Below are 72,089 nucleotides of genomic sequence, written 5' to 3' on the forward strand. Positions count from 1 at the left end.
GGTGGGTTAGAAGGTTCTCCTTCATTCACCACACCTTTACCGCGATTTCGATAACTACCGCTCATCTACAAATGATCACACTAATGAACTCAAGAAACAATTACTGTAAGGAAAGAATTACTCACACGGTCGGTTAGAGGACGTCGTGGCGATGAGAATAGTACAATGTTCAATCCCAAAATCTTTGCTCTGATACCAAAAATGTAACATCTACTGAAAACTGTACAATGCATGCATAATAACAATCGAAAAATTGGGCCCAAAGTTTTCTTTTCATTACAATTCATTGTCTTTTATACATAAAGAGTAATGTTTACAAAAAAAATGAATTGTAAAAGACAAAACAGGGGAAACAGTGTAGCTATTCCTCATTGCTTGCCGACGCCCCTCCGACCGCATCATCACCTAGAACCTGCATCCACAAAGGAAAATAAAGGGGTGAGCAAAATAATGCTCAGTAAGTAAAACTCTCTATTGTCTGTCCCCGTATGAAAACTCTTAATTCTTTCCTTATGTTATCTCTGATTCTATTTCTGTTTCTAATAACATCATGGCCTCATCTTACCGGAGATACAGCCGGATGGCGTTCACACAGCACCATCTCACTCTCTATGACTATCGGGTGGAATTCACACAGTACCAACCCGTTTTAATGACTACCGAGTGAGGATCACAAAGCACAACTCGGTTCTTTCTAACTATCGGGTGGAGATCACCTAGCGCCTACCCGTTCCTCATGAATTTTGGGTAACGATCACCAAGCATTTACCCGTCTCTAGTCACTATCGGGTGATGGTCACAAAGCATCAACCCGTTTCTACGAAATGTCGGATGATGATCACAAAGCATCAACCTACTTATCTATCACTAACCGGGTAGCGATCACAAAGCATCTACCATTTCTACTACTCATGGGTGACGATCACAAAGCATCGACCCATCACTCTAAGGGCTATTCGGATGATCACCAAGCATCAATCCGATTCCCATAACGGTCGGGTGATGATCACAAAGCATCATCCCAACTATACTACTCTTCTAATCATTCTATTTAGCATTTTTCAATGCTCTCTACCTTAGAGTACTTTTACCCACTAAGCTCTCTACTCATAGGGTAATTGCATAAACCATTTTCTTACACTTTCTTAGGTCACTTTCCATGTACAACTAGTGCCTATGGACGGTTCATTCACCAAGCACTTATGAGATGCCAACATGCCATGTTGCAAGAATTAAGGTTCATTTCTCACACTCAAACCTCTATTAGGCATTCATCAAACAACTCATGTGCACTATAAAACTCTATCAAGCCATGATTCTAAACTTTCTTAACCTCCAAAATGGGGACAAACCCCTTCACAAAGCCACAAAACCTGCCATAGAAAACACTTCCAAAAAGGGAGCCATAATACCCTTAAATTCCATCTCAACTACCTTGTCAAAACCAACAAACAATTTCTCAAATTTGCAAGGTATAAACAATCACAAAGCATAGAACTCTTATTTAATCCTTCATACAAGCTATATTACATGCACATCACATACATACATCATTCTATCAAAACCTAATCAAGAAAATTCATAAATCTCAACTAGGTTGGGTTTTACTTACCTGTTAAGGAGAGACTTCACAAATTCTTCCTTTCACTTGTTTAGCTTGACTTCTCCTCTAATCTTAACCAAAAGAATGAAAACCCTCAAACTTCAATATGGGTTAAAACTCCCAATCACACAACTTAAGAAGAAATCCTTACTAGGAAGCCTTAGGTTGCTTTTCTACTCCAAATCACTTCAAAAACCCTTGAAAATCCTTGATCAAAAGAAAGAGAAGTTGAGAGGAGAAGAAAGAAGGTCACGTTTGAGAAGAAGAAATGAGGGGTTTCTTGATTCTAATTCCTTTTAATGAAATATAAAACACTCATTCCCATTTTGCCCTTGTTCTACTTTGGGAATTCCATCCATATCCTTGATTCATTACAAACTCACCCTATCTCAACTATTCTCCATGAAAATCCTTACAATTACTCCCCATTTTCCTGCTAATTAGGGGTGAAAGGTCAAATTGTCCTTAAGAAAGAAAATATCTAAAACTCAATCAACCTTTATTCGGCCTGTGCCGCGGCGAAGAAACCTCTGTCGCCGCGGCAAAAACTGTCCAGGGAGTTTCCCTTGGTTTCCACACATCTTCGCCGCGGCGAAGATTCTTCTTCGCCCCGGCGAAGCACGGCAGACTGAACTTCTTCTGTTTTCAACCAATTTTCAGGGCAAACATTCAACTCAACTCTCAATCAAATAATAATAACAAAAACCAACTCGATTAAGGGCAAAAGAGGAAACAATAACAACGTACCTCAAGCGGGGCGTTACAACTAGGGACCGTCTCGACTGGCTCAATGGAGCGACTAGAGGAAACACGAACTTTCTCGACACCTTGGGCGGCATGATCGCTGTGCACCAAATAAATATGTTAGTAAGACAGGTCACTGTAGGCAACCAAAAAACATTCTAAGTATGGGGATTATCACGGTCTGACTCTAAGGACGCTTCTAGGTTAAAAAAGTCGTACTTCCTCAAGTTGGCAGTTATCACGAGCAGTTTCGTGTCGCAACAATGGTCGGGAAGATGGTCGAACACAACAATTTGGTTGTAATATGTTAAATTCCCTACCCTGGTTGTCTTATTTCCTGCGAAGAGACAAAAAGTTTCGTTAGATACAAAAACCGAAGGTGGAACAGTTTGCAAATAGAAAGGAAAGACATACTTGGCTCCCTAAACTGGCAAATGCCATCGTATTCAAAAAAGAAAAACTTAGTTTCATAAGCCCTGACGTTGATGGAGTAATTGAATATTCCACCCTCGATCGTAGATCGCTTTGAGAGGTAGAAAAAGTCTTTGGCTTTGCTCTTCTTCAGATAATAAGAGCACGTGAGCTCCAATGCCATCAGCTCACCAAGGCCGTTTTCACCACATGCGATATACATAGCAACAACTATCATATACGCATTGGGCGTTAACTGCATTGGTGCGACCTTGAAGTGGTTAAGGATCGACCTCACAAAGGGATGAAAAGGTATCAACGCCCCACACTTAAAGATCGTCTCCGAGATCAAGACCTTTCCCTAGGGGGGATTTCGAGCCGTACAGATTCTGTGCTAATAGACATTCACGCTAAGCATGTATTGGTCCATTGCCTTTTGTATTTCCTCTCGGGTGATCATCGACAAGGTCTCTAGCACGGGACCTGCTTGGGCGGCTGGCGCCTGTGAGCTCGTGCCTTCGGCTCCCCTAGTCACTGAGGCGTCCATTCTTTCTAAGGTCTGAAAAAGGGGTGACGTTACAAAAAAAAAAAAAAAAAAAAATATATATATATATATATATATATATATAATAAAAGAAAGAAAAAAGGCCCAGTCCTTGTACGATGTTCCGTACGATGACGTAGAAGGACAAAGGAAACCCTAATGCATCCTTCTAAAAGCCTAGTAAAACCCTCAAAAACCTTTTGGGGGTGAACCCCCAAGGATCTGTGCCCTAAACTTCTCATCTCTAAGAAAAACTAAACCACTCTCCTCACCACTATCCGGGGATGCGCACTGCAAAAACCCACCAGATAGCCCATGCCCGCCATTACCAAGCAAGTCAGACAGAACTGTCGAATAATGGAAGAAAGCGAGAGAGAAACTTTTCTTACCTCTTGGTGGCGTGGGAAAAGTCTTATGTCGTAATGGACGACGCGCATCAATGGAAGAAGGCGGGCTAATTTTTGTAAGAGTTTTGTTCTTCTTTTTGAGAATGTGAAATCTGTGGCAACAATCTGAAGCAAATTCGGGTTTTATAGGGGAAACACGATGGTTGGTTTTCTAAGCAAGCGACGTTTGGGCGAGAGATGTTTGTTGCCATTGATTACGACCACGTGTCGTTAATCAGCGAGAAGAGTAACTCCCACGTTTCGGAAACACCAATTGATGTTTCCCTCAATTGGACTAACCAAACGACGGCACGGTTACCCTCCTCCACATTAAATGAACTCCTATCCGCATTTAATGCCCTGAAAGAGAACGTTGTTTCAGCATGGCTCGCATTAAATGCGCATGGTTGGCACTTATTGTGTAATGGACAAGTCTGTCAAAATAAAGAATATTTTATTGGTTAGGTGAACCATCACGCGCAACAGATAATATCTGAAAAGGTGGTGAGTCAGGGTCGCAGCTCAGGGCATGTTGATATGACACCGATCGCAATCTGAATCAGGTCGTTGAACTTATCGTAAAAAACCACATCAAGTCGCTAAGTACAGTTCTCAGGAATCCATGCAGCTCGATCGGCTCGATCAAGAGTCATCCGGGACAAACCGAGTCGCGGCATAATTGTGAAGTTCTCAAGGCTTAATCCTTAAAGCTTAAAAAACTGGGGGGCTTCTGTTATGCCTAAGAACTAGGGCTGGCGTAAGCATACGTCAGTAAAAACCAATCCGAATTTAGGAAGGTTTCTGTCGTCTGGATGCAGCCACGTGCTGCTAGGACAAGGGGGGGTAAGGCCATTGTAAATGAGGCAGGTGAACACCGGGCCTATGGGTGGCTGAGAATTGTCCACCTGCTAAAGCCATACGCAATTTTGTAGACAACCAATGGGAAGTGGGTTAGGAATTTTATCACACCTATCCGCACGCAGAATCATGATTACCAGTTTGAATCCTCTAACTATAAATAGGAGGCTCTCCTCCACTTTACAGGATTGGCTCATCCACCACTTAAACACATACACTCTCTTTCCCTCTCTTCACATTTATTCTCTCTATTGTAATTTTGCTCGTCAAGTACGACCTGATTGTAATCAACCATTAATATAATCACAGTGGACGTAGGATTCGCCTTAGAGCATCCGAACCACTTTAAAAATTATTACTCACTCCATTTCTCACTTTGCACTTCCGTATCACAAGTGATTTCTAAGTCCGCTTAACACGTTATACGTGCGAATAGTTGGTGTCAAAATCAAGCATCAATAGAGTTAAAATTTAATTCACTTCACTTATGCTATATACCCCCACCATTGCTATTTCTAAAATAAAATTTTAGATAATTAAATTGAAAGTTCAAAAAAAATTAAAGCTAAAAAAAATATTTACAGATAATCCAAAAAACATAATACAATTAAGCAACACAAAAATAATATAGATTAACATAGTTACCAATATTTTAAAGAAACAAAAAACAATAAATTTATATTAAAGCAATTAAAAACTTATAATGTTGTATTTCTTCTAACCTAGTGTATTCCATGCAATCTTCTCATCCATTAATTAAACCATCTTTTTATTCTAAGAATGATTTGAAGAAAATAAAAAAAAAAAAAAAAAAAAAAAAAAGGTTATAAGATAATAATGGGGTGTCAAAAGTATGTTTAAAGAATATGAAAATAAAGTTAATTTTTATTATTTAATATATGGATAAATTTGATGTTATAAAATTTATTAAAAAATATGGCTTCTTTAGTTCATTAGGGAGGTGCCAATAGATCCACTTAGACAAAAATAATATAGTCCAAACCAATACGACAATCCTTCATAAATGGCCCTAAGATAAGTTAATTATGGTCTCAAATGAATGATCATATACTGAAAGAGAGGTTCTATAATTCTATTTGCCCCACATTTTGAAACTAAAGACACCCTACTTCTTAAAACACTCCGTCTAAAAATTCTTCACTTAATTTTTTTTTATTTTTTTATGGAACCACATAAATACCATTTATTCCATTTTTCATTATTTAAAAGAGTAAACATTTAATTGCTTTTACTCATACTATTTGTCTCCCACTATCATTACTCTTAAAACACAATTTTAGAAATTCAGATTGAAAGTTCAAAAAAATTAAAAAAAAGAAAGCATTACAAATAATTAACACGTTGACGTAAATATAGCTGAATAATACAAGTAACTATTCATATTAGAATAATTACCAATAATTCGAAGGACAAAAACAATAAATTTATATGTGATTAAAAAACAATAAAACTAACTTGCACTAACAAAAATTTGAGAAACAATTAAAAAATTTCAATTTATATTGATTGTAATTTTAGATGTTCCATTGCAAAATTTCAACCTAATATGTTCCATTGGAAATTTCTTACCCTAATGAACTTTCATTTAGTTTTAAAATTATTTCAATTTTACCTCAATATGATATTTAAATAATCATATGAAATTAGGGTTTATGATGGTATTTAAAAAGAATATGGAAATAAAAAGTTAGTTTAATATAAGGATAAATGTGTAATTATAAAAATTATTAAAAAAATTGGGCTTCTTTAGTCCAATGATGGGGTAAATAGAACCACTCAATAAAGAGAAGGAAGTCCTTGGCCCCAACATTTTGGTAAAGTATGAAAACCCCCCTTAAACCCACTTCACGTGAATACATCATTACACAAAGTCAATGAAGTCCTTTGACTCTTAGTCAATTACCTTTATACCCTTATGAACCCTCTGAAAATTTAAAATTACAGAAATAATAGTTCATAAAAACTGTCGATGCTCATTGGCTTAAAATTTTCAGATCTGGTCATATTGTGCGTTCTATGTTTTTAAAGGACAAAAAAGATTGAGGAAGAAGAATAGAGAGAGAGGAAATTAAGAAAGACGAAGAAATAGAGATCTAGGGTTTTAATATTTATTTGTGGATGAATGAAAGAAAAGGAAGATGAGAGAAAGGAAAGGAGAAACAAATATTTCTTTTTTTCTTTTAAATTTTTATAAGAGTATCTTCGATGGTGCTTTTTATGTTGAAGAATATCTTTCGTATAAATAAAGAACATTTTTATTAATTTATAAATATAAAGAACAAAATTTATATTCAAATCCAATAGATTTTTTAGATTTAATGAAGATGTTTTTTGTTTTCAAGAAAGAAACTTAATAGGATAGATAATTAATAAATAAAATATATAAAAACTTATAATTTATTAATTAAAATTAGGATATAGAGTAAAATTTGACATGTGGAGAACAAAACTCACTTTTTAATTTATATTTAAAGGATAAAGAGTTTGTTAAACTCTTATTATGATGGATGAACTCTTTATAATAAAACGTTTATGTTATATAAAGAGTTATTTAAAGATGTCAAAGGTTGTCAAATTTTTTTTTTTTAATAAATTTTACAGTGTTGTAAAAGCCTATTTTGTCCATTGATTAGGGTTGCAAATATTTATACGCGCAAAATTACGTTATTACCCTTGCTTCATTGGACTTCATTGGACTGTATAACATCGGTTGTCATGTGTACGTCTACCTCTTGCCCGTCTACATCGGTCTAGTAGTTCGGTAACGGATGCAAAGGGAGCTACACCTGATGGCTGATGGCATGAAGACATAAAAAGTATGGCGGCGTCATAAGAAAATTAGTGGGACTCCAGAGAGATTTGTACACAGTGGAAATGTAGGCAGAAAACAAATTGTAATAGGTGTGGTATCGGCGAATGTATTTTGTAGAGGAATGCGGCGGCCTGCCACTGGCAATCAAAATTTTTGCAAGATACCTGAGAAAATTGAATTGGAATAAACATGTCACAGTTGAAGAAGGAATTGACTGAATTTAAGGAATATACTACCAACTTGCAAATTTGATGCTTGGATATCAGCAATTGAAGTGTAGTAAAAATAGCTGCATCCAACCATGTTTTCGTCTTTGCACATTGTATCCGAGGAACCATGCTTTTGTTGCAAAGGAGGTAATGGGAGGGCTTATTGGGTGAAGTTAAACAGATAGATGAGAGAAGCAGAGGAGATACTTGATGAGCTCAAACATGTTTGCAAGCTATAGCTGACGACATATGGGATATGATGGTCCAGTTATACAATTTCCGTCCTCAGTTTTTCACCAAGATTGTGCGAATTAGAGAAAACCTTTATAAAGATTGGCCTGAAGATCTCATGAAAGAGCTTCACTCTGGACCCAAATTTCTTAACCTGTCAACAATACTTCAACCCCTTTGGCATTCATTTTCATAATGATTTTTTCACCAGCTTCCCAAACCTTAAACTACTAGACCTGTCAAATACCCGTGTAAACATCTTGCCAGGGGATTAAAGAAGCTAAATGCTTTGTTTTTCACGCAATCGTCAGGACTTGACTAGTGGAGCTCGTGGATTTGCTAGTTCTGGATGTTTCTGGTAGCCCAATAGAGCAATTACCAGATGGGATGTTTTACTTAACTCTTACGCTTAGACCTGTCTCGAAATCGAGTGGGGAGTTTCCCACCTCACCTGTTAACCAAACTCCACAAGTTACAACAACTACTGATGATGGGGTGTGGCTTGCCCTGGCTATGTAATGCAAGCTGATCATAAGGCAGCATTTGTAGAAAATATCCAAGGACTTGGGCATTTGAGTGCTATCGAAATCACATTCGCCACGTCTTCCATGATTACATTAGCTCCCAACACTGGCTTCCACTCAAAGAGTTTCAAATTCACTGTGGGCGGATTATACACTAGGAAATTGAGGAATCACAGCTTTGCATTCATGGAGGAGTTTCCAGTTTCGCTCATGGTAATGCATTATTGTTAAATAACATACTTGGTCATACCATTTGAAAATTGTGGAGGTCTTCACTTGAAGTGTATCTTCACTGATATAACTTTTTTGGCTCTCCAAAACCTTGAAGAGATGGTGATCGCACAGTGTCCGAAATTGAAGAGGTTATTTGAGCGAGAGAACATGCCCATATCCCGTCTGCGGCTGCCTTGCCAAGGCTACAGAAACTGACATTGTTTGATCTACCTGAATGGAAATGGTGCGTCATTTATTGAAAACAATGGCGGTTTGGAAGTGCAGTAAACTGCAGATATTGCCTGATATTCAGGTACGCTTAAGCCTATTAATTTCTCAAAAAGAAAGAAAGAAAAAGAAAATTTGCCAGATATATTTTACTAGTGAACTATTACTATGCAACTAATATCAATTATTAACTGAATGCAAGCAGGGATAGAATGAAGGCCCCATTTGAAATAGAGCAAGGCGGCAGCTGATCGGTGGAGTTGGCTGAAAACAAGAAGAATAGTATTCTAATGTTTTAGGAAATGCAATGTAATAATTTAAATTAGTTTTAAAATTGTATGTACAATTGGATGAACAATGAAACTGCATTAATGTAAAACGAGAGAAGAATACTTTTACATGGTCAGGTAGCTGTGAGCATCAAATGAAATTGATTGGTCACTACATTTTTTATTTTACCAATAAATTCTAAGTGTCTTGAGCTTCCATACTTTCTTAACTTTGGCTGAAACATAGAGCTCAGCATCTTCTCCAAATTATACACAGAATATTTCACATTCTTACTTGCACTAACATCCTGTTCAACCAAAACTCCATAGCTCTGCAAGTAACTCCTGTAAACAGGCACAAAAGCCTGCACTACAAGATTGCATATTTTCTCCCTTGAGCTCTTATCAGCCACAACCCAAAAGGATTGCTTCTTATACATGTAATCAAAAGCCTCATTGAAAGCTTTTAGTCTCTTCTTTGCGGAGTCACGAGCGTTTGATTTCCTACCAGGGGACAGAACTAGGTCATCTTGTCGTAGAAGAGCAAAAATGTTGCCCCAGCTCTCTCTCACATAGAGCCCTACATAATAGTCCCTATACTGCTCATGAGCTTTTAACCAAGAATCTCCCAACATTTCTCCAAGCTCTGTGCCTTTCAGATTGCAGAAATGGCAGTGATTATTCATCATGAAAAGGTAGGACAGTGTGTTATCCTCATAAGAACTTGACCATGCATCCAAGTTCAGTGCAATTTCCTTTATTATGTTATAAATCTGGCTGGTAAGAAGTCCCTTCTCAAATTTCTCTTGTTTCCAGCTCTGATGGATTACCAGGACCTGAGTTAAGATTGGCCTGTAATCTTCGCCGAGCAGCTGATTTGAGTAGTCGGTCACAAAGCTTACTAGCCTCGGAACAGTCCCATTTATAGGAGGAGAAATTTGCCTTTGCAGCTCCACTTGGAGAGGGAGTTCCCAGAAAACCTCGCAAACGCCATCAACAACTCTCTTGACGAGATCCCTTGTCAGGTTTTTGATTTCAAGACAAGCGTCCCCCCCAAAAAGCAGGTTGATATCTACTCTTAGACTGTCTAAAACAGAAAAAATTTCCAACAGCTTCAGGAGCTTGAGAGGATTCTTCTTAGACTCGGTAACATTCATTCCGAATTGTAGGAAGGAAAGAATTCCAGATTGGGCTGCAATTTTCGCGAAGCAACGCATGCAAGCATCCGATCCAGTCTTGTCAAAAACATCATTGCAGAGCTTGTACTCAGGCTCAAAGACATGCTTCACCACCAACTCAAAATGTTCACACCAATTATCTATAAATCTCTCTATGTCTTGCACATCATCAGACTCTGACATTGATTTCTCAAGATATTCCAAATCAAGAACTTCCAAGCTTCTTCTGACATTCGAACTTCGAATTTCTGCGTATATAGATATGCAATTCTCAAGCCGACCATTAGCATTTAACCGGTCAATTATGGCCTGCAACTTCTGTATCGCGGATGCTGGAATAATTGATTGACCAATGCTAGTTTGCTTTTCAGTGAAGAATGATGAGGCCACCAAAACATAAGGAATGGTGTGTTGTGTTACAAGGTCCTTGAATTCAGTTTCAAGTTTGTTCAATGCCTCAAATAGTAGCCCTCCATTCAGGCGGGCGCATACATCCGTAGCCTGCAACTCCTGCAAAATTCTCAGACACTTCTTCACCCTGGAGATGTACTGATCATCGACAACTGAACTTCCATCGAAAGCCTCAGCAATACCCTCCAACCACTCAATTGAAAGCCTGCAATTACCCGCGAGGAATCTCATCGCTTCTTCAAGCTGTTTCATGATTGAAAGATACTTAGAAAGGTCTGAACATGGCTCAGACAAGAGTGACTTCTCTAGCTCCCGGACACCATCAAACACCTTCAGAACTGCAGCAGCAGGGCCAATGGCACAGTCAATCTGATCTCTGACCACGCCAAGCGAACATTTTCTCATAGATGTGGACCTAAATGCAGCTTCCAAAGAAGACAACCTTCCTTTAATCTCTTCCAATCTTGGCCCAGTTTTATCCAGTGCCACCGCAAGAACTCTTGATTTTTCCAAACTAGCATTTAAGAAATTCCTAGCAGCCAAAAGATTGTCAATACTGTCAACCTCAGCCATTGCCAAAGGCTAGTACTGGTCCTAATCTTAGGACTTCTCCTAACCGATTCAACTACCTTCTGGGGTTTTATATAGAATTCAGAATCCATACACATTGTTATAATTACTGCAATTTTTTGTTTTTTTTTTGGTGGGTTTCTTATGTACCACTCATTTACTTTTCTTCACCAAACGTACCAAATCAGGTTAAAACTAGACTACCCGTATTCAAACCAAACCTCACTTGCAAAACAAACATCTCAGAATATCACACACAACCACCATCAATAAGCTTTCTTGAAACCCAATTGGGATTAAGTATAGCGGCTGTTGTTGTAAAAGACGAAAAGATTTCTAGATTTTTCAGATCATGCAGCTACTAATCCAGTCTCCATCTACCAAATAGAGTTGTTGAAGCTCCATCCATTAATTTAATTCTCCAAAAACTTTGCACTTCTTCAGTTATTCCTACATATTTGTCAAGAATTTCTTGAGAAATAGTTACTGTGGTACCAGTAAAAGATGGTAAATTTAGTAGAAAGTTATGCACAAAGTACAAGTCCAGTCCAATGAAATGCATCCCTCTGTTTCAAAGCATTATCTGTCCTTTTCAAGTAGTTTTCAGAGAATATCATTTTGATATAGATTAGTCATTAGAACTTAAATCTTCATATCATTGACAATATTAACAAATTTTATTCAGTAAATAAAAAAAAAACCATTTTCTTGGTATAGTTGAATTTGCTTGGTAGCGGTCAGGCTGGCAGAGTAACAGCTCCAGGATTAATTTATCCCTTCAATTACAAGAAGACAATTAGAAAACTTAAAAAATAAAACTGCATTTTAATGTTTAATGTTTTCATTAATATTACCAGTTAATGTTCAATACACTATTTAGTTCTCTCATGAATATCTATATGGCCAAATGCCATTATTTTCTATTTTTCAAAAATTGTAGGGTTTAACGAGGACCCCAGTTTCGAACTCAGGTTTACGAAACAAATACAGATGATGTGTGGAATGTAGATTTAAAATAAATAAAAAATACACTATTTAGTGTGTTTTCCACCTATTTTTATATCACAAAACTAATATTAATTTTTTCTTATATCTGTACAATTATAACATTATAGGAAAAAAAATATAAGGTTAATCCCATTAAAAGAAAAAGGCTTAATTTTATCCAACTTTGAGAGTCCCCTAAGTCTAAAACATTTCAACGATTTTCGGAAACTGTTAAATTCCTCAAATCTACCAAAAACCCTTTAAAGCTTTAAAAAAATTAAAAAAAAAAAAAAAAAAAAAATCTTAAAAATGCTACAAATCCATGCAAATTTCAAAAGAAAAAACCTTAAAACTACCAAAAACCTCTTGAAAATACTACAAATCCTTACAAATTTCATAAGGAATCCTTAATAGGGGATATTTAATACTTTTTAAAATTAAAATGAAGTTGAAAATTCGAAATTACCCACACCCCCAACCCAAAAAAATAAATAAATAAAGATATAGCGAATGTTTAAAGTCTATAGAATTTTATATACGCCCACCAACCCAAACCACAAAAATAGAGAGAGACAGGTTTACCTATAATTTGTAGAAGTTAATTAAAAGGAGCTACCATCGTAAATTTAATTAATGGAGGGTGCTTTAATATTGCCCATAACTTTAAGCTCACCAAAATTTGTTAAACATTAAAATGTGTAATCCCTTTCTTTGGTAGGTGCTCTACCTCACCTTCGCCTTCATCATTATCAATTAATAACTTTTTTATTACAATAAGCTACCTGGACCGGAGCATTATCCTTTATTATTTCACTATGAAAACTTTACCTAATATATCAGCTCTATTTGGTTTTATAATTAATGCATCAGTTAATTATATAATTAAAGTTTTATATATGATATCGCAATCAAAATTGAAGGTATTATTCATCATACAATGTTCTCAATCTTGATTTATAAAGTCCATCATTAAAATATTTAGATAACATATTATAATAATAAATTCTTTCATGATTTATATTTTGGAAAGGCAGTGGCTTGATTTTAGGGGCAAGGTTATTATTATTATTATTATTATTATTATTATTATTATTATTATTATCATCAAGGTGTTCGGATTAGCTTACGCGCATATCAATTAATCTTCTGAGATCCTATAACTATCGGTCGGGTGAAAGCTCCAATGGCCACCTCTATTAACAACCGATGAGAGATTCGAACTCATGACCTCTTGAGTAATACATCCAAGAGTCTTTATAGAATCACTCGATCACCCAGGGGTTGGTTTATTATTGTTATTATCTATTCTGATTTTACCAATATAATTGATTTAATTTGAACATTAAATATACTGAAATACAAGATACAGACAGATGCAATTTTTATGTCATTTTTGTTATTATATTAATTTATTCTTCAATTATTTACTTTGTGTTATAACATCTTTATAAAACTCAACATGCTTTAGGCTTTTAAAGGGTGCTCCCTGGGATATTTAGAAAAATATTAATTTATTTATGTAACAATTCAATTAGTACTGGAATATAAATTTATAATTTGTTAATTCTATTTCTACAGTATTAGAAATGAGTCTGTTAAGGCAACATTTTCTTGTGTTTATCCACCAGAAAATGGTCTAATTAAGCAATATTATTTGTGAAAAATAAAAATTTGTTATTGAAGAAAAACTATTTTAGAGGAAAAGTTATTTTCAGCGTTTAAGGTCTAATTAAGCACCTGCCACCTTTTGAGTTTTGACTTTGAAATTGTAATTGTAATTGTCAATTTTGAATTTGGGAAGTCATAAAGCAAACGAAAAAGATAAAAACAAACAACAAATCACAAAATTCCTGAAAAAATTAGGTGAGAATATAATTGTAAAACAAACACAACTCCTTAATATATATAAATATATATATATATTATATAAATATATATATATATTATATAATATATATATATAATATATATATATATGATTTTTAAGATTCAATCCTAAATATAGACGTATTAGGTCAGTTTATCATACTTTAACTAATCTTTTGGTTAATCTCTGATATGATTAGGTTAATCATAAATATGATAGATTCAAATACAAGACCTTTGGCAATTCTCAAGATAGTTAAAGTCTTGTTGTCCGATCATAAGACTAATGATTTCTTCTTTTGAAGAGTTTTTTATCGGTTTTTTTTTGTTCTGGTCTAAGTTTTATATTTTAGAAACTATTGAGGTTACATTATTTAAATTAAAAATATATATATATATATATTGATCACCTACCCAAGAATTTACTAGAACTTGAGTCAAATAATGTGGTTATGTTAGTTTACGGAATGTTAGAGTTGACAACTTTAGAAACGGAACATATTAAAAGATTTCAAATATAGATGATGGGGTTAAATAAAAAAAAAATATGGATCTAAAAATGGGTTTCCCCACCTCTTACGATGTGGGTTTTGTATATTATAAAGTTTGGGCTTAAAAGTTTGCCAATAGTCTTGTTGGATTGGACTTTTATTTTAGATTTGGATAATTGATTTAAAAGGCTGGATTCTGGCCTTCTGGGTGCCATTTGTGAAATGTGTTTTGCATCTTATTTATTTAATTTATTTTTGATAATCGGGGTGCCTGACCAATGAACTGGGGAAGACATAATTATATATCGAGATAGGTGGCCTCAAGATTTGAACCCAGAAAATTAAGGAAGAGAACACACCTCTTTGACCACTAAACCAACCCTTAAGGTTATGTGTTTTGCATCTTAAAAACTTAAAAAAAGGAGATCCACCAAATAAATCAGCTAATATTGTAATAAAACAGATTTGAGATACAAGAGAAACATATTTTCAATACAAATTTCTTTAGACTCTCGAATTCAACAAGTATAAAGAGTTGGTAAAAAATTATCTTTCAATTAACTCTTTGTATAAAGATTTAATTTCAATATTCTTAGAAAAGAAAAATGGAGGTACATAATAAAATAAAATGTGGGAATTAAGATAGAGAGCCGCCCAACAACATAATGCCAAATCGAACAAAAGAAAAAGCATGTGATAAATGTAAATAAACATTGAGATGGGAAATGTCGAAATAGGAGCACATGCTTTCTCTAAAATTAGTTCATTAACTAAGAACATCTTAATAAAAATGCGTTTTAGTTAGAATATTTAAAAGAGAGAGTGAGAGATTTAGATTTTATATAATTTAAAACAATGAAAAAATTTATTATCTTACTCTAAAAATGATACACTCCTAATGATAAAAGAGTAAAAGAAGGTTTCATGAGTTTTTGAGTTCAAGTCCTTCTAGGTACTAATAGAGGTGGTCATTGGGACTGTTATCTGATCGATAGTTTCAGGGTATCGGAGGATTAGTTGAGGTGTAACCAAACTAGTCTGGACACCCCCGATGATTAAATATACACACACACACACACACACACACACACACACACACACACACTTTTTGAACCCACTCCATATTTCATAATGCATATTATGATATGTTTTTTACAACATAAGGGATTAGTTCCGGTGCACGCAAACTGACCCGGATACTGCCGGTGATAAAAAAAAAAAATGATACACTTTGAACCCTCTCCATATTTCATAATGAGTATTATGATATGCTTTTTTCGGCACAAAGAATCCCCATTCTCTTATGTTTCTATCTAACAAGACTAATAGAGTGGTGTTAGGGCTAAAAAATGTCCTCGGCCCAAATAGGTCCAAGAATGAAGACACCTTCAACAAAACTGGAAGTTTAGACCCAATTCCGATTAGGCCTATAACAGAGTTCTACAGATGAGACTTGTTTGATATGCTTTCCCAGTTTCTCACCATCTAGACCCAGGCCTTCTGATCCTAGGACACCTTCTGGACTTACGATCAACTTGGAGCCCACAATCGCCTACGAACTATAATACCACTTGAACTCTACTAAAGAAGTCAATCACTATCCTGATTCATCTAAGGTCCATATCCTAGGCACGTTGGGACTCCCTTTCCTACTGAAATAAGGGAGCCAAAGGCTCCACTCTTTCAGAAAACCACCGCTGCAAGGACTCCCAGTCCTACCAAGATTCGAAGACCCTACAGTCACTATTTAAATAGAAGTCAGCTCTCTCACTGAAAGGAGACATTACACCTTCAGACCTTGGAGTTCCCACTTTTGAAAACTTCGCATTACAGCCATAGTCATAGTCTCCAACTAGACTTTTGGTAACCTTTCCTCTCCCTAACTCTCACTAAACTAGCCTCACTCAGCCTTGCTGACTTGAGCATCGGAGTGCCTATGACAAACACCACCCCAGTGTTTTCCGTCTGCTTTACGCTTGTTTTCTTACATGTGTAGGTGCAGCAGATCGCTAGTGGCCTCAACCTCACGAGATCAGTTCCTCTTTCCATAAAGGTAGATTTTTGCATTTACAGTTTGGCATCCACCGTGGGGCCTTTGGCAATCATTCATCTCACAAATCCTGCTACATAAAGAAACTCTTTATGGCTGAAAATTCTGATAACACTAATCTTGGCCTTGAGGCCAGACTGGAGGCTCTAACCGCCCTCATGCAACAACACTCAGACAAGGTGGCCACACTGGAAGTTGAGAACATTGCCATCCAGACCGAAAATGCCTCCATTAGGGTCGAAAACCAATCTCTAAAAGAGAAGGTAAGTCAGTTTTATGATCTTGAGCTTCTGGCTTGTCAGGTACAACCCAATCGGTTTCGCGCCTCAGTTTCGTGTATGCAACCTCTCCAAACTCCAGAGCATAGACAAACTATCTCAGATACGAGGTCGCGTCAACTATGTTCGTCATTAGTTGACGATTCAACCTTGACTCATAGTGAATGGGGGCTGCCAATAGAACCATTCTCGGTTGGTCTGCTTCAAGCGCGAGATCAAGGCGTCCAAGTGACAGAAACCCCGTTACAATAAGAGCCACCTATCCTCGCCATCCCGTCTCACCTTCAGTAAATCATTCCTAACCAAACCCTACTCAGCTCGGCTCGGCTCATCCCCGCGGGTCAAACGGTCTACCACCCCTTTAAACCATCTCGCTCGAGTCCATCCATCCCAACGGATCGAGCGAATCCCAAATAACCCCTCTTACAATCCATGCAGGGCAAAACACTTGATCGGTCACAATAGGAGTCACCCAACTAGAGGAAATGAATGGGGATCCAGGCGACAAAGCGACACATGACGGAATGATCCGTCAGGCTACACGATTGACCCAATAAAACGCTCCAAGTGCGAATCATGTGGCCAACCGAGTCAAGCAGGACGACCTAATGGTATCCGCCTCTCCCATAGAGTTGATATTGGCCAAGAGACTGGTCGACATAGAAGCAGTGATGAGGCACATACCAGGAATGCCAATCCCAACCAAAAAAAGCCAACCTCATTGTTATGCCGATTCACCCTTCATGGATGCAATCACGCTAGTCGAGATGCTACACAAATTCACCATCCCCAGCATGAAGCCCTACGATGGCACAACTGACCCAAATGACCACATAGCCTCCTACAAGCAGCGGATGTTTGCCATCGTGATACCCCAAACACTGAGGGAAGCCTGCATGTGTAAGAGCTTCGGTTCAAGCCTTTTCGGCCCAGCTCTTTAGTGGTACACTAACCTCCCAAACAATTCAATCAACTTATTCGCCTAGCTCATCAACACCTTCGTTGAACAATTCTCTAGCAGCAAGAAACTTGAGAAGCTATCGACTGACCTATACAGAGTCTACCAAAAGAGGGGGGAGCCACTGAGAGAATACGTCAGTAGATTCAACAAAGAAAAAATCTTCATCCCCTCTTGCATTCTAGAGACAACAGTAGACACCTTCAGAAAGGGTATTCTCCCAGAAGGAGAACTGTACAAAGACCTGACGAAGCTCGACTGCACCACGATGGAAGACGCCCTAGCTAGAGCTGTGATTCAAATAAGGTGGGAGGAAGATGAGATGAACCGGATAAGGCAAGCCAGGTACGACGACCGTCACCAAAGGCGGAATGATAGAAGGTTAGAATCCAAATCGATTGAACCCCATTATCAACCCCCTCCACGCAATCTGAACAAAGCCAAAAAACCATATGACCGCTAGCCAATTAGAGCCGACAATAGACCATCCGGATTGAACCAATACAAAGTTTCAGAGTACAACCTTAACGTCAAACCAGCCCAGGTCGTGGCAATCGTGAAAGGGATGGGACCTACCGTTAAGTGGCTGAACAAGCTCAATCCCAAAGTGAGGAGGGACACGACCAAGTGGTGCAAATTTCATAGTGACCATAGTCATAACACTGCGGATTGCATCGCCCTACGGTTAGAAGTCGCAGCATTATTGAAGAGGGGACATCTCCTAGATCTATTGACGGATAAAGGGAAGAATACAGTCAGCCAGAGAGGCTTAAAGGAAACATCTCCTCTACGAGAACCTACACCAAAGGGGTTTTATTCAATTATCTCATGAGGATCAGAGATCAGTGGGGTAAGCTATTCCTCAGCCAAGCGCTATGCCCAAGCCAACCATCACCTTGAAGTCCAGTCCATCCATCCGCCCTCTCAGTCGCACACCAACCAGGTAATCCAGTTTGAAGATAACGAGCCAATCACCCTGACCACCCCTCATCACGATGCTCTAGTTATCTCCCTCCAGATCGTCAACATCCTGGTCAAGAAAGTATTCATAGACGGGGGATCCTCGGCAAACATTCTTTTCCTTAAAGTAGTAAAGGCCATGAGACTGGATCAAACAAATATCAGGAGACGACCAACCATACTAGTCGGGTTTAGTTCCGAACAGAAGTACACCATCGGAGAAATCACTCTGCCTGTTTACACCAACGGAGTCAACAAGCAAACCATTTTTCTAGTGCTCGATTGTCCTTCACCATAAACGTCATCTTGGGTCGACCTTGGATCCACGAAATGCGAGCTATTCCATCCACCTTCCACCAAACTATAAGGTTTCCAACGAAATGAGAAGTAAGAGAAATCAAGGGCGATCCTAAGGCTTCTAGAGATTGCTACAAAAACACCTTCAAAAGCAAAGGTCATGCTTCATAGCAACTACAGTCTTATCCAACCTCTCCGACCGAGCTAGATCAACCATCCATGAAAGAGTTGGATGAAGTGTAGATACACCCGGACGACCTGAAAGGAAGATCCAGATAAGCTCTCACATCGGGCCCGAAATAAGAGAGTGACTCATAGAATCCCTCAAACAAAACTAAGACTGCTTCGCCTGGTGCCATGTAGACATGACAAGAGTCAGCCCAGAGGCAATTGTCCACCACTTCCAAGTAGATCCAGATCACCCTCCAATGAAGCAGAGGTATAGGAAATTTGCACCAGAGCGCAACCGAATCATCAATGAGGAGATTGACAAATTACTGAATAATGGCTGATCAGAGAAGTCCACTATCCCGACTGGTTGGCAAACGTTATGGTTGTGAAGAAAAAGAATGGAAAGTGGAGGGTCTGCATAGACTTCACAGATTTAAATAAAGCATGCCCTAAGGACCCCTTCCCACTTCCACATATCGACATAATGGTTGATGCAACAGTAGGCCACGAACTCCTAAGCTTCATGAATGCCTTCTCGGGGTACAACCAGATTTTGATACACTTGGACGACTAGGAGAAAACAACCTTCATCACAGAGAGGGGGACCTACTTTTACAAGGTAATGCTGTTTGATCTCAAGAATGTCGAGGTTACCTATCAGCGGCTAGTCAACAGAATGTTCACCAAGCACCTCGGGGACACCATAGAAGTGTACATCGATGACATGCTCGTCAAGTCTTTCATGGCCGAGCAGCACCTCGACCACCTCAGCTAGGCATTCATCGTCCTAAGGAAGTATAACATGAAGCTAAATCCAGCCAAATGCTTGTTCGGGGTCTCGTCAGGGAAATTCTTGGGGTACATGGTAACTCAATATGGGGTAGAAACCAACCTTGACCAAATCCAAGTGATCCTCAACATACTATCACCAACTTGCATCAAAGACATCCAGTGTCTCACAGGACGAGTAGCCGCCTTGAGCCGCTTCATCTCCAGATCCACCGACAAGTGCCACCATTTCTTCTACAGACTCAAGAAATCTAAAAAGTTTGAATGGACCCCCACCTGCGATGAAGCCTTGCAACAACTAAAGAGATACCTAACCTCCCATTCTCTCCTTTCCAAGCCTGTGGATGGGAAAAAACTTTACACCTATCTGGCGGTCTTAGAGACAACAATCTCAGCAGTGTTAGTTCAGGAAGATAATACGAAGCAACTACCGGTTTACTATGTAAGCAAATCACTCCTCGATGCGGAGACACGATACAGTCAGTTAGAGAAATTGGCACTCGCCCTCGTCCATGCGTCCAAGAAGCTCAAGCCATACTTTCAATGCCACTCCATAGTCGTACTCACCTCCTTCCTACTCAAGAAGATATTACATAAGCCAGAGTTATCCGGCCGACTCACACAATGGACAATAGAGCTTAGTGAGTTTGACATATCTTTCGAACCACGCACCACCGTCTAAACAGAAAAAGAGTTATTGTGCAAGAATAGCAAATTGCCTTCAAAGTGGACTCTCTTAATGGATGGCTCAGGCTCGGTATCGTACTTACTACACCAAAAGGAGATGTCATCCAATGGGCCATACGATGTGGGTTCAAGTGCACTAACAACGAAGCTGAATACGAGGCTCTCATCGCTGGACTCTCCTTAGCCAAAGAAATCGGAGTAAAGAAGCTAGAGGTAAAGTCAGAGTCCCAACTCGTGGTCAACCAACTACAAGGCACTTACCAAGCCTGTGACTCAAAAATGACAGCCTACTTGAACCTGGTCAAAGAATTGCAGGCCGCCTTCGAAGAATTCTCCATCACCCAAGTCCTAAGAGTGGAGAACACCTATGCTAACGCCCTTACTAACCTTGGCTCAACCCTTCAAGGTTCATCCCAGTTGTCTATCTCCCTACTGTTCCTCCAATGGCCAGCCGACTGAAAGGTACACCCAACGAACAAGTCGCCCGAAGAAGTAATGGACATTGAACCGATCGATTCTTGGATGACCCCGATAGTAAAATACTTGAAACATAATGAGTTCACAGCCGACAAGAGTGAAGCACGCCGCATAAGAGCGAAAGCCACAAGTTTCACCATATACGAAGGCCAGCTCCTTAGGAAGTCGTTCTCTGGCCCCTACCTTAAGGTCATAAGCCAGGAATAGGTCAAACGGGTTCTCGCCGAACTCTATGAAGGCGAATGTAGAAACCATGCAAGAGGACACTGTCTTGCCAATTGGGTGATCACTCCTGGCTACTACTGGCCAACCATATGCACTGACTTAGTAACCTATGTGAAGAAATGCGATAGCTGTCAGAGGTTCGCCCACGTCTCACACCTCTTACTCGAGCGACTCAACTCCACTCTCACACCTCCCACTCACACCTTGGCCGTTCATGAAGTGGGGGATAGATATAGTCGAAAAACTCTTGACTGTGCTTGGATAGCGGGTCTTCATGTTAGCGGTCACCAACTAATTCACTTAGTGGATCGAAGCTGAAGCATTCACACAAGTCAGAGACCAAGAGGTAAAAGCTTTCATCTGGAAACACATCATCTGCAGGTATGAGATACCAAAGGAAATCGTCACCGACAATGGATCCCAATTTATCAGTTCAGGCTTTAGAGACTTCTGCGACATGTGGGAGATAAAGCTTAACTTTTCTACACCCTGTAACCCCCAGTCCAACGGCTAAGCCGAATCATCAAACAAAACCATGATGCAGACTTTAAAGAAGTGCCTACAGAAAGCTAAGGGTGCATGGGTAGATGAACTACCTGGGGTCTTTTGGTCTTACAGAACCATAGCCCGCTCATCCATGGGTGAAACTCCTTTCTCCCTCACATATGGATCTGAAGTAGTCATCCCAGCCGAAGTATCAGTCCCTTCCACTAGACTCTAACGGGCAGACGAGGAAACCAACAGCTAGAACCTTTGCCATAACTTGGACACAGCTGACGAACTACGAAAATGGGCGAACATTCGCAACGTAGTCTATTAGCAGCAGGCCGCCCGACACTACAATTGCAACATCTGAATCAAAACAGGTGACTGGGTACTCCACAAGGTCTTTCCAAACAATAGGGAGATCAACTCTGGCAAGCTCGGCCCCACCTAGGAGGGTCTTGAAAGATTCAACATGAAGAGGTGGCGAAAATGTAGATTGAAAGCATGAAAGATTGGATTAATAGGATTCAAAAATTTCAAACAAAGTTTGAGAAACATTATACCTTCTCCTTTGCTTATGGTTGATGAAGCCAAGACTCAAAGAGATGAGTTCTCCACACTTTAACACCACCTTGAGAGAGTAAGAGAGTGGCCGAACCCTAAGAGAGAGATATTGATTTCCTTTTGAGTGAACAAAGTGAATGAATCCCCTAAAATGCAACTATTTGCATTTATATATACATGGGCCATTTTGTAATTAGTTATTTTTCATTTCTATGCCCCAATAAAATCTTATTTTAAAAAGAGCCCAAGTATTTATTATTTTACCCTTTGAATAATCAATATTATTCAAGGGCCTATGTAAACTAAACTAGTTTACATTAAAAACCCATAAGATTACCCTTTTGCCCTTTAACTGTTAAAAGGTTATTTTTGTTCATCTCATTTATCTTAACACTTTAAGATATAATAATTAAATACAATTAATTATTGCTTGACCATTTTAACCCTTAAAATGTCACAAACAATTTTCTATGTAACTATTACCATAAAAATCCCGTCATTACCCTCAAAAGGTGCTAGCCTTCTTCGGATAATCATTTCTCTCTCTTATCCTTCTCTAACTTCTCAAGGCTATTGGTGTGACAATGTAGGTCCACCGTGGATTAGCCGTGAGCCGGTTTTGGATGAATTCGAAAACTTGTCCGAAGGCCCAACGACTATGGTAAACATCTAGCAATGTGCCATAGTCCCTAAACCACGATGAAGAAATACTTCATCGAACCCATTTCAGATCATATGTGCCATGTAGGTAAAGTCCCTCCATTGATATATCCTGATCGAGCACGGATTCATGGAACGTCAAAATCCTAAACTCGATCTTCTACCGAATCGTTGATCAATGTGTTCGGAACTTGTCATCACGAACTTGCTTTCGTATGACTAATAATAGACTCTGGCCAGAGATTCTGATTTCTGACATTTATCAATGTTCGACCAGGAACTTGAATCCGGACGGAGTCAGTGGTACTCCTGATCCTATATTTTCGAGTCAATGGATCCCTTCCTAACCATCGTTCGCTTCCGCATGACCAAATAGGCTTTATCATACAAAACATGACTAGTCTCGTACTTATACATCATATGAACCATACGCATCCATATCAGATCCGACCACAATGTCTCAGGTCAAAGGACTATATCGTGCACTGATATAACCAAATGATAAATCATTGACTACATGCTTTTCCAAGTGATTTGTCATTATTCGGTTACGTTCAAAAAATAGTTCACCAACCGCTAATCCATACCAATGCCCCAGTGACATGACTATCATTGTCATCCGTACTTATATCAACTCATGATATCTTTCGGAAGTATCCAATATGCCTACTATGCAATACAGTTGCCCAAATTATATTGCTTCCGTAGGGAACCTTTTTGATAATTCATTTATCGATTAAATGAATCATCTGGACAATTCATATACATACTTTATTTTAAATGTATGACTGAATAAAGGAAGCAATTTATATATATGAATTGAAGAACTCTTTCTTCTATTATTTATGATATATTGATACAAGACAAAATGCTCTGAAACCGACAACATGAATGATTTCTAGGGCATGCACTGATATATACTAACAGATCCCTACAAGATTGCCAAGGAAGTAGGGAAGGGCGCCTACTGATTCCAAACCCCCGAAGGCAAAGACATCAGCAACAATTGGAATGCAGTCCATCTCAAACGTTACTACTTTTAGTCTAACTCTTTCACCAACATTTTTGCTTTCTTGTTTTTATTTTTAAACGGATGAGTGGGCCTATCCACCTCCTTCACCGGCAATCGGCCTCATGGCCCGAATTCAATAAAAGTACTATTCAACAATAGAACAGTTTACACCATCAATCGGCCTAGACTGATTTATTGATTTACACCTTCAAATGGCCCAGATCGATTTTTAGATTTACACCTTCAATCGGTCCAGACTGATTTGTAGATTTACACCTTCAACCGGCGTAGACCGATTTTTAGATCCACACCTTTAATCGGTCCAAATCGATTCATTGATTTACACCTTCAATCAGCCTAGACCAATTTTTAGATCCACACCTTCAATCAGCCCAGACCGATTTATAGATTTACACCTTTAATTGGCCCAGATCGATTAATAAGTTTGCACCTTCAATCGGCCTAAACCGATTTATAGATTTACACCTTTAGTCGGCCCAGACAGATTGAAGGACTTACACCTCCAATCGACGAGTCATCGACCTAACTCATTAGACGGTCTAGACCGACCTAGCAACCCAACGGCTTGCACATTCGATCGATCATACAGACACACCGTCATAACACTAGCAACTCAGCCATTTGGCCTCATCAAAATCACAGCACAAGCAGTCGGTTCAACCCCTAGTACATATACAAACAATCAAGCAACCAAATCATCTATCCACAAGGAAAGCAGCAAAACAAAAACACAAGTAGAAACACAAAAGCCACTGACGGCTAAGTATAAGATAGAAGAGCCTCAAGCGGCTAAGTATCAAGTACAAAAAGAAGGCACACACGCCATGGAAGGGCATCGCAGGCCCCAAAATACATGAGTAAAAATAAACCTAAGGGGCATCATGGCCCATATCATCGGTGCGAGTCATCTCACCCATCTCCAACTCGATCACCCTATCACCGACCCCAGTGCTTGCCCCCACAGCTTGGTCACCTACGTTCTCTATGATCAATCGTCCCGGTTGGTTAGCAAAATCGAATATCTGATCATCAACCTACTCCTCTGCGCGACCAACAGCCTCATCCACCTCTATCTCCCGCATAAGCTAGATGTCCTCATCCAGGTTCCAATATGAGGTGTTCCTGAGTTTGTACTCCAGCATCAGCTTTCCCTGTGCCCTGATGATGGCGTCATCAGTGATACTGAGGCACTGCTCCCTCAGGGACTCGACCTCTGTATTCTTCTTAGCCAGCTCTCTCCTCAGTCGATCCAGCTCGGCCTCGACCTCCCTCAAACGTTGTTGGCTCTCTCGCTCGACTTTTTGGGCTATTGCCTCTCTCTATCGCAGATTGGCATGGGATTTGGATACATCATGTATTCTTTTCTCCTACAACACGATGGACTTCCTCAGGTGCAGGCTGTTTGTAAATGCCTGCATGACAAAACAACTCGATCAGTATATAACCACAATAAACACACTAAGGTAAAAATCTAGCTCATACTTGGAAAGCGCGAGAAACCCCTCAGTTTGAGGCCTCGACCACACCCATCTGGTTTAGACGGCTCTTGTCCGTCGGGAAAAGGAATGAGTCGGCCAACTGGCTTATGGAAGCCGTATCTAAATAGGTTGATGCTGAAGCTGGGATGCTAAAAGTAAGCATCTCAGTCTCTTCATCGCTCCGGCCACAGGTTGACGACTAGGTGGAGTCGCCACCACATCCTCCATCCTCATCTCCTCTCTGGCCGAGGAGTCCCTCTTCCGCTTCTCACGACGTCTCGTGATAGACTCACTCGCGCTTGGGATGGTCAGCTTCTTCATTAGTTTCTCTGCAATCGCAAACTCTTCAACAGTTAGTGTGTTCAGCCTCGACTTACCGTACAAAATATGATTGTAATAGCGAGTCAGCAGCACACTCTAGGTTTGCTTTAGTGAAAGGAAGGGATACCTCGTTAAATCGCACCCACTCCGGCCCAAAGATGACTTATCCTAAGGTTAGCTTCCTCCAACACGACTTGCCAATCTCTCTGAGCTTTTGGAATGGCAAGAATCTTCTGTGTCTGCACGTCCAAGCCGTCCCCACTCTGTTCGGCTTGGTTGAATTCAAGATCTGCAAAGAAGAAACACAATAACATGTTAGTAATCAAAATCCAAGGTAAAGACAAAGTTTCTCACCAGTCGTTCGTCAAGTGTACGGAATCTCGCCTTGGCCTCTCTCCTAGAAGACCATCTCACCCCTCATAAAAAGTACCATCCCTTCCAATTCTTGTCACTCAACTAGAAGTCGGTCACGAGGTGAGCCCGATCATGCCTAAGGTTGATCAGGTATTGACCTTTGTCCTTGTCGTTTTCCTTCAGAAAATACGAATACAACAACTTGTGCAGCCCAAACATCACCTGATTCCGCACACAAAGGTCTTCTAGAGCCATCAATAACCTCCACTTGTTCGACATAATCTGGGTTAGCGTGATCATGAAATGGTTCAAGACCTCCCAGACAAGGCGAGGGATGGGAAACCTCAGCTCGTCGTGAAACCATTTCTCATAGGCACTCAACCAGTCTTTCGTCTCCCAATCGACCTGCTCGTACGACCGCGGCGCCCTAATCTCGACAGGCTCCAGAATGTGATACATCGTTTGGATTTGCCACATATCATTGTCCTTCAATAAGGGCGGGTAATCTTAGCTCAATATCCCACTACCCGGTCACCTCGGCTCGTCCTCGAAGCCACTGTTGGTGTAAGGTGAACTCTCAGAATCACCAACTCTATAGGAGTCTTCCCCACTCCTCCATTGCCTCTCTGATTCATCATCACTTGGAGTGGCGCCACTCGGTCTGGGGAAAGCCACGTTCACCCCAGTCGGTATATCGATCTAAACGCCCCCACCTTCGGGCATAATCACCATGGTGGGAGCATTCTCATACTCATCTCTGACCTCTCCCTTAGCCCCATTCGAACCGCTCGACCTTGACCTTAACATTGAGCACTCTATCCACTCACTCCGGGTAACTGACCTCTCCTAATTCAGAGCCTAACTCCGTTCTAAAGCCTTAGTTGCCTTGAGCCATCGACCGACCGATCTTCAAACACCAAACTACTCCAACTCCTATGCGACCTTTGGCTCGGTCCGGACGACCAAATACCAGCCTAGCTCAAACTTTTGACCACTCGGTCTAGAAGACCGATCGACCCAAAAAGGCAATACCAAAAATTCCCCTAGCCAAACACCGCACTCGACTCGGTTAGGCAGACCGAGATGAGTTGAGTGGGAAACCTGTAATAGCCACTACTACTCAAAAGATTATAAGGAAATATATATAAAATAACATAAAGAAATTGAGCCCAAATTTTTCTTTTATTAAACATATATACATACTCTTTACAAACATATACATTTTTACACAAAATGCATAACATAAACAAAAGTCATCAAAAACATAAGGGACAGTGTAGCCACTCCTTCTCGAACGCCAACATCCATCCGACAGTGTCCTCACCTAGGTCCTACAAAACATAGGAAAACAACGGGGTGAGCACTAAACAATGCTCAGTAAGTAAATCCTCTACTCATGCTAGCCCCGTAACTCTCTCTCTCTAATTCTTTCCTTACAACTCCTCGTTCAATTTCTCTTTGGGTACGTCTTTTCTTTTTCTCTTTCTCTTTCTCTTAGAAACTCTTTTCTCATAACTCTTTCATAAATCATGACCCCATCTCACCGGGGGCACGGCCGGGACTCACTCCCGCTCTACGTGACCTCTATTCACTCTAGCCGATCGGACTTGGTTATGCATGGATTCGGAACCCTTGGCCATGTGAGTGTATAATCTCTCTCTCTCGGGTACTCGGGTATAGCCCTCATCCGCATGCACTCTCACGGGCTACACCACTTCTCTGTCTGATACTCATGCCGCGCTCTCAATGCGGCGTACATGCGGGAATACTCTACCCATTACTCACGGGTTCCCCATCGCACAACCTACTCTATTCTCTTTCTCTTAACTCTTAAAGTAGCTTATACTCACATTCTCTACTATATCTCAAGCTACATCTTACTGCTTAAGTGCATAAACAATTGTGTAGAGCTAGCTCATGCTCACTAATGCACTAATGAAATGCCAACTACAAGATTTCCTCAAAACCGTCATTCTGCACAGGTCACACTAAAACGGCCATAACTTATGCTATACACCTCGGATTACTACGGTTCTGGTCTCGTTTCAAAGCTTAGAAACAGGGCTACAACTTCTCTGTTTTGGTCTCAGCCCAGTTCGAACCGTAAGATACTCAAAAATTACTCAGAAAGTTACGGCAGTGACAGGGCAGATTTCACTTAGGCATTTCCTCAAACATCTCATGTGCATATAAACACCCTACGAAAATTACTACTAAACTTCATTTTTCTAGCCATCCAAATTGGGGAAAAACTCCCTCAATTACTCATAATCCCTGTCAAGAAAAGCACTCCCAAAAAGGATTACACAACATCTCTCAAACTTCATCTCAAACTCCATTCTCAATACACATATCAACAACACTTCTCATATTTAATCAATCCCAACTACTAAGACTAAGCACACATCTCATCTCAATTTTCAGTAGGTATACCATGTACATACATAATTAAAATAAGTCTCTACTCAAAGCTTAGTCATAACTCAACTTGGTTGGATTTACTTACCTTGTGCAAAGATGGGTTCCTTAGCACTTTTCCTTCCCTTTGTGGACTTGTCTCTTCTCTACAACTCAAAACAACCACAAGGGCAGCAACAACACAATAAGACCTCACTATAAATACAAGAAAACTCACATCTAAAGCATGAATTCTTACCTTAGAAAGCTTTAGATGAAATTTCTACTCAAAAAGCTTCTTAAAACCCTTAGAACTCTTGGAAAATTGAGTGGAGAAATTGAGAGAATATTGGCAATTGGAAGAGGCGGTGGAATGAAGAATGAGCAAGGGCTTTCTCAACACTTTACTCTTTTAGCTCATATTATAAGCTTCATTTCCCATTTTGCCCTTGTCCTTTCTTGGAAATTCCATCTATATCCTTTGATTCTTTACAACTACACCCCCATACAAACACAATCTCTACTAAATTTCCTTTCATTTTACTCCCCACTTTTCCTACTAATTAGGGGTAGAATGGTCATTGTGTCCCAAAAGAAGAATTCTCTAGAAAACTCAAGAATCTTTGTCTTAGGCTCGTCGCCGCGGCGAAGCATTTTTCGTCGCCTCGGCGAAATAGGGCAGAACCTACCCGTAGTGTAACTTCTCCTCCTCGCCGCGGCGAAGTTTCTTCTTCGCCCCGGCGAAGTTTGGATTTCCAACTTCACCAAAACTCAACCCATTTCAAGGCAACAATTCAACCAACTCAACATACAAACTCAATTTAAGTTAAAACAATAAACTTTTAACTAATACAACAAATCTTAATTACGTACCTCAAGTGGGATATTACAAAACCTGTATAAGTCGGTTTCATCTTCTACTCTCCCCAAACCCAAAATCCTCGATCGCCGACAAAAATTTTTTTACCTTCTCCGTTCGACCCAAAATTCAAACCCTTTCAAAAATAAAGCACAACACCTCCCAAAATTTTTCCAAATCCTTTCAAAAACTAACCAAATCCCACTCAAAACCCTCCAAGAACCCTACACAAACAAAGAGAAGAAAAGAAACAAAAAACGGTGCAAAAAGCCAGTGTTTACCGTGAAGATGGCCTGGATCCGCGAAAGAAAAACCACTGCCGCTGAGAAAAACTCAAACAGAAGAAGAAAATGTGAAAAAAGAAGAAACGGGATGCGAAATGAAGATGTACAGTCGTCCCCTCGATTTTATGGATGAAGCCTGGCAAAAAGAGACACGTGGCAGCCTCCCGTTGGTTATGGGATAGAGTGACCCTTCGTTTTCCCGCCCAAACGAAGGAAAAATCTCCACCGCACACGTGGAGCGAATCCACATATGCTTAGAAATCGTGATCCCAAGCGCGTGCCACACTTAATCAAGCGGCCGACTCGACCGAGCTGGCGTGTTCAAGCATACCAATTGTTTGTGGCCGAGCCAACGCATTCTAGCAATTCATCCGTTCAGGATGCCCTCCTGACCAAGTGACGAGACTGGAAACGTTAACCCCGCCTTTGGGCCCCGTGACAAGCATCACTAATAATTAGAGCACCAAGCTACTTGGTCATCATGGACAGACGAACCAGTCACGACTGGGAAGTGAGCACACATACACCCATTCGCTTGGATTCAACCAATTAGCCTAAGGCACCACCACCAAGTTGAGCCTGACATATTCCACTCGGCGGGAAGTACCAAGCAAGTACACCTTCAAGGGATGGCTCGCGCATCCATTCACCCGACTTGTTACACCGACTGAAGACATCTTCATGAGACAACTCACGCATCCACTCGCTCAGTCCATTACACTGACTGAAGACACCTTCATGAGACAGCTCACGTATCCACTCGCTCTGTTCGTTACACTGAGTGAAAACACCTCCATGAGACTGGTCGCACACCCACTCCTCGGCTCGATACACGGACTAATGACATCTTCATGGGACAACCCATAAGCCCGACCATTTGTCTCGATACACCGAGTGAAAACACATTCAAGGGAGGTTTCACTTACTCTCCCGCTCGAGAAGACATACCGAGTGAGGATATGTCGAGTAGATTCTTCATGCTCCCCTTTGACCCGACATACCAGGCGATTCCAATTAGATCAGCTCCACTCCCCCACTCAATCAGATGCACTGAGTGCGTTTGTGACTATGCTTCACCTTCATTCGCCCGGTATGGCGTACCGAACGATGCACCGACAATACAAGCTATGCTACTCGTTCCCAGGAACGGAGAAGCAACACATTTACAAGTTCAACTGGTCGATCACGAAGGTTGACTAGATACACCTCCACACAATGCCTACTCTCTAAGCTAAGCACTCCTTAACTCAGAGAATGGGGGGCAAACTGTTAGGGCCAAAAAATGTCTTCAGCCCAAATAGGTCCAAGAACAAAGACACCTTCAACAAAGCTGGAAGCTCAGGCCCAATTCCGATTGGGCCCATAATAGAGTTCTACAGATGAGGCCCATTCAGTATGCTTTCCCAGTTTCTCACCATCTGGACCCAGGCCTTCTAATCCTAGGACACCTTCTGGACTTACGATCAACTTGGAGCCCACAATCGCGTATGAACTATAGTACTACTTGAACTCTACTAAAGAAGTCAATCACTATCTTGACTCATCTAAGGTCTCTATCCTAGGCACGCTGGGACTCCCTTTTCTATTGAGATAAGGGAGCCAAAGGCTCTACTCTTTTAGAAAACCACTGCTGCAAGGACTCCCAGTCCCACCAGGATTTGAAGACCCTGTAGTCACTATTTAAACAGAGGTCAGCTCTCTCACAGAAATGAGACATTACACCTTCAGACCCTGGATTTCTCACTCTTGAGAACTTCACATTACAGCCATAGTCACAGTCTTCGACTAGACTTCCGGTAACATTTCCTCTCCCTAACCCTCACTAAACTAGCCTAACTCAACCTCGCTGACTTGAGCGTCAGAGTGCTTACGGCAAACATGTAATGCCCCACTTGAGGTATGTAGTTAAGATTTGCTGTATTGTTTAAATGTTCATTGATTCAGCTTTAATTGAGTTTGTATATTGAGTTGGTTGAGTGTTTGCCTTGAAATTGGTTGAAACTTGAGGAATTTTGGAATTTCAAACTTCGCCAGGGTGAAGAATAGTCTTCGCCGTGGCGATGTTGGCTATGTGTATGGCGGTGGCAGCTCTGTAATTGTTCGCTGGGGCGACAGAAGTTTTTTTGCCATGGCGACAAGTCGACTAAAATGTGTATTGAGGTTTCTAGATATTTCTCCATAGGGGTAAAATGACTTTTCTACCCCTAATTAGCAGGAAAAGTGGGGAGTGGAATGTAAGGAAATTTCATGGAGAATAGGTGAGTGTGGGGGTATGAGTGTAATGAATCAAATGATATAGATGGAATTTCTAAGAAAGAGCAAGGGCAAAATGGGAAAGGATAGTTATAATATGAGCTAAAAAGGTTTAAGTGAAATAAACCCTTTATTTCATCCATTTCCACCGCCATTCTCATTCTCTACTTCCTTTCAATTTTCCCAAGATTTCTAAGGAGTTTAAGAGAGCTTTTGGGTAATTTTAGTAGAGATTTCATCTAAAGCATCCTAAGGTAAGGATTCTTGCTTTAGATGTGAGTTTGCTTATGGTTATATTCAAGTCTTATATTGTTGTTATTGTTCTTGTTATAGTTTTAAGTTGTAGAGAGAAGACAAGACAACAAGGGGAAGGAAAAGTGCTAGAGAAGTCACTTTTTCACAAGGTAAGAAAATCCAACCAAGTTGAGTTTTGAATAAACTTTTGAGTAGAGATTTAGAGATTGATTAGAGATGTATGCATATATAAATATGTATTATGCTTGTTGAGGAATTGAGTTGAGATGAGTAGCCATTTGGTGGTTGTTGGATACACTTCATGTATGAGAAGTGTTTTAATGTGTATTGAGAAATGGAAATTGAGATGAAGTTTGAGAGATGTTGTGTAAACCTATTTGGAAGTGCCTTTCTTGATAGGGATTATGATTATATGAGGGAGTTTTCTCCCATTTTGGATGGCTAGAAAATGAAGTAGAGTAGTAATTATAGTAGAGTGTTTATATGCACATGAGTTGCTTGATGAAATGCCTAAGTGAGAACATGTTACCAAACTGCCCTGTCATAGCCGTGACTTTCTGAGTGATTTTTGGGCATCTTATGTATTGAACTGGGTTTAGACCAAAACATAAATGTTATAGCCCTGTCTCTAACCTTTAAAACAAGATAAAAATCGTAGCAATCCGATGTGTATGACTCAAGTTATGCCTTTTTGAGTGTGACTTGCGCAGAATGACTGTCTTTGATGCAATAATGCATTTGTGCTTTTCATGAGTACATTAATGAGCATGAACCATCCATATGCATGAATTATGCATTATAGAAAGCGTAGAGAACTTTGAGTATGACCTTTATTAAGAGAAAAGAGAGAAAAAGAGAATAGAGTAGGTTGTGCGATGGGGAGCCCGTGAGTAATGGGTAGAGTATTCCCGCATGTATGCCGCATTGAGAGAGCGGCATGAGTATGAGAGAGAGAAGTGGTGTAGCTCATGAGAGTACATGCGAATGAGGGCTATACCCGAGAGTACCCGAGAGAGAGTTTATATGCTCACATGGCCAAGGGTTCCGAATCCATGCATAATCGAGTCCGATCGGATAGAATGAGTAGAAGTCACGGAGAACGAGAGCGAGTCCCGGCCGTGCCTCCGGTAAGATGAGGCCCTGACTTACAAAAAGAGAGTTAGTAGAAAGAGTTAAGAGAAAGAGAAAATAGTGAGAAGTATAAAAGAGAGAATAAATGAGAATTGTAAGGAAATAATTAGAGAGAGAGAGTTACGGGGATAGATGAGTAGAAGATTTACTTACTGAGCATTAGTTGTGCTCAACTCGTTGTTTTCTATGTTTTTGCAGGATCTAGGTGAGGATACAGTCGGATGGGCGTCGGCAAGCGAGGGAAATGGCTACACTGTTTACCTTGTTTTTTATGCTTTTGTACATGACACAACTTTTTGTATAAAGAATGTATATGTTTAATAAAAGAAAAATTTGGGCCCAATTTTTTATGCTATATTACTTGTATTTTAATATGCATATTTTAAAAGAATATGAGTAGAATGGGATTGTTACAAAACACCACCCCTTCACATTTGTTTTCTTATGTGTGTAGGTGCAGCAGATCGTTAATAGTCTCAATCTCACGGGATCAGTCTCTTTTTCCGTAAAGGTAAATTTTTGCATCTACAAGTAGTTCATTAGATTACTGTAGACGTAAAAATCTACCTGTACGGAAGGAGGGTCTGATCCCGTGAGGTCAAGGCCACTAGCGATCTGCTGCACCTGCACACGTAGAGAAACACACTGGGTATGGGAGAAGTTATCTCACTGGGTAATTCAGTAAATGACAATGACACTAAATCTGTGGCCACAATGGGATTGAGTTGATGCTCAATCCAATTTAATATTCCTGTCATTGGTCCAAACTGAATACAAACATGTCGAGGATATCTGAGGTTGACACTATTTCTACACCTCAGTCTCGATGAGATAACAATTGATGAAAGGATTTGATTGCATGGTAACCAAACCGTTGACAGTGTAATAGCTTCTTTTCTACTAGTGTACTTAGAAAATATACTATGAAAACATACATATTTATTGAATGAAAAGTAGATGGGCCCAAAATTTTCTCTTTAATTAGCATATAATTCTTTACATATACAAAAGCTTTAGCAATAGTGGACAGTGGTGCCATTTCTCTCCGCTTCTCGACGTCCATCCGACCGCTTCTCACCTATTTCCTGCAAAACATGGAAAAATAACGGGGTGAGAACAAAATTGTTCAGTAAGTAAATCCTCTACTCTTCCATCCCCGTGACTTTCTCTTGAATTCTTTCATTACTCTATTCTTTCCCTTCTTCATTCTCTTTTCTTTCACTGTTTCTAGTTCTCACTATTCTTTCTTTCTTATTCTCACTAACCATGATGGAAATCATGGTAACATGCATGAATGAAATGCACATGCAATAATGAATAGTAATGCATTTTCTTTCTTCTTTTCTATTTCTTATTATGTTTCTTTTCTTTTCTTTCTTTTTCTTTTCTTGCTCAAGCTTTCTCATTCTTCTTCTTCTTCTTCTTCTTCTTTTTCTTTCTTATTCTTTGCTGATCGGACTCGGTTGATGCATGGATTCGGAACCTTGGCCGTGTGAGTGAGTATAGTCTTTATCTACATGCACTCTTGCGGACTGTACAAATTCTTTCTTCTTCTTAGGCCACTCAATTAAGGTGGCGTGTATGAAGGAAATTCTTCTTGGTACAGCCCTCATCCACATACACTCTTACGAGCCGCACAAATTCTTCTTCTTCTTAGGCCACTCAATTAAGATGGCGTGTATGTGGTAATTCTTCTTCTTATCACCCACGGGTTCCCCATCGCAACAACCTATTCTTTCTCTTCTTTAGCACTTTTCTTTCTTTAATTCTTTAATGCTTTTCTTTCTTTCTCTTTATTCTTAAAGTTCTTTATTCTTTCTTTAAATTCTTATGCATATGCAAATATATGCATGTGGATGGCTCATGCTCATAATTCTTTCTTAAGTGCAAGCATGTAATGCAAATATGCAATGTTGCACAAAATTAAGTTTTCTCTACTCATGCATATGTTTCTCTTAGGCATTTCATCAAACAACAAGCATGCATACTTAAATTCTACTTTAACTATAATTCTCCTTCTTTCTTAAACCATCCATAATTGGAGTAAAACTCCCTTGAATCATCACAAATCCTGGCCAGGAAAATACACTTCAAATATTCTACTCAAATTCTTATAAATTCAACCAAGTTTCACTTGGTCACCATCATACCAACTCCACTCCTCATGGATTAAATCTACTCATCAAAAGCCATATACTTAACAATAGCATCATTCTCAACAATCAATTTCAAACTCATAAGCATATACATGCATATCAAATCATTTGATTACTTAAATCTTAGCTTAGGTTGGATTTACTTACCTTACACTTGAGTAAGTCCACAAGAATCCCTCTGTCTTTGGTAGCCTTGTTCTTTCTCTCAAACCCTAAGCATAAACTTAATAAGAATTCAATACTTATACAAATAATCTCATAACTAGAGCAATAATCCTACCTTTTAATGCTTAGGATCAAATCCCTATCAAAATCCAATCAAAAGCCCTCAATTTCCTTTAGAAAATTGGTGAAGAGATGAGAGGAATGGAGAGTGGAAGTGGTGTATGGGGTATAGAGAATGGGAGGGTTTGTAAGGCTAAACCCTTAGTAGCTCATATAAATAAATATTCTTTCCCATTTTGCCCTTACACTTTCTTGAAAATTCCATCTTTACCCTTTAATTCTTTACAAATACAACCCCATCTCCGATGCATTCTCCATGAAATTTTCTTACATTTCACTCCCCACTTTTACTGCTAATTAGGGATAGAATGGTCACTTTACCCCTACGGAAAATTCCTCTAGAAACGTTTCAAGAAATTCAGCCGATTCTTCGCCCTGGCAAAGATTTTTCTTTACCTCGGCGAAAAATTACAGAGCGTACGTCGCCCCGACGAAGTCTATAATTCTCTACTCCGCCAAGTCTTCACCAAATTCAGGGCAACCACACAACAATAACAACATATCAATTTAACTTAAGGCCAACAAACAACATTTAAAGGCAAATAAACATGAATAAGCTATGTACCTCAAAGTGGGCGTTACAGACAGGCTGTGGTTTGGCCATGATGCCTTGCTAGGGGCCAATCTTGGTCTGTGTGTAGTGAGATGATTAATTGGTGTTAATCGCGATACTATTCACTACCGATATGATAAGGAGCCTACGAGTCACACACTTAGAAGATAATTTAATAATCAATTTGTGAGAAGGGTATTTTCGTCTTTTAGGATGAAATGGTATTTTGATAAACTCACAGTGCAATTAAATTTGCTCAGGTTGTTGCCTGTATTTAATTTTAATATTAAAATTAAATTAGTAAGATTATATTTAAGTATATATCTCTGTATATATTTAAATGAATTATTATTATTAATTAAATATTAATATATTATTATATATTAATTGATTTTAATTATAATAATAATTAATTAATTGAAATTCCATAAAGGTGTGTTTGGTTGCAAGGGTGAACTAGGGTTGGAGCCCATGGCTATTCCTAAGTGGAATAGGGTTTTAATTTTGCACTATATAAGTGCAACTTAAAATTAAAACATTAAGGGAATTATTCATTCAATTAAAACCCTAGCCACCTTATCTCTCTCTCTCTCAAGAAGAAAACTTTTCTTGTTCTTCTTTTTTGATTCTTGAAGCCCTTTATTGTTCTAGCAAAATAATCAAGGGTTCTGTGGATTATCTTCGTGTGGACTTCCATGAGTGCGATCCTACTTTGGATTGGTTGGCGAAAAATCATGTGAACAATAGACGGTGAACAGTAACTATGAACAGTCGTGAACAGTGTTCCTGTTCGAAATCAGAGATATACGAAGGAGCCTTCAAACGTACGTAAGTATTCTAATCCTTGAATGGATTTACTTTATACAGATTTTTGTTTATAAACATGTAAACGGTATAATCTATACTCGGATATAGGCAAAGAAAGGTAATTGATTTACCGATTGAATTTTTGTTTTCCGCTGCGTATGGTAGATCAATTACATACAGTGGTATCAGAGCCTCGGGTATTAGATTATATTGTTTAATTGATGTTTGATAACATGTATATTTGTTTGATAACATGTTTTTGCATGATTTGAAGTGTTTTTTAAATCTAGAAAAATTATATATGTTGAATGTCTTGATTAATCAATTGATTAAATAATGTGGTGATTGAATGTGTATTGGTCGGTTGGTATCCTGGTCGAATGTTTTAGCATTCCATTTGATTCGGATCCGTGTCATTAGTGAAAAATTGCAAAAGATGTTACTGTGTTTGATTCACTGTTTTGTGGCTTTAGCCGAGGCGAAATAAACCTTCGTCGCAGCGAAATAAAACTTCGCCGCAGCGACCATGTGTGTGTGAACTTCGTCGGGGCGAAGAATTTCTTCGTCGCGGCAAGAAACCTAATGTTCCGATTTTGCTTTTTGTTTTTCGCACAGGGGCTAAATTGTAGTTTTTGAACCTTTAAAGCCAATATTCATTCTGCACGTTTAAGGTGGTAACTTGATAATTCAACCCACCCAATTCAAAAATTGATTGTTTTTTAATGTATGCAATGTTCTTGTTTGATAATTGCATGGCACCCGGTACATGAGCCTTTGACCTGTTGTTTATTGTTTATTGGGTTTGTTTGTAATTTTTATAAACAAATAGGACCTGCGTGTCCTGCCTCTCTCTCTCTCTTAAATCTCCATGTATTTCTTCTCCTCATCTTACTCCCCTCGTATGTAACATGAGGTTTCTATTTTATTGATGTAAATGAGAATATGATTTTTATTATAAAATTATTTGTAATGATCATGAAGAAGAAACGACGGAGCTATGAAAAGGAATAACTTGAAGATCCAAGATTTATTTTTAAACCCTAGGTTGACCCATCGATTCCTCTAGGCTCGAGGAAATCGATTTTAGTGGGCCATGTACCAGCATGTTTTATTTTGTTTAGAATGCATGCTAAGGTTGAATGTTCAATAACATGCCAAACAATGACATTCTAACAAAGATAATAATCTGTCGAGACATTAAATAAAAACCCTCAAATAAGATATATTAAGTCACGTATGCCTTCCATCACCATGGTTTTAATCAAACCATTATTCGTCGGAACCTTGTTCGCCACAGCGAAAGGTACACTTCTACCAGTGGGAGGTTAAAATTCATTGGAGTTTTCCTTAATAATGATAGGTCTACTTAAAATTACAGTTTTGCTTGTTCGCCACAGCGAAGGTTGATAAACACGTCATAGGCATAGTAGAGAAGTACACATGTTGAGTGTACGTGGTGACATGTAGTGTCCACTCTACTGATATTGGGATTCACACTTGAGGACGATGGCTAGGTCGTTGGATAGTGTGATTGGCTTATTGGCTTACTTCACATTTGAGGTTGGTAGTGGGAGCTATCAACTGGTGTGGATTAAGTTTGTTGGCCTTCCTAATCAACTCATTTTGGCTTGTTCGCCACAACGAAGGTTTGAAATGGGCCAGATGGGATCTCAGTCCACTAAGAAAGCCAACGGGCTTTCCCGAGTTAATAGTAAGGGCTATTGGCTTGAGGAAAATAGTGGGAGTGTTTTTTAATAAAAGACCATATTAAGAAATAATAAACATTATATTGACTTTACTTTTCTGAATTGTAGATTCACTTAAAAATGAGCATTATTGTAATAGCCGCTTTCTACTCAAATACTCATAAGAAATACATAATAAAAATACATGCAAAAAAACATAAATAGTTGGGCCCAATTTTTTTTTTTTTATTAAACGTATACATTCTTTATACAAAAAGTTATATCATGTACAAAAGCATCAAAAACGAAGGTGGACAGTGTAACCGCTTCCCTTCGCGTGCCGACGTCCATCCGACCGTGTCCTCACCTAGATCCTGCAAAACATAGGAAAACAACGGGGTGAGCACTAAAACAATGCTCAGTAAGTAAATCCTCGACTTGTTTAACCCCGAATCTCTTTCTTTAATTCTTTCCTTACAATTCTCATTTACTCTCTCTCTTATAGTTCTCTCTATTTTCTCTTTCTCATAACTCTTCTCTACTAACTCTCTTTAGTAGTCACAGCCTCATCTTACCAGAGGCATGGCTGGGACTCGCTCCCACTCTACTTGACTCCTACTCATTCTAGCCGATCGGACTCGGTTATGCATGGATTCAAAACCCTTGGCCATGTGAGTGTATAATCTCTCTCTCTCGGGTACTCTCGGGTATAGCCCTCATCCGCATGTACTCTCATGGGCTACACCACTTCTCTCTCTCATACTCATGCTGCTCTCTCAATGCGGCGTACATGCGGGAATACTCTACCCATAACTCACGGGTTCCCCATCGCACAACCTACTCTATTTTCTTTTGTTTAGCACTACTTTCTCTTTGTTCTCTAGTGCTCATTCTTTCTTTCTCTTTCTACTCTGAAAGTAGCTTATACTCACATTCTCTACTATTTCTCAAGCTACTTCTAAAGTGCATAAATAATGTGTATGAACGGCTCATGCTCACTAATGCACTTATGAAAAGCATAAATGCAATGGTACATCAAAGACAGTTATTCTGCGCAGGTCACATTAAAAAGGGCATAACATGAGTTATACACATCGGATTGCTACGATTTTTATCTAGTTTTAAATCTTAGAGACAGGGCTATAACTTTTATGTTTTGATCTAAACCCAGTTCAATCTGTAAGATGCCCAAAAATCACTCAGAAAGTCACAGCTGTGATAGGGCAGATTTCACTTAGGCATTTCCTCAAACAACTCATATGCATACCAAAGCTCTACTTATCTATAACTCTACTCTTCTCTTTAATCATCCAAAATGGGAGGAAAATTCGCTCATACACTCTAATTTCCTGTCAAGGCAAAACACTCCCATAGGGTTTACTCAAAACTCCCTCCAACTTCAATCAAACTCAACTCATCATCATGCAATCACAACACTTCTCATAACTCAATTAAATTCATATCAACATAGATAAATACTCATAACATCTCAATTTCTCAGCAAGCATAAAACATACATATACATACACAATCTCTACTCAAATAAATTCTTAAATCTCAATTTAGTTTGGATTTACTTACCTTTAATGGAGAGGTTCCACTAATACTTCTCCTTAGTACCTTGTCCCTTCTCTACACCTTTAACCCATAAAACCATAAGACTTCAAGATACAAATACAAGCAAAGCTATATCTAAAGCAAGAATCCTTACCTTAGGATGCTTTAGATGAAATCTTTACTAAAAAATTTACCCAAAAGCTCCTTAGAAATCTTGGAAGATTGGATGAAGAATTGAGAGAAGTTAGAGAATGGATATGTCGGTGGAAATGGGTGAAATGAAGGTTTTCTCTACACTAAATCCTTTTTAGCTCATATTATAACCATCATTTCCCATCTTGCCCTTGCTCTTCCTTGGAAATTCCATCTATATCCTTTGATTCTTTACAAATACACCCCCATCACCAACACATTCTTTACTAAATTTTCTTACATTTTACTCCCCATTTTTCCTACTAATTAGGGGTAGAATGGCCATTATGCCCCAAAGGAAGAATTCTCTAGAAAACTCAAGAAAATTTTTGTTAGGCTCTTCGTCGCGGCGAAGAACATTCCGTCGCCCCGGCGAAACACGGCAGAATCTACCCGTGGGTGCAGCACCTCATCGCCGTGACGAAAATTCTTCTTCGCCCCGGCGAAGATTGGATTTCCAAAATTCACCAAATCTCAACCAAAACCAAGGCAAACACTTAACCAATACAACATACCATTTAATTAAAGACTAACCAACCAACCATGACAACATACAAACTCAATTGAAACTGAATCAATGAACTTTTATGTAATACAGCAAATCTTAAGTACGTACCGCAAGTGGGGTGTTACAATTCTCCCCCCTTAAAAGAATTTCGTCCTCGAAATTCACATGAATAACTCCGGGAAGCAAATTTGCATGTCTCGTTCTACCTCCCATGTCGCTTCTTCTACCTTATGATTCCTCCAAAGGATCTTCACTCGTGGAATACTCTTGTTACGGAGTTCTTTAATCCTTCGATCGAGAATCTGTACTGGACGTTCCTCATACACAAGGTTCTCTGTTAACTCAACGTTCTCTATACTCAGGATATGGGAGGGATCACTTACATACTTCCGCAGCATCGAGACATGGAAAACATCATGTACCTTGTCCATACTAGGTGGTAATGCTAATCTGTAGGCAACCTTTCCAATTCATTGCAATACCTCAAATGGACCAATATATCTCGATGCTAACTTCCCTTTGCTCCCGAAGCGCATTACTCGTTTATAGGGGGAAACTTTCAGAAACACTTTATCACCCACTTGAAATTCCACTTCTGTCCTTTTTAAATCGGCATAACTCTTTTGTCGATCTTGGGCTTGCTTCATTCTTTTTCTGATTAATCTTACATCCTCTATCATCTTCTGGGTCATCTCTGGCCTAAGAGCGGTACTTAACTCATCTTTTTCACCGATCTCATCCCAATGTAGTGGAGACTTGCATCATCTACCATGCAAAGCCTCGTAAGATGCCATCTTAATCGTAGACTGATAACTGTTGTTGTAGGCAAACTTCACCAACGGTAACATTTCATGCCATGACATTCTATAATCCATACAGCAAGCTCTCAACATATCCTCAAGCACCTGATTTGTTCTCTCTGTTTGGCCATCCGTCTGAGGATGATAGGCAGTACTGAATGCCAAACGGGTACCCAAATTTCTCTACAAACTAGTCCAGAAAGTTGAGACAAATCTCGAATCCCTGTCTGACACTATGATCTTGGGTACACCATGTAACCTGACTATTTCTTTCACATAAATTTGAGCCAACTGATCCGAGGTGGTACTCTCCTTTACTGGAAGGAAATGGGCGGACTTCGTTAATCTATCCACAATCACCCATATAGCATTATAACCTCTCTGTACCCTACGGAGACCTGTGATAAAATCAATTGAAATACTCTCCTATTTCCATTCCAGAATACTAAGTGGCTGAAGTAATCCTGACGGCCTCTGGTGTTCTGCTTTCACCTGTTGACATATTAGACATTTAGCTACAAACTCTGCTATATCTCTCTTCATACATGGCCACCAATAGACTTTCTTTACATCTTGGTACATCTTAGTTGCTCCAGGATGAGCAGTGTACGGTGTGTCATGAGCCTCTAAAAGAATTTTCTTTTTCAACTCATCATTCGGTGGAATGCACAACCGATTTCTGAAATAGAGGACACCATCAACTAAGTGGAACTCCATTGTCTTGCCCTCAAGTACTTGCTGCACTACTCTCTGATACCACTCATCAACCACTTGTTTTTCTTTAACTTCCTCCAATAAAGTAGACTGAATCTCTAACCTGGCAATCCTCCCTGGAATCACTTCGATCTGCTTTCTACAAAACTCTTCTATTAGTTCTTTCTGCTTGGTGAGCCGGGATAAATAAGTTTTTCTACTCAAGGCATCGGCTACTACATTGGCTTTTCCCGGTTGGTACTTGATCTCACATTCATAATCCTTCACTAGCTCTAGCCACCTTCTCTGTCTCATATTCAGCTCTTTTTGAGTGAAGAAGTACTTTAAACTCTTATGATCGGTGTAGATATTACTCTTGGCACCATAAAGATAATGCCTCCAAATCTTTAAAGCAAAGACCACTGCTGCCAGCTCTAGATCATGCGTAGGGTATCTCATCTCATACTCTTTCAGTTGTCGAGAGGCATATGCTATCACCCTACCTAACTGCATTAACACCGCCCCAAGTCCTTGCAATAAGGCATCCGTATAAATATCATAGTCTACACCCTTCTGTGGTAACACTAACACTAGAGATGATGTTAACCTTTTCTTCAACTCTTGGAAACATTTTTCACAAGCTTCTGACCATACAAAAGGAGTCTTCTGTTTGGTAAGAGTTGTCAATGGTTTAGCCAACTGGGCGAACCCTTCAACAAAGCGTCTATAGTAACCTGCCAGGCCTAAGAAACTTCTGACCTCTTTTACTATCTTCGGCCTCTGCCACTCAAGGATTCCCTTCACCTTACTCAGGTCTACTGAAATCCCCTCCTTAGACACAGTATGGCCCAGAAATATTACTTGGTCGAGCTAAAATTCACACTTAGAAAATTTTGCATACAACTGCTTTTCTCTCAACCGTTGCAACACTATTCTCAAATGTTTCTCATGTTCTTCTTTCGATTTGGAATAAACCAGAATATCATCAATGAACACCATGATGAACTGATCTAGACAGTCATGGAATACTCTGTTCATCAAGTCCATAAAAACGGCTGGGGCATTTGTCAAGCCAAACGGCATCACTACAAACTCATAATGCCCATACCTTGTAAGGAAAGCAGTCTTCACTATATCCTGCTCAGCTACTCTTACCTGATGGTACCTTGACCTCAAATCAATCTTGGAGAATACTGCTGCTCCCTTCAACTGATCAAACAAATCATCTATCCGAGGTAGTGGGTACTTATTCTTTACTGCCACCTTATTCAACTCTCTATAATCAATACACATCCGTAGTGACCCATCCTTCTTCTTAACAAATAAAATTGGAGCTCCCCAGGGAGAATGACTTGGTCGGATAAAACCTTTATCTAGAAGCTCTTGGAGTTGCTTCTTTAATTCCTGAAGCTCTGCTGGGGCCATTCGGTAAGGGGCTTTAGATATAGGTGCTGTTCCTGGTGCTAGTTCAATACTAAACTCAACCTTTCTTTTCGGTGGCAAATGTTAGAGTAGATGCCCTAGAGCCAATCAATTATTGTGGAATTGACTCTTTGTAATAATGTTCATTAATCAATAATAAAAGGCATTTTATTCTATATCGCGTAAATCATTATTGTGTTAGGCTAGTGTCAAACTGCACCAATCGATGCACAAGGCGCTCCGGTGATCTCAAGTCTAAGGATCACATGCACCACCATTTGTCAGAGGATTTGTTCCATAGACACAAGGGTTACCATCCATATGGAATCCTTTGGTGGGTCAGTCCAGTGAACTTGCTGTGGTGTATTCGCCTACAGCAAGAACCCACGTGTTGCACCAGGTTGTCACCAAACAACCTTGACAAGCGAGATTAGTCACTGTCTTTCGATAGGGTCATTCAACACTATGATAACCTTACCATATTATCTGTGCCCTTACTTCAGAATAATATTAGGGCTATGGATGTTTCTAGAATGGCCACCATATGTGCTCATAGAGTTCTCACTATAAAGATTTGAAATACTTGATACCCTCGTCACGATTCTACTATTTTAAGGACATATATCAATATATATTGCAATAATAATGATTTACACAATATAGAATAAAATGCCTTTTATTGATTAATGAACATTATTACAAATAATCAATTCTACAATAATTGATTGGCTCTAGGGCATCTACTCTAACATATAATATATATATATATATAATTTAGGTTTAACGAAGCTATTATGTTATTAAATTTTTCATGCTATATATCACTTGATTATACAATATGTTATGTTATTAAATTTGTCATGCTATTTATCACTTGATTATACAATATGTTATATTCATCAATTTACCATACTATATTTATTATTTATTAATTGAAATGCTATCTCATAATATTTAATTATTGATTACATTTGGAAAAATATGAAATTATTATGTTATTAGATTTGCTATGTTATATATCACTTGATTATACAATTTAGTATGTTATTAAATTTGTCATGCTATGTATTATAATAATTTATTATTTATTAATTAAAATGCTATATACTTATATATTTAATTATTGATGACATTTGAAAAAAAAAATCCAAACATATTATATATATAAAAAAATCAAAAGCATCATAATATTTTATTATTGATTACCATTAAAAAAAATTCATCCAAACTAAACCAAACATTATATAAGAAAGAAAAAAAATGAAAAAAATATAAATATGATATTAATGCAACTCGAACTAAAGACCTTAAAGTCAAAAGAATTGCATTTTTAACACTAAGCTATAGAAAATCCTTGATAAACTTAGCACCATATAAATATATGTAGTAATATTATATCATGTTTTCGAACATAAGCGAATGAATAAGCGAACAGGGTGTTTGCAAACAGATGGGTCACTCGAACGTAGTATGTTCGTGAACATAATCAAACGAACACCCCATGTTCGAACTCAAATCAGACACATTATCAAACGAACATCAAACTGTTCACGAGCTATTGTTATCAAGTCAAATCGAGCTGTTATCGAACGAACATCAAACTATTTGCGAACAGCTCGGTTCGTTTACAACCCTATACTAACCGTCTTTCTCCTTGTACAGGTGGAATTTTCTTTCTTGCGTATCAAGTTTTATTTTTAAGCATGATATTTGCATTGTTATGTCACTCTACCGGTGTCAGTCTAGCAAAAGAGTGATCCAAGGATATTTACTGAAAAAGTGAATATTGCATGTACTGTGGAGATGAAATAGTGCAAGGCTTTATAAGATCATCTTCTTCATTGCATTTTCTTTAGACTTGATATTCTGAACTTCCATTGAAGCTCTGAAATATTCAGAGTTCATTTTGTTTCAAGTTCTCTTTATTTGTGATTTATTTTTATCAACCACCTTGTTGATCATTGGGTGTAGGAACTCGGTTCCTTTGTTTGTGAGCTTAAAGAGAGTTAAGCCAAGAAGTTGAAAGGAAGCTTCAACCATTGAAGCTTGAGGGGAGCTCAAGCTATCTAGGAGGATTCTTGGAGCAAAGATGATCGTGACAAGACCTTAAAGCAATCAGAGGATGAAGTTTAGTGTATTGTAGGATAGGGAGTTTTACTTTGTTGTATCTAAATTTAACTCTGAATTGTCTTATAATGGTTTGTGTTATAGTGGATTAGCTTCGATCTAGACTAGGTCTCATGGATGTAGGCTAAAAGTGTTTTTAGCCAAACCATATAACTCCTTGTGTTCTTTACTCTTATGTTCATAGTTGATTGATATTATTGTTGATTTGCGATCATCAAGCAAATTAGTTTAACACCCATCCATAACCATTCCGTTGTGTCTAAAAGAGTTCCAATAACTCTTTTTAGAACTAAAACAATAGAATAATTAAATAAAAATCTATTGAAATAATTAAATTTTTCATTTAAATAGTGGAATAGCTTGACGGTTTTAAATATCAAGAAAGTTTCAGGCACTAAATAATCAAGATTTTATAAAAACGTCAACGAATATAGGATATGAGGAAAAAAAAAAAAACTGTCAAGAAACCTTTTGGTTTTATAGTGATCCCTCTATCCCTTACATATGTTTTTTATTTTCGCTTTCATCTCTATTTAAATTGAGTACTGGCCTAATTAAAAAATAAGTAGGGTTATTTAGCATCACTCTCTCTATAACAATATGGTTCTGCAAATGGTAAGCACCTCTCGATGATAACCATCTGCCATAGGGATGCCAGCACGAGCAGCAATCGTATTTTTCTGCTCAAAGCTTGTTTTCTTCATCCAGCCATACTATTATAACTTTTAAAAATCATATCTGCCACCGAATGCATTCTACTTTTGAAGTCTGCATGTATTTCGTATCATCGTATGAGTCGCCTATGGACTACACTACATGCAAGTGTAGCTAACATTCATCAACTTACGCATGAATTTATTTTGATATTTAAACTTGAATATCTATAATGTCTCAAGAAATTTTGCTACCAACACTATTAAGAAATATTCTTGTGATCAATATCATTATTTGTAATATATTTATCTACCTACTTTAGACTAGGTAAACTATTGTAATATATTTATCTTCCTATTTTAGAATACCAACTTGTGTATATATTTATTCAAAAAATTGTTTATATTTTATCTCTACTTTTAATTTTGACATGGTATCAGAGCATTGAGGAAACTCTAGCTCCTAATTGTCTAACAATATTTTCACATACCTTACCGATCAAAATTCTTTTGATTTGCCTTTATCTTCTATATGGTAGAAATCCTGATCTCCTCAACAGAATCAAGCTCATTGTAATAACTCCATTCTATTCAAATACTCATAAAATATGAACATAAAGAAAACACATGTAAAATAACATAAATAGTTGGACCCAAATTTTTCTTTCATTAAACATATATGTGTACATAAATATTCTTTTCACAAACATTGTAACATGTACAAAACATCAAAAATAAGATGGACAGTGTAGCCATTCCCCTTTGCTTGCCGACGTCCATCCGACCGTGTCCTCACCTAGATCCTGCAAAACATGAAAAAACAACGGGGTGAGCACAAATAATACTCAGTAAGTAAATCCTCTACGCATCTATCCCCGTAACTATCTCTCTCTAATTCTTTCCTTACAATTCTCATTTACTCTCTCTCTTATACCTCTCTCTCTCATAACTCTTTCTACTAACTCTCTTTAGTAGTCACGACCTCATCTTACCGGAGGCACGGCCGAGACTTACTCTCACTCTATGTGACTTCTACTCATTCTAGCCGATCAGACTCGGTTATGCATGGATTCGGAACCCTTGGCCATGTGAGTATATAATCTCTCTCTTGGGTACTCGGGTATAGCCCTCATCCGCATGCACTCTCACGGGCTACACCACTTCTCTTTCTCATACTCATGCCGCTCTCTCAATGCGGCGTACATGCGGGAATACTCTACCCGTAACTCACGGGTTCCCCATCGCACAACCTACTCTATTCTCTTTTGTTTAGCACTACTTTCTCTTTGTTCTCTAGTGCTCATTCTCTCTTTCTCTCTCTTTACTCTTAAAGTAGCTTATACTCACATTCTCTACTATTTCTCAAGCTACTTCTTAAGTGCATAAATAATGCGTATGAATGGCTCATGCTCACTAATGCACTTATGCAAAGCACAAATGCAATGGTACATCAAAGACAGTCATTCTGCGTAGGTCACACTAAAAAGGGCATAACTTGCGTTATACATATCAGATTGCAACGGTTTTGGTCTTGTTTTAAAGCTTAAATACAAGGCTACAACTTTGATGTTTTGGTCTCAGTTCAGTTCAATCCGTAAGATGCCTAAAATTCACTTAGAAAGTCATAGCTGTGACAGGGCAGATTTCACTTAGGCATTTCCTCAAATAACTCATGTGCATACCAAAGCTCTACTTATCTATAATTCTACTCTTCTCTTTAATCATCCAAAATGAGAGGAAAACTCTCTCATACACTTTAATTTCCTGTCAAGGCAAAACACTCCCATAGGGTTTGCTCATAACTCCCTCCAACTTCAATCAAACTCAACTCATCATCATACAATCACAACACTTCTCATAACTCAGTTAGATTCATATCAACATATATACATACTCATAACATCTCAATTTCTCAGCAAGCATAATACATACATATACAATTTCTACTCAAATAAATTCTTAAATCTCAATTTAGTTTGGATTTACTTACCTTTAATGGAGAGGTTCCACTAATACTTCTCCTTAGTACCTTGTCCCTTCTCTACACCTTTAACCCATAAAACCATAAAGCTTCAAGATACAAATACAAGCAAAGCTATATCTAAAGCAAGAATCCTTACCTTAGGATGCTTTAGATGAAATCTTTACTAAAAAAATTACCCAAAAGCTCCTTAGAAATCTTGGAAGATTGGATGGAGAATTGAGAGAAGTTAGAGAATGGATATGGCGGTGGAAATGGGTGAAATGAAGGTTTTCTCTACACATAATCCTTTTTAGCTCATATTATACCCATCATTTCCCATTTTGCCCTTGCTCTTCCTTGGAAATTTCATCTATATCCTTTGATTCTTTACAAATACACCCTTATCACCAACACATTCTCTACTAAATTTCCTTTCATTTTACTCCCCACTTTTCCTACTAATTGGGGGTAGAAAGGTCATTATGCCCCAAAGGAAGAATTCTCTAGAAAACTCAAGAAATTTTTTGTTAGGCTCTTCGCCGCGGCAAAGAACATTCCGTCACCCCGGTGAAACGCGGCAGAACCTACCCGTGGGTGCAGCACCTCATCGCCGCGGCAAAGATTCTCCTTCGCCCCGGCGAAGATTGGATTTCCAAAATTCACCAAATCTCAACCAAAACCAAGGCAAACACTTAACCAATACAACATACAAACTCAATTGAAACTGAATCAATGAACTATTAAGTAATACAGTAAATCTTAAGTACGTACCTCAAGTGGGGTGTTACACTCATCCACCGTTATTAATAGTTGTTATTTCCTCCACCATGGAGAAAATCCAAACCAATTTCTCATCACCGAATTTCTCAATGGAGAAAACTATGCTACCTAGAGTTAGTCTATCAAAATAGCTTTCTCTACCAAGAACAAATTTGGTTTCATCAATGGCAAATTCGAGGCCTTGTCATCAATTGAGTAGCCCGATGAATATGAATTGTGGGAACGATGCAATGATATGGTTCTCTTGCGGCTTGCTCACTCTGTAGTCCCTGATCATACATCCAGCGTTGTCTTCGCATCCATAGTCTGTGAAGTATGGGGAGATTTTCGTGAGCCCTTTGCTCAAGGAAATGCACGTAGAATTTATCAAATTCAAGTATCAGTTGCTTCACATGAGCAAGGTACCTCTAGTGTTGTTGTTTATTTCACCAAATTAAAATCATATTGGGATTAACTCTGTATTTATCGCACTCCTCCAATTAGCAAACACTTGAACATGCAAGAGATAGAGAAACAAAACGAACGAGATTGGTTAATGCAATTTCTTATGGGTCTCAATGACTCTTACAATGCTGTTCGTAGGGATAGGCATTTGACCCGCCCCACCCTCCTTGAAATTTTTGGGTAACGAGGCAGGTCCAGGCAGGGAAAAAATCCCTGCCTCCCAAGACAAGGTAGGGATGGAGATGTAGTTCGCCCTACCCCTACCCGCCTTGTACAGCCCAACCCATCTACAGTAAATTTATCAAAAACTTTTTTTTTTTTATCTTTAATAGATTTTGTAGAAAATTAGAATCCCATTATTTAAGATTTTAAGTTATGTATCAAATTATCAAAATTTTTTATTGTTATATTAAATATATTTTTGTATATTTTAATTATGGAATAAAAGTAACTTAAAGGCATGAAGTCTTGATAAGAGCTTGAAAATACACATTTACTTAGTGGTTTATGGGGATTATTTGTGAGAAATTAGGCTTAATTTGGTAAAGTTGCTTAATATTTTCATAATTTTTTTTTATGGGATTACGGGTGTGTTTGAGTGTTTTTCAGGTTATTAGTGCTAAATGTTATGATTGGATGAAGAATAATATCAGCAATGAAATGAGTGATGAGTAGAAACAAACGGATCGAGAATCGAAGTTGAATTGAAGAAGTTATGGAGCTTTGAAATAAAGAGGAGATTCTAGATTACGCTTCAGTTTGAGTATGCCTCGGTGTTTCAATAATAACTTGTGATGTAGACCTCAAATTAAGACAATTCTTGACTGTTGGAAATCTGATTAAAGGGCTACATTTCATATGTTTACCACTTCTCTAGATTCCATCTTTATCATGCTCAAAAATCACTATCTTTGGAGTGTTGAGGAATGAGGTGAGATTTGAACTAAAGAAGAGGAAGTTATCACTGTGTCGCAGCACACTTAGTCTAGAACCAACTACGCCGCAGCATAGTGCCAGTGCATAGTCATGATAGCTGAAAATCTTTCTTTTGTTTTAGGTTAGGAAAATAGGGTTTAAGAGTCCTAAACTAAATAGAATTAAGGAAAATAAAACCCTAACCCTTGTGGGATATAAATAGAAGTCTTTTAGCATTATTTTGGGGATTTTTTGGGAGAATAAGAGAAGAAAAACTGTAAAGAAGAAAAGTGTCAAAATTTCTGGAGTTTTGAGTTACAATATAGGAAAGTTCTTTTTGTTTCTTTCTTATAAACTCATGTTGATTATTTTAATAAAAATGATTGTTTCTTTCATGTTTATTATGAACTAATTTTATTTTCTATTGCTAAGATGTAGCCCAATCTCTTGATTATGTATTGATTTATTTATGTTGATTTTTATTAAGATTTCTTCCTAAGCTTTATTATTATGCCTAATGCATTTGATTTTAAGGGCCCAAGAATTGAATGATCTAATAAACTAAGTTAAGATCAAGAGATGATACTAAGTTGGTCTACGATAGTGTATAAAACCATAGGTTGAGCGAATACTAAAGATAGGTTACCAAAATGTAAAGCTTTCTCTCTCTCTAGCTAGTATACTGGTAAAATAAATAGTAATATATAAGAATATATATATATATATATATATATATGAGTATGAAATAATGGGCCCGTATCTAGTTTTTCTTTATATACAAATCTTTACATAATGTAATAAAGTCATAAAACATCAACCCGACAGTGCTGCCAAACCCTTCCGCCTCTTGATGTTCCAAGCGACCGCAATCTCATCTACTACCAGCAAAAAAACATTGCAAACAACGGGGTGAACACTAATTGCTCAGTAAGTAAACCCGCAATGCTACTCTTCTCTCTCCGTTGCTTGTATTCTGAATTTCTTTCCTTACATCAAACTTTTCTACTCTTCTCGGTTCTTTCTCAATTTCTAATTTCTCACTACTCATGATAGTAGGCATGATATCATGCATAGGTATGATGCAAATGCTCAAATGCATAGGATGTGCATTTTCTTTTCTATTTTTCTGTTTAAATTTTCTCTTCTTTCTTTTGTTCTTTTCTTTCTTTCTTTTTATTCTATTCTTTCTTTTCTTTCCTTCTATTCTTTCTTTTCTTTCTATTCTTTCTTTTCTTTTTCTTTCTTGCCGATCAGACTCGGTTGAGGCATGGATTTGGAACCCTAGCCATGTGAGTGTATTCTCTAATTCTAGGTATAGTCCTTACCCACATGCACTTCTAACGGACTATACAATTCTTCTTTCTGATTCTAAGGCCGCTCACTAAAGGTGGCATGCATGCGGGGCTAAGTCACTCTCAGGTTCCCCATCGCAACAACCTTCTCTTCTCTTCTTTAATATTTCTCATTTCTTTCTATTTGTTCTTTAATGTTCTTTAATGCTCTTTAATGCTCTCATGAGTATGTATGCATGTAGATGGGCTCATGCTTATTATTCTTTCTAAATTCACATGTTTGAATGCAATAATGCAATATGGAATGTGAACATGTCATTCTCTACCATCTACAAACTCATCTCAAGATAACAAATAATCATACTCATGCATGCAATTCTTCTTGACATTTCATCAAACAATTTATATGCACACACAAACTCTAAATTGGCTACACTTCTACATCTCTTCTAAGCCACCAAAATTTGGAACAAAACTCACCAAAATTAATGTCAAACCTGGCTAGGATTTACACTTCATAAATTCTACTCCCATTCTTCCATAATTCATCCAAACTCTCATCAAACATCAAGTACACAAACACTAATGTCAAACCTGGCTAGGATTTACACTTCATAAATTCTACTCCCATTCTTCCATAATTCATCCAAACTCTCATCAAACATCAAGTACACAAACACTAATGTCAAACCTAAATTCTAACCATCATTCAACATCCATTCCATCAACAATTCTTCATATATAAGCACATACATGTATAAAAGAAGTTCTCTACACAATATTGCTCCAATCATGACTAGGGTTGAATTTACATACCTTAGATGTGAGCAATCCAACACTTTAGTAGTCTTCCTTGATCCAACTCTCTTTCTCTTAAACCCCATGAACACAAATCATAAGAATTCAACACTTTAAAAATTAAATCTCACATCTTAGTGCAAGGATCTTACCTAAGGATGCTTGGGATCGAAATTCCACTAAAAATGAACCAAGATCTATGAATTTCCTTGAAAAATGATTGAAGAAATTTGAGAGAACTTGGGTGGAAAGTGGCGTGAATGGAAGGGGAAGAATGGCTGGGGTTTCATTCTTGAACTCTTAATATAACAAAATATTACTTATTAGTTTCCCATTTTACCCTTGTACTTTCTATAAAATTTCATCTATGTCCCTTAGTCAATTACCATAATGCCCTTATTTTTATTAACTTCTCCATGTTATTCTACTTCTTTTCACTCCCCACTTTTTCAACTAATTATGAGTGAAAAGACCATTTTACCCCTAATGAAATTTTAGGGAATTTTCTTCACACTTGTTCAAGATAACTTTAACAAAATTCAACTAAGGGTATTAGGGCATAAATAAAACTATGTATCTCGATGTGGGCGTTACAATTCTCCCTCCTTTACAAGAATTTCGTCCTCGAAATTCAAACAAACAACTCAGGATGGCGGTTCCGCATATCTTGCTCTACCTCCCATGTTGCTTCTTCTACCTTATGATTCCTCCATAGGACTTTTACGAGTGGAACACTTTTGTTTCGCAGCTCTTTAATCTTTCTGTCTAAGATTTGTACTAGTTGCTCCTCATAAACGAGATTCTCTTCTAAATCCACTTCTTATACTTTTAGTATATGGGAGGGATCACTGAAATATCTTTGGAGCATCGAAACATGGAACACATTGTGCACCCTATCCATATTCGGTGGTAGTGCCAACTTATAAGCTACCTTTCCAACTCGTTGCAACACTTCAAAGGGGCCAATGTATCTAGGTGCTAACTTTCCTTTATCACCAAAACGTATTACCCGTTTATAAGGGGAAACTTTAATAAACACTTTATCACCCACTGCAAATTCCAAGTCTTTTCTCTTTAAATCTGCATAGCTCTTTTGTCGATCTTGAGCTTGTTTCATTCTACATTGGATCAACTAGATATCTTCTATCATTTTCTGAGTTATCTCCGACCCAAGAGCTGTATGTAACTCATCTTTCTCTCCTACCTCATCCGAATGCAATGAAGATCTACATCGCCTACCATACAAGGCTTCATAAGGAGCCATCTCAATTGTAGACTAATAATTGTTATTATAGGCAAACTCCACCAAAGGTAACATCTCATGCCAAGTCATTCTATAATCCATACAGCATGCTCTCAACATATCATCAAGTATCTGATTTATTTTCTCAGTTTGGCCGTCTGTTTGAGGATGGTATGCTATACTAAATGCCTGGTACTTAAGTTTCTCTGTAGACTGGTCTAGAAAGCTAAAACAAATGTGAAATCTCTGTCTAACACTATGTTCTTGGGCACACCATGGAGTCTGACTATCTTCCTAACATAGATCTATGCCAATTGATGTGAGGTAGTGCTATCCTTTACAGGAAGAAAATTGGCTGATTTCGTTAATCTGTCTACTATCACCCATAATGCATTATACCCCTTTTGGACTTTTGGAAGGCTTGTGATAAAATCCATTGATATACTTTCCCATTTCCATTTAGGAATGCTGAGTGGCTGAAGCAAACCTGATGGTCTTTGGTGTTCTGCTTTCACCTATTGACAAACCAAACACTTAGTCGCATAATCCCCAATATCTCTCTTCATACCTGGCCACCAATAACTTTTCTTTAAATCTTGCTACATCTTGGTTCCTCCAGGATAAACAGTATATGGTGTATCATGAGCCTCTACAAGAATCTTTCTCTTTAACTCAACATCTCGGGGAATGCATATACGATTCTGGAAACAGAGAACACCATCTAACAGGTGGAATTCTGATATCTTGCTCTCAATCACTTGCTAGCTTTTTTTCTGACACCACTCATGTAACGCCCCACTTGAGGTACGTAGTTAAATTGTGTTGTATTGTTTGAATGTTTATTGATTTGTTCTCATTTGAGCTTGCATGTCGTTATTTTCAGTTGGTTGGCCCTTAGTTGGATTGATGAGTTGGTTTGGTTGAGTGTTTGCCCTGATTTTGGTTTAGTTTTGGCGAATTTTGGAATTTCGGTCTTCGCCGCGGTGACGTTGGCTTTGTAATTTGCGGCATTGGTTTTGTAATTCTTCACTGAGGCAACGAAAAGTTCTTCGTCGCGGCAATGGGTCAGCTGAAAAGTTTAATGAAGTTTCTAGATATTTTTCCATAGGGGTAAAATGACCATTCTACCCCTAATTAGTAGGAAAAGTGGGGCGTGAATTGTAAGGAAATTTTATGGAGAATATGTTAGAGTGGGGGTGTGATTGTAATGAATCAAAGGACAAGGATAGAATTTCTAAGAAAGAGCAGGGGCAATATGGGAATGAATGAAGATATTTTGAGTTAAAAAGGGATTAAGCTTAGTAAACCCTTCATTCTTCGTCTTCCACCGCCTCTTCCATTCTCCATTTCCTCTCAACTTTCCCTTCAACCTTTCAAGAATTTTAGAGGGCTTTTTGAGTAGTTTGGGGTAGAAAATCAATCTAAGGCATCCTAAGGTAAGGATCCTTGCTTTAGATGTAAAGTTTTGCATATATTGTATATTGAAGTCTTATGGTGTTATTGTCTAAAGGGTAGAGAAGAGACAAGCATTTTAAAGAAAGGAAAGTGCTAATGCGATCTCTCCATTACAAGGTAAGTAAATCCCAACCCAAGTTGAGATTTGAGAACTCTCTTGAGTAGAGATTGAATAGAAATTATGTATGCATGTTATATGTTATGTTATTGAGATTTGAGATGGAGATGACTATTTGCTTTGTAGTTGTTAAATACACTTCAATTATGAGAAGTAAGATGTGTGTGGAGGATGTAGTTTGAGATGAAATTGGAGGAGATTGAGAAATCTCTTTGGAAGTGTTATTTTAATAGGAATTATAGCTTTGTGAGGGAGTTTCCTCCCATTTTGGATGGTTCAAGAGAGGAGTAGAACCATAGATAAAGTAGAGTTTATGTATGCACATTAGTTGTTTGATGAAATGCCTAAGAGAATCATGAGCATGAGTAGTAAACCTTAATTCTTGCAACATTGCATGTTGGCATTTCATGAGTGCATTAGTGGAGATGAACCATCCATATGCATTAATTGTGCACTGAGAAGTGGCTTGAGAAAGAGTAGAGAACTTTGTGAATGAACTACTCTAAGAGTAGAGAGAAAGAGAAAAACACTAAAAGCGGGTTGGTGCTTTGTGATCTCCATCTGGTAGTTACTAAAAACGGGTTGGTGCTTTGTGATCTCCACCCGGTAGTTACTAAAAGCGGGTTGGTGCTTTGTGATCTCCACCCGGTAGTTACTAAGAGTGGGTTGGTGCTTTGTGAACTCCACCCGACAGTCACGAAGAGTGGGATGGTGTTGTGTGAACTCCACCTGGCCGTGCCTTCAGTAAGATGAGGCCGTGACATCAAGAGAGAAGGAATGAGTAAACATGAGAAAGAACAAATAGAGAACGAGTAAAGTCACGAAGAGTGGGTTGGTGCTGTGTGAACTCCACCCGGCCGTGCCTCTGGTAAGATTAGGTCGTGACATATAGCAAAAGTTGAGTAAAGAGAGCTGTGTGAAAGAGAAATAGAAAAGTGTAAGGAAAGAATTAAGAGAAAGAGTTATGGGGACAGTTGAGTAGAGGATTTACTTACTGAGCATTATTTTGTGCTCACCCCTTTGTTTTTCTTTGTGGTTGAAAGATCTAGGTGAGAACGCGGTTGGATGGGCGTCGGCAAGCGAGGAGCAATAGCTACACTTTCCACTATTTTAATGGCATTTTGTAAATGATATTCTATTTTGTATAAAGAATGTTTATATGTAATAAAAGAAAATTTTTGGGCCCAACTACTTTTAGCACAATACATGTGTTTTACTGATGTACTTCTCTGAGTATCCTAGTATAAAGCAGTCATTACAACTCATCAACAACTTGTTTTTCTTTAATCTCTTCCAGCAAAGTAGGCTAAATGTCTAACCTGGCAAGCCTTCCCCGTATCACCTATATTTAGTCCTTTATCAACTCTCCCAATAACTATTTCTGTCTTGTGAGTTGAGACAAGTAGGCCTTTCTACTCAAGGCATCAACTACTACATTGTCTTTTCCAAGTTGATACTTAATTTCACAATCATAATCATTTACCAGCTCTAACTATCTCATTTGCCTCATATTCAACTCTCTTTGGGTGAAGAAGTACTTCAAGCTTTTATGCTCTGTATAAATGTTACTTTTTGCTCCATACAAGTAATGCCTCCATATTTTTAGTGCAAAAACTACAGCAACCAACTCTAAATCATGCGTAGGGTATCTCGTCTCATACTTTTTTAACTGTCAAGAAGCATAGGCTATTACTCTACCCAACTGCATCAATACTGCATAAAGTCCCTGAAATGAGGCATCTGTATAAATATCATAATCTACACCTTCCTATGGTAACACAAGAATAGGAGCTGTTGTCAATCTTCTTTTTAACTCTTGAAAATTTTCTTCACAGGCATCTGACCATATGAAAGGAGTTCTCTGTTTCGTGAGAGCTGTAAGCGGCTTAGCCAACTGAGCAAACCCTGCTACAAACAGCCTATAGTAGCCTACTAGCCCCAAGAAACTTCTAACTTCCTTTACTGCCTTCGGCTTTTGCCATTCCTGAATTGCCTTTACCTTACTTGGATCCACTGATATACCCTTCTTTGAGATGGTATGGCCCAGGAAGAAAACTTGATCTAGCCAAAACTCACACTTAGAAAATTTGGCAAACAGCTTCTTATCTCGCAATCGCTACAGCACAAATCTTAGGTGTTCTTCATGCTCCTTTTCTATCTTAGAATAAACCAAGATATCATCAATAAACACCACTATGAATCGATCAAGAAAATCCTGAAACACCCGATTCATTAAGTCCATAAAGACAGATGGGGCATTGGTTAACCAAAAAGGCATCACCACAAACTCATAATGCCCATATCTGGTCTGAAAAGCAGTCTTGGCAATATCTTACTCTGCAACCCTTACTTAGTGATAACCCAACCTTAACTCAATCTTTGAAAACACGGCTACTCCTTTCAGTTGATCAAACAAATCATCTATGCGAGGTAACAGGTATTTATTCTTCACTATCATTGTATTTAACTCTCTGTAATCTACACACATCCATAGAGATCCATCTTTCTTCTTCACAAATAAAATTGGAGCACCCTAAGGAGAATGGCTAGGTCGAATAAAACCCTTGTCTAAGAGTTCTTGAAGCTGCTTTTTCAATTCCTGAAGCTCAGTTGGGGCCATCCGATAAGGGGTTTTAGAAATTGGTCCTGTCCCTGGTGTCAGTTCAATGCTGAATTCTACTTCTCTTTCCAGAGGTAAACCTGGCAAATCCTCCAAAAATACATCAAAAAACTCCCGGACTACTGGCACATTCTGAATCTCTTGTTATGGGACATCACTACTGTGCACTACATGAGCAATATACCTCGAACACCCTTTTCTTAGCATCTTTCTGGCCTTTACACTGCTAATTAACGTACTAAGATGGTGACCCTCGCCAAAATTAAACTTATCACCATCATCAAGATTAAATCTTGCTTTCTTCAATCTCTACTCCAAATCTCCTTAGGAAATCCATGCCCAAAATAACATCAAAATCGAGCATATCAAACACTATCAAATCCACTGGCAACTCTCTTCCATGGATCACTACAGACTCCCCTGGAAGCATCTCTTAAGTCACCACACTAAGACCATTTGGTAACTCTATCTTAATGGGACAATCCACTATAATAGGTTTCAAACCTAATCTCTCTAAAATCCCATGTGTAACAAATGAATGTGTGGCTCCAGAATCAATTAATGCATAAAGGGGAACCAAGTGAAATAATAATTGACTGGTAACTGCGGATGGGCTGGCTTCAGCTTCACTCTGAGCTACTGTAAACACTCGAGCATTGGTACCTCTAAGTGTCTACGCTGTGGGTGCAGGAGGGGCTTTACAATCTCTCATCATTGAAAGAACAACATGCATGAAGAGTGGCGGAAATGAAGATTGAAAGCATGAAAGGTTGGATGCATAAGACTCAAAAATTTCAAACAAAGTGTAAGAAACTTATACCTTCTCCTTTGCTTAAGGTTGATGAAGCCAAGACTCAAAGAGATGAGACCTCCACACTTTAACACCACCTCGAGAGAGTAAGAGAGTGGTCGTGCCTTAGAGAGAGAGATTTTGATTTGCTTTTGAGTGAACAAAGTGAATAATAAATTAAAATGCAACCATTTGCATTTATATGTACATGGGCCATTTTGCAATTAGTTGTTTTTCATTTTATGCCCCAATAAAATCTTATTTTAAAAGGAGCCCACGAATTTATTATTTTACCCTTTAAATAATCAATATTATTCAAGGGCCCATGTAAACTAAACTAGTTTACATTAACAACCCATAAATTTACCCTTTTGCCCTTTAACTATTAAAAGGTTATTTTTGTTCATCTCATTAATCTTAACACTTTAAGATATAATAATTAAATATAATTAATTATTGCTTGACCATTTTAACCTTTAAAATGTCACAAACAATTTTCTATATAACTATTACCATAGAAATCCCGTCATTACCCTCGGAAGGNACCCTTTTTACCCTTTAACTATTAAAAGGTTATTTTTGTTCATCTCATTAATCTTAACACTTTAAGATATAATAATTAAATATAATTAATTATTGCTTGACCATTTTAACCTTTAAAATGTCACAAACAATTTTCTATATAACTATTACCATAGAAATCCCGTCATTACCCTCGGAAGGTGCTAGCCCTCTTCGGATAATCATTTCTCTCTCTTATCCTTCTCTAACTTCTCAAGGCTATTGGTGTGACCATGTAGGTCCACCATGGATTAGCTGTGAGCCAGTTCTGGATGAATCCAGAAACCTATCTGGAGGCCCAATGACTATGGTAAACATCTAGCAATGTGCCATAGTCCCTAAACCACGATGAAAAAATACTTCATCAAACCCATTTCAGATCATATGTACCATGCAGGTAAAGTCCCTCCATTGATATATCCTAATCAAGCACGGATTCATGAAACGTCAAAATCCTAAACCCGATCTTCTACCGAATCGTCGATCAATATGTCCGGAACTCGTCATCACAAACTTGCTTTTGTATGACTACTAATAGACTCTGGCCAGAGATTCTGAACTCGAATCCGGATGGAGTCATCGGTACTCCTGATCCTATATTTCTAAGTCAACGGATCCCTTCTTGACCATCATTCGTTTCTGCATATGAACAACGCATGACCAAATAGGCTTTATCATACGAAACATGACTAGTCTCGTACTTACACATTGTATGAACCATACGCATCCGTATCGGATCTGACCACAATGTCTTAGGTCAAAGAACTACATCGTGCACTGATATAACCAAACGATAAATCATTGACTACATGCTTTTCCAAGTGATTTGTCGTTATTCGGTCATGTTCGAAAAATAGTTCACCAATCACTAATCCATACCAATGCCCCAGTGACATGACTATCATCGTCATCCGTACTTATATCAACTCATGATATCTTTCAGAAGTATCCAATATGCCTACTATGCGATATAGTTGCCCAAATTATATTGCTTCCATAGGGAACCCTTTTCGATAATTCATTTACCGATTAAATGAATCATCTAGACAATTCATATACGTACTTTAGTTTAAATGCATGACTAAATAAAGGAAGCAATTTATATATATGAATTGAAGAACTCTTTCTTCTATTGTTTATGATATATCGATATAAGACAAAATGCTCTGAAATCGACAACACGAATGGTTTCTAGGGCATACACTAACAATCATATGCCCTGGCTGTTGGCATCTATAGCATACATTTCGGCCCAAATCTCTAAGACACTCCCTATAATGATTTCTGCCACACTTCTGGCATTGGAGAACTTCAATAGTTCTCGGCCTTTTATTCTGCCAATCTGTAAACCCCGCGTTATTGTTCTGATGCCCTAAGGTATGAAATTTACCTTTCAAGTAATTTTCTTTTTTTTTTTTTTAATGGAAGGGTAAAATGGTCAATTTACATGTATTTCGAGATGTGGCCATTGTAAAGTGTAAGGGGTGATGTCATTGAAGAGAAATAAGGGTAGAATGGTCATAAAGTTGATTGATATGGTTAAATGGCGTAAACGGTAACCAAGGGTATAATGGTCTTTTCATACAAATCCATATGTAATAAGTATCCAAAAAGTGCACCAAGGGTAAGTTAGTCATTACCTAATGGGATTTCTTAATTGTTAAGTGTTTTAAAGAAGTCAAATGGCATTAATGAGTGCTAATCTTTATGTTGTGGTAGAAAGACCAAAACGCCCTATATGAAAAATTTATGCCAAATGACCCTTATATCTAACTTTTATGACCAATCACATTAGAGAAACAATGGAATAAATATTTACAAGGTTTAAAGAGAGAGGAGTCGGCCTTGTACACCCCAAACATATCTTCTTCTTCTTCATCTCTCAAATCCACCATAAAGGCCACTAATCCAAGCTTTTTATTCTCAAATTTTCATAGGATTTCAAGTTGAGTTTAAAGGAGATCACCACCACACTTAAAGAACTTCAATTTCAGAGTTTAAGGTGAGTTTCAAAACCCTAGTTGTTCTGATCTTTTGGTAAAGAGAAATTCATAAGTGATTATGTGTAAAGGTAGAAAGGGTGAACCTTTGGAGCTAAGGAGGATTGTCTTGTGCTTTGAATACTAAGGTAAGGAAAAAAATATCCCTTATGACTACAATTGATAACACCTAGGGTTATGAAACTTACTTTTATTTATGTTAATATGAGTGTGATGCTATGTTTTGGTTATGGATTGTTTAAATGGGTGTTTGATTGGTGTATGTGTGCATATGGAGGTGATTATGCCAATAAGAGATTTGTAGTTGGACGATGTTTTGGCACTTTTTGGTTCTGTAAAAGGGGAGGTTTTTATGGCCTTTTAACCAAGAATGATATGGAAAATGATATGAATGTGAAAATGAAGGTGACATGGTTAAAATGAATAGATTCGGATTTGGTTTTTGAGACTTATCCGTACATGCTTCACTGAATCAGTCATAACTGAAGTTATAGAAGTCTAACTGAGTTGATTCTTGAACTGTTAAAATTTGAGAAACAGACCTAAAACTTTATGTTTTAGCCAAAAATAAATTCGAATTAGAGATAAGGAAAAATTGCTTGAAAAGTGACGAACCATATGGCATCCACCTTCTAATGGAAATTCCCATTTGTTTTAATGCTAATAAACCCTGAATAATTAATATGAAATTCCTGTATTGTATAGTAGTTGAATGAATTAAGTAAAGAATTTTAGTAGGAGAATATAGTATGATTGAGCATGGGATATGTTAGTCCATATGTTACATTATAATGGTAATGCATATAGCTTATTTAGTTGTCTTATGAAAAATTTATGAAATGTTAAAGAATGAATTCCATGAGTCTCTTGAGGTATAACCAAGATCAGAGGAATGGAATTCTTATGAAAACCATGAGTCCTTTGAGGTGACGACCAAGAACAAGGTAATGGTTCAAATGAATCCGATCGGATAACAAAGACTAATGAAACCATCAAGTATAAAGACAAAAGAAATAAGCATGCCATGTACATGAATATTTCAAAGTAATATATGTTGCGTTATAGTATGTATGGTATTTATGACTTATGTTTATGAGAAAAGTCCAAAGTGTATGATATGTTTTATGAACTTGCTATGTCAAGAATGAAGGTCATGTTTTGTAGGTAGGTAAGGTCCTAAGTATATACTTGTAATGAACCTTAATAATAAGGTCCTAAGTAATATACTTGTATAATGAACCTTAATAATTTATAAAGGGCCATATTCCTTACTGAGCGATTAGCGCTCACCCCATGAAATGTTTAAAATGTTTTGCAGTTAAGGATTAAGGCATGAAGCTGGGAGAGGATTCCGAGGGACGCTATGAGCATGAAGGGATGTTTTAATGATGACTAGAATGGTTTTGCTAATATTAGTGTAGTAATTATGTTTCTATTTCATAAGTGTAAATATGTCCATATTCTATAATAGAGTAAATATGTTGTATTAATAAAGGAAATCAAATTGCTAGTAAATTTTGTAAAATTGTGTATGTTCTAGTAAGTATTACTATGGATTTCATAATTTACTCCAAGAAAGGAAACTATATTTATACAATGAACTTATTTTAGTTTAGAAATTAAATTAATAAATATAAATATACATATATATGTTTTTAAACTACAAGTTTATTCTTTAAATAGGATTTTAAAATAAACTTCTTTCCTAGGCGTGCGTTTTCTAGGTTCTCAATGGCCAAGGGATACTTAGGAAATACCCAGCTAGGGAGGGGTTTTACACAATCCCTCCTGTTCTTCTTGGGTTGAAATCTTTTCTTATTTCTCACCTCTCCACTAGTGGAGGCATCAGCTCTATCTCTCTGTGGAGTAGGAGGTGGAACACTAGGGGCTACTGTTGATGGAGTTGCTGGGGTTAGCTTATTCACAAATATATCTGCCCATAAGGCTCGTTCCAAAGCTTCATTGTATGTCTGAGGGGGCTGGGCACCAGCCATCACATCTCGGGCTATTTCTAGTTTTAACCCATGCAGGAACTTATCCCTCCTCAGTTCTGGTGTACTCACTACACCTGGCGCAAACCTGCTAGGGAATTAAATTTCACCGAATATTCTTTCATTGAGCTAGTCCCCTGTTGCAAACTGATAAACTCCTAAACCTTTTCATTAACTCGATCAACTGTTCTATATTTTGCCTCAAACAATCTTCTAAAATCCCCCCAAGTCATCGAGGCTATATCGTGAGTATCCCCATCAATTCCCACCATATACGGGCATCACCCCTAAACAGAAAACTTGCATACTAAATCTTCTCCTGGTCTGTCATAGGGAAAAGTGTCGTCGTACGCTCCACGAATCTAAACCACTCTTCTACCACTATTGGGTCAGTCGTACCCCTAAATTCTGACGGCTGATGTTGACTAGGCAATCCATATATTGGCTCAATATGATTATGTACTATCAGGGGTACTAGCCTCTCTCTCTCCTCTCTAGGGGTCAGTATAATAACTAAGGTCTCAACTCTCTCCGATACAAAGCCTCCCTGATTCTCTACCAAGACTTGCTATATAATATTACGAACCCTCACTTCATCGAGGACAGGGAGAGTAGATTCTGTAGGGTTGGAAGGTTCACCCATACTCAATGCCTTCTTATTGCCTGCTTGAGTTCTACGTCTCTTCTATATAATACCAACACTTTTAGTCAACTCAATTAACTCGTCTACTATAAGTAAGGAAAGAATAACTTACAAGGTCGACTACGGGACGTCAATGTAGCGGGAGAGGCACACAATCAACTCATTCGAATTAAAAAGCTCCCAAAACCTTTGCTCTGATACCAAAAATGTAATGATTTCACTCTCTCTAGCTAGGATACTTGTAAAATAAACAGTAATATAAGAAATATATATATATAAGTATGAAATAATGGGCCCATATCTAGTTTTTCATTATATACAAATCTTTATATAATGTAATAAAGTCACAAAACATCAACCCGACAGTGTTGCCAAACCCTTCCGTTTCTTGATGTTCCAAGCGACCGCAATCTCATCTACTACCTGCAAAAAACATTGAAAACAACGGGGTGAGCACAAATTGCTTAGTAAGTACGCCCGCTATGCTAATTTTCTCTCTCCGTTGCTTATATTTTGAATTTCTTTCTTTACATCAAACTTTTCTACTCTTCTCGGTTCTTTCTTTGTTCTTTCTAAATTTCTAATTTCTCACTACTCATGATAGTAGGCATGATATCATGCATAGGTATGATGCAAATGCTCAAACGCATAGGATGTGCATTTTCTTTTCTATTTTTATGTTTAAATTTTCTCTTCTTTCTTTCTTTCTCTTATTTCTTTCTTTTCTTTTTCTTTCTTGCCGATCGGACTTAGTTGAGGCATGGATTTGGAACCTTGGCTGTATGAGTGTATTCTCTAATTCTGGGTACAATCGTCATCTACATGCACTTCTAACAGACTATACAATTCTTCTTTCTGATTCTGAGGCCGCTCACTAAATGCGGCGTGCATACGGGGCTAAGTCACTCACGGGTTCCCCATCACAACAACCTTCTCTTCTCTTCTTTAAAAGTGTTCTTTAATATTTCTCATTTCTTTCTATTTGTTCTTTAATGTTCTTTAATGCTCTTATGAGTATGTATGCATGTAGATGGGCTTATGCTTATTATTCTTTCTAAATTCACATGTTTGAATGCAATAATGCAATATGGAATGTGAACATGTCATTCTCTACCATCTACAAACTCATATCAAGATAACAAATAATCATACTCATGCATGCACTTCTCCTTGACATTTCATCAAACAATTTATATGCACACTCAAACTCTGAATTGGCTACACTTCTACATCTCTTCTAAGCCACCAAAATTTGAAACAAAACTCACCAAAATTAATGTCAAACCTGGCCAGGATTTACACTTCATAAATTCTACTCCAATTCTTCCATAATTCATCCAAACTCTCATCAAACATCAAGTACACAAACACTAATGTCAAACCTGGCTAGGATTTACACTTCATAAATTCTACTCCCATTCTTCCATAATTCATCCAAACTCTCATCAAACATCAAGTACACAAACACTACTTCTCATGGATAAATTCTAACCATCATTCAACATCCATTCCATCAACAATTCTTCATATATAAGCACATACATGCATAAAAGAAGTTCTCTACACAATATTGCTCCAATCATGACTAGGGTTGGATTTACATACCTTATATGTGAGCAATCCAACCTTTTAGTAATCTTCCTTGATCCAACTCTCTTTCTCTTAAACCCCATGAACACAAATCATAAGAATTCAATACTTTAAAAATTAAATCTCACATCTTAGTGCAAGGATCTTACCTAAGGATGCTTGGGATCGAAATTCCACTAAAAATGAACTAAGATCTATGAATTTCCTTGAAAAATGATTGAAGAAATTTGAGAGAACTTGGGTGGAAAGTGGTGTGAATGGAAGGGGAAGAATGGCTGCGGTTTCATTCTTGAACTCTTAATATAACAAAATATTACTTATTAGTTTCCCATTTTACCCTTGTACTTTCTATAAAATTTCATCTATGTCCCTTAGTCAATTACCATAATGTCCTCATTTTTATTAAATTCTCCATGTTATTCTACTTCTTTTGACTTCCCACTTTTTCAGCTAATTATGAGTGAAAAGACCATTTTATCCCTAATCAAATTTTAGGGAATTTTCTTCACACTTGTTCAAGATAACTTTAACAAAATTCAACTAAGAGTATTAGGGCATAAATAAAACTATGTACCTCGATGTGGGCGTTACACGCAACTTGCCAACTTGTGAGGTTCTTGTAAACTCCTTAGAGCGTACTGATCTCCAATTGCTTAAATATGATTAGAGATTATTCGGGTTAGTAACTAAGAGTTAATTTGGTAATTGTTTGAGAGAAATTTATTAGAAATTTAGGGAGTTTGACCTTTAGGAATAGCTTAATAAAATTAGCATAAGTGATCAATAATATGAATAAGAGTTAGTGTGAAATCTATGCCCTAGGTCTAGTCATCTTGCTTTAAACCCAAAGATTTATTTTAGTTGTTTTCTTTTAATTTCAATTGTTAATTTAATTTAGATTTTCCTTGATACAATTTGGATTAATCAAATAGTAATAGTATAGTTTAATTTGGTTATTGATAATAGTAATTCCCTTGGGTTCAATATCTGTATTCATACACTTTATTACTTGCACGATTTCGTACACTTGCGAAAATCTACAAGAAGTCTAATTTCACAAAAGCGGTAAATTTTTCTTCTATAATGGAGATGAAGTATTGAAGTGAATAAATTTAAGTAGGGAGTCAAATAATAAAATTGATCTATGAAAATGTTAATTCACCAAGTAAATTATGTTAAGATTGAATATAGTTTTATTAATTTTATGAAAATGTTAAATGTTTTTTCTTAATTCTCTATAATATTTAATTAAATATTAAATATTATATTAAACATTAAAATAGAACTAAGATTTTTGAATTTAGAATCATATTTTCGTTTGAAAATAACATTATTTTATTTTTATTTAATGGTTTACAAATTACAAAGGCTTGATGTATGAATTATGATGTCGAATTGTTGATGTATCTCTAATTATATTAATAATTTCTTATTATTTGATTATGATTTATGCCCCCTTACCAATTTTTTCTTAAATTTAAAAAAAGATTAATCATATTGTTAGATTAAGTTTTATTTACTATGTTTAATGGTTTATTACAAAAGACTAATACAAACTCAACATTTAAAAAAAGTTTGAAATAATCCCCCATGGGCATTAATACCCACAAATCCCCAACCTCCGGGACAGGACAAGGATGGGGATTCCCCGATATTCCCATCCTAAGGACGGGGCAAGGATGGGTGATCCCCCAAGGGGTTGAGGACGAGGTCTTAGACCCCATTCCCCAGCCTCGATTTGCCCCATGCCCATCTTTAGCTGTTCGAGGACAACTTCTTCTTGTGAAGCCTCCTCCTAATGTGCACAAAGCATACGACCTAGTCACTCAAGAGGAGAGACAACGAGAAATCAGAAATAGTTCACTTGAGACTTTTCTGTTACAACAGTTGTACGGAATATAAAAAATTCTAACCACAAATTTTCTGGTAACTCGATCTCTCACCCTTCCTCTAATTTCAATAGAGAGGGACGGTTTTGCAAATATTGCAAGATGGATAGCCATACCATTGCAGAATGCTACAAATTACATGGATTTCCACCTAGACATCCATACCATGATCCCAATTTCAAGCCTAAAATATGCCATCCACACCAAATGATCAGTAATCATCAAAGCCTACAATCCAACAAGTTTCACGCTGCACATGCAGCATCCATCACGTCGGTTGAGTCCCATACCAACATTGATGCCAATTCTCACAAATCCCTTCGCAACAATGGGAATTCATCTACTTCTCACAACACCAATAGTTCCCATTTGCAGGAAATATTCCCACATCTTTCAATCGAGCAATACCAACAATTGACCACTACCATGGCCAATATGGCACACATGTCCAAGGGTAATATTGATGATTATACCAATACAACAAGTTTGCAAAAATATCTTTATGCTTATTCTATTTTTTTTAGACTATTGGACTTTAGATAATGGTGCCACAGACCATATTGCATATTGCTTCAAACCCCACATTATTTGATCACTCATACCCACCTAACACACCATTTATTAATTTACCTACTGGTAATAGTGTTCTCATTGATTCTACTGGCACGATACTTTTCAATAAAAATATTGTTTTACATAATGTTCTTCATGTGCCTTCTTTTCGTCTAAACCTTTTTTCTTCTATTAAAATCACTAAGTCATTACATTACTGCGTGATCTTGTTCCATGACTTTTTCGTTTTGCAGGACTTGGCTACAAGGAAGATGATTGGTTAGGGTAAGCAATGTGGCAGTCTCTATTTCATGTTGCCAGCCTGCATGTTACTTACGACATGTCCTACCACTACCTTCGATACCACCTAGGATTATTGTCTTGGTCATCCATTTTCTGACCACTTGTGCTCAATCTTTAAGTTTGCTTCTCTTACTAAAAAGCAGTTTCCAAATAGTTGTAATATTTGTCCGTTAGCAAAACATACTCATTTACCTTTTCCATCTAGCACAATTTCTTCTACTTTACCTTTTCAATTAATATGACATTTGGGGACACATAAACATACAACACGTTCAAATGCATGTCATTTTCTCACCATCGTTGATGATTTCAGTTGTTGCACATGGTTATTTCTTATGTCACATAAATCTGATGCTCCAAAATTGCTCATGTCTTTTGTTTCCACTCAATTTCATTCCCACAATAAAATTGCTTTGTAATAACTCTTTCTAGCTAGTAGACTTTGGAAAATATAATATGAAGTCACTAAATATATTATAGAAATTATATATGTATTTAGATATAAAATAGTGTGCCCAAAAATTTCTTTACATTAACAAAAATATCATATACATAATCTCAAAATACAGTGGACAGTAGTGCCATACTTATCTGCTTTCGACGTTCCATCCGACCGTTTCTCACCTATTTCCTGCAAAAACAGAGAAATCAATGGAGTGAGCACTAATTGCTTAGTAAGTAAATCCGCTATGATACCCTTCTATCTCCGTTGCTCATATTCTGAATTTCTTTCCACATCACACTTTTGTATTCTTCTCAGTTCTTTCTTTGTTCTTTCTCTGTTTCTAATTCTCTCTATTCTTTCTCTATTTCTAATTTCTCACTACTCATGATAATAAGCATGGTATCATGCATAAGTATGATGCAAATGCACAAATGCATAGGATGTGCATTCTTTCTTTCTGTTTTTCTATTTCTTATTCTGTTTTTTCTTTCTTTTTTGTGTTTCTTTCTTTCTCTGTTTTTCTTCTTTCTTTCATTCTATTCTTTCTATTCTTTCATTTCTCTTCTTTCTTTTCTTTCTTATTCTTTGCCGATCGGACTTGGTTGAGGCATGGATTCAGAACCTTGGCCGTGTGAGTGAGTACAATCCTTACCTACATGCACGTCTTACGGACTGTACAAGTTCTTCTTCTTCTTAGGCCGCTCACTAAAGGCGGCGTGCATGTAGGTATATTCTTCTGGGTATAGTCCTCATTAGGGGCATTCAAAAGAACCGGTTGGAACCGGAACCGGTGGGTACCCTGGGTTTGGTTCCAATTCCTACCCAGAACCAGTTGTCAATGGGTAGGTTCCAATTCCAAATTTTTGGAACCGTTACTGTGCGGTTCCGGTTCCAGTTCCTATAGTTAGGAACTAGAACCGGAACCAGGAACCGAGACTAATATAAAATAAAATTAAAGATTAGGGAGGTTAATAAAAATTTTTGTAGAAAAAGTAATGTGAATACATTTATATTTATATTTCATAATATTTAAAGTAAGTTGGTTTGACTTTTGAGAATCTACCTTTACAAAGTAATGGAGTTTGTAATTTTGAATACATTTATATTTATATTTCATAACATTTAAAGTAAGTTAATTTGACTTTTGAGAATCTACCTTTACAAAGTAATGGAGTTTGTAATTTTGAATTTATAATTTGTAATTTTATTTTTGTTAACAAGTGCCAGGTGGGGGGATATTTGTAAGTTTTTAAGGGTTTTTTTACGATTTTAAAAACTTTTGGGAGGTCATGTAATTTTACAAGGTACCCAGAACCGGAACTGGAATCGTTGTTACAGGTTCTGGTTCTGTGCACCTAGGAATCGGAACCGTCGGTTCCGGTTCTGGTTCCAAATTTCAAGTAACCGTCGGTTCCGGTTCCTTCAAAAAGTGCAGGGTACCCGGAACCGAACACCTCTAGTCCTCATCCACATGTACTCCGGACTATACAAATTCTTCTTCTTATTCTTAGGTCGCTCACTGAAGGCGGCGTACATGTGCGAATATTCTTCTTCTTGTTACTCACGGGTTCCCCATTGCAACAATCTTCTTTTCTTTTATCTTTCTTATAGAAATTAGTATTCAATTTCTTTTATTTAATAATTCTCTTTTCTTTCTTTGCTCTTTAATATTCTTATATGCATGTATGCAGGTATATGGGCTTTTCTTATTGTTCTTTCTTAATTCAAATGGTTAAATGCAAAAAATGCAATATGGCATGTAAACATGCCATTCTCTACTTTCTCTACCATCTACAAACTCATATCGAAAAGATAAATCAACATACTCATACATGCACTTCTCTATGAAATTTCATCAATCACTTTGTATGCACAAATAAAGCACTAAGGTGATTACACTTCCATAACAATCTCTAACCACCAAAATTTTGGAGCAAAGCGCCCTAAAAACAACAACAAACCTGGCCAGGAAAATACACTCCATAACTCTACTCAAATTCATTCTTAGCTCATCCAAACTTCCATCAATTTCTATAAACACAGTCATCACTCCTCATGGTGGAATTCTAACCATGAATCAACATCAATTCCATCAACAATTCTCAACAATCAAGCATATAAATACATATAAGAAATTCTCTACACAAGTATTGCTCAAAATCATGGCTAGAGTTGGATTTGCTAACCTTGAACTTGAGTAGTTTCACACTAGAATCTCTCTCTTTGGTAGACTTCCTCTTCCTCTTAAACCCTAAGCATATAAACTATAAGAATTCAACACTTTTAAAAATTAATCTCACATCTTATTGCAAGAATTCTTACCCTTGGATGTTAGGATTGAATATCTACCAAAATCCAACCAAAACTCCTCTAAATTGCCTTGGAAATTTGATGAAGAAATTGAGAGAATTGGGGATGAAGGTGGCATGTGAGGGAGTAGAGAATGGCAGGGTTTTCATTCTTGAACCCTTAATATCTCATTTATTACTTATACTTTCCCATTTTGACCTTTTACTTTCTATGAAATTCCATCTTTGCCCTTTGGTCAATTACAACAATATCCTCATCTCTATTGAATTGTCCACGAAATTCTATTACTTTTCACTCCCCACACTTTCAACTAATTCTGAGTGGAATGACCATTTTGCCCTTAAGGAAGTTTTTTAGAATTTTCTCAAAAATTCCAACAAGTTCTTTGCCCTGGCGAAGCTTTTTCTTTGCCTCGACGAAGCATTC

General features: G+C 37.8%; 1 protein-coding gene across 1 annotated transcript; it reads right to left on the reverse strand.

The window, feature by feature from the left end:
• Window positions 1-9,153: 9,153 nt before the first annotated feature.
• LOC116116097 (exocyst complex component EXO70A1-like) lies at window positions 9,154-11,262 on the reverse strand. The gene has a single exon (XM_031402205.1). The coding sequence runs from the start codon at window positions 11,213-11,215 to the stop codon at window positions 9,188-9,190; it is 2,028 nt and encodes a 675-aa protein (XP_031258065.1). The 5' UTR covers window positions 11,216-11,262; the 3' UTR covers window positions 9,154-9,187.
• Between the last annotated feature and the right edge of the window lie 60,827 nt (window positions 11,263-72,089).

The sequence above is a fragment of the Pistacia vera genome, unplaced genomic scaffold (assembly GCF_008641045.1).
Source record: "Pistacia vera cultivar Batoury unplaced genomic scaffold, PisVer_v2 Contig760, whole genome shotgun sequence".
Classification (NCBI taxonomy): domain Eukaryota; kingdom Viridiplantae; phylum Streptophyta; class Magnoliopsida; order Sapindales; family Anacardiaceae; genus Pistacia; species Pistacia vera.

Bases quoted from the DNA above. Each gene is read 5' to 3' on its own strand.
- LOC116116097 (XM_031402205.1), bottom strand. From the start codon at position 11,215: ATGGCTGAGGTTGACAGTATTGACAATCTTTTGGCTGCTAGGAATTTC.